At 41.6% G+C, this 71835-nt stretch overlaps 3 protein-coding genes across 10 annotated transcripts; 2 read left to right on the top strand and 1 right to left on the bottom strand.

The window, feature by feature from the left end:
• The first annotated feature begins 45986 nt into the window (after positions 1-45986).
• LOC106602872 (POU class 2 homeobox associating factor 2) lies at positions 45987-51032 on the top strand. Of its 4 annotated transcripts, none has more exons than XM_014195827.2 (5): positions 45987-46182; positions 47651-47751; positions 49424-49469; positions 49774-50078; positions 50402-51032. In XM_014195827.2, exons 1-5 carry the CDS (start codon positions 46158-46160, stop codon positions 50816-50818), a joined length of 894 nt encoding a protein of 297 aa, XP_014051302.1. In that variant the 5' UTR covers positions 45987-46157; the 3' UTR covers positions 50819-51032. The 4 variants fall into 4 exon arrangements, with proteins under 4 accessions (XP_014051302.1, XP_045572793.1, XP_045572792.1 ...); XM_045716837.1 differs by having other exon boundaries at positions 46014-46167; positions 49427-49469; XM_045716836.1 differs by having other exon boundaries at positions 46014-46167.
• Positions 51033-54091: 3059 nt separating this feature from the next.
• stk36 (serine/threonine kinase 36 (fused homolog, Drosophila)) lies at positions 54092-65503 on the top strand. Of its 5 annotated transcripts, XM_014195808.2 has the most exons (21): positions 54092-54457; positions 54597-54737; positions 54877-54954; positions 55089-55219; positions 55625-55874; positions 56103-56196; positions 56311-56471; positions 58797-58978; positions 59198-59336; positions 59477-59593; positions 59810-59986; positions 60170-60261; positions 60408-60471; positions 60560-60670; positions 60875-60949; positions 61035-61152; positions 61401-61527; positions 61695-61878; positions 62212-63252; positions 63911-64020; positions 65272-65503. In XM_014195808.2, exons 1-20 carry the CDS (start codon positions 54374-54376, stop codon positions 64007-64009), a joined length of 3465 nt encoding a protein of 1154 aa, XP_014051283.1. In that variant the 5' UTR covers positions 54092-54373; the 3' UTR covers positions 64010-64020; positions 65272-65503. The 5 variants fall into 5 exon arrangements, with proteins under 5 accessions (XP_014051283.1, XP_014051285.1, XP_014051286.1 ...); XM_014195810.2 differs by lacking the exon at positions 65272-65503 and having other exon boundaries at positions 61038-61152; positions 63911-64529; XM_014195809.2 differs by lacking the exon at positions 65272-65503 and having other exon boundaries at positions 54093-54457; positions 59201-59336; positions 63911-64529.
• A 234-nt stretch (positions 65504-65737) lies between these two features.
• atf5a (activating transcription factor 5a) lies at positions 65738-71360 on the bottom strand. The gene is made up of 4 exons (XM_014195818.2): positions 71078-71360; positions 69467-69721; positions 67898-69137; positions 65738-67620 (listed from the first exon to the last, which is right to left on the bottom strand). The coding sequence occupies exons 2-4, from the start codon at positions 69609-69611 to the stop codon at positions 67431-67433; spliced, it is 1575 nt and encodes a 524-aa protein (XP_014051293.1). The 5' UTR covers positions 69612-69721; positions 71078-71360; the 3' UTR covers positions 65738-67430.
• Between the last annotated feature and the right edge of the window lie 475 nt (positions 71361-71835).

The raw sequence follows: 71835 nt of genomic DNA, 5'->3' as shown, positions 1-71835 counted from the left end.
CCTTGAATGAGTAGCTGTGTCCAAGCTTTTGACTGGTCCTGTAGGTCTAGATAGTGTTTAAACTTTATGTGTTTTAAGTTTTTCCAAATTGTAGGCTACTACCTTTAGCACATTTTATTGTTCAAATATTTGCATTGTTTTTTAAGCACTACCTCACTGCTTTAGCACATGGCGACATTCACATGTTCCAATGTGAATCCTATTCTCGCTATACACCAAGTCACTTGGCTCTGTCATATCCTCACATGGTCTCTCCTATCATTGCTATGCAGACGACACACAATTAATCTTCTCCTTTCCCCCTTCTGATAACCAGGTGGCGAATCGCATCTCTGCATGTCTGGCAGACATATCAGTGTGGATGACGGATCACCACCTCAAGCTGAACCTCAGCAAGACGGAGCTGCTCTTCCTCCCGGGGAAGGACTGCCCGTTCCATGATCTCGCCATCACGGTTGACAACTCCATTGTGTCCTCCTCCCAGAGCGCTAAGAACCTTGGCGTGACCCTGGACAACACCCTGTCGTTCTCAGCTAACATCAAGGCGGTGACCCAATCCTGTAGGTTCATGCTCTACAACATTCGCAGAGTACGACCCTGGCTCACACAGGAAGCGGCGCAGGTCCTAATCCAGGCACTTGTCATCTCCCGTCTGGATTACTGCAACTCGCTGTTGGCTGGGCTCCCTGCCTGTGCCATTAAACCCCTACAACTCATCCAGAACGCCGCAGCCCGTCTGGTGTTCAACCTTCCCAAGTTCTCTCACGTCACCCCGCTCCTCCGCTCTCTCCACTGGCTTCCAGTTGAAGCTCGCATCCGCTACAAGACCATGGTGCTTGCCTACGGAGCTGTGAGGGGAACGGCACCTCCGTACCTTCAGGCTCTGATCAGGCCCTACACCCAAACAAGGGCACTGCGTTCATCCACCTCTGGCCTGCTCGCCTCCCTACCTCTGAGGAAGCACAGTTCCCGCTCAGCCCAGTCAAAACTGTTCGCTGCTCTGGCACCCCAATGGTGGAACAAGCTCCCTCACGACGCCAGGACAGCGGAGTCAATCACCACCTTCCGGAGACACCTGAAACCCCACCTCTTCAAGGAATACCTAGGATAGCATAAAGTAATCCTTCTAACCCCCCCCCCCTTAAAGGAGTTAGATGCACTATTGTAAAGTGGTTGTTCCACTGGATATCATAAGGTGAATGTACCAATTTGTAAGTCGCTCTGGATAAGAGCGTCTGCTAAATGACTTAAATGTAAATGTAAATCCTTTAAGAGATGGGTGGGTCTAAGGCTTTAGAGGGTGTGAACGATGCTAAAAGGGGCATAAACAAAGGGCAGCACTGTAGCTGTTCAATGTGAAAGGTTATCTTTATTATACAACAACAGGCAATTTAATACTGTGAATGGCTTGTCTTAAGGGGTACCTTGGTGAGAATAAATTCAGAGAATACATTTTTTTCAATTTGGTGAAAGCATTCCTTTTCTAGCTATAGTGATATAATTTCATCCAATGTAAAAAACACAATTCAAAATGTTGCTACATAAAACTGAAAAGATACGGTGGCAGCGTAGCCTAGTGGTTAGAGCGTTAAACTAGTAACTGAAAGGTTGCAAGATCAAATCCCCGAGCTGACAAGGTACAAATCTGTTGTTCTGCCCCTGAACAAGGCAGTTAACCCACTGTTCCTAGGCTGTCATTGAAAATAAAAATGTGTTCTTAACTGACTTGCCTGGTTAAATAAAGATAAAATAGTGTTTGGTTAGCAGAGACAGTAATGTCAGATTAGAATATAGGCCAAGGACTAGATAAAATGTAGATTTACTAATACTTTTTTCTACTACTTTCACCACTGTTAGTCTTGAAATCTTTGATTGTTTACTATACTACTATACTACCTTACTCTGTTTAAGCACATGGCCACACATGTGAATCCTTAAACAGATGGGTGGGTCTAAGGCTTAAGAAGGTGTAAACAATGCTCATTAGGTGTAGACAAAGAAGAGCTCTCCAGTAGGTGTACAAAAACATTTTCTCAAAAGTGGGGTTACAAGTTTATCAACTTTCAAAGCCGAATCACTTTCCCATTGTTCCTCAACTGCAGTGTATGACATATCATTTTATAGCTCTACTTTTATCCAATGTAAAAAACACCATTTCAAAAGACCAAATCGAGGTAGTGGGTCACAAATAGCTAAAGTACAAAAGGGAAGACAATAACATAAATATGGGTTGTATTTACAATGGCGTTTGTTCTTCAGTGGTTGCCCTTTTCTTGTGGCAACAGTTCACAAATATTGCTACTGTGATGTCACACTGTGCTATTTCACCTAATAGATTTATCAAAATTTGATTTGTTTTCTAAATCTTTGTGGGTCTGTGTAATCTGAGGGAAATATGTGTCTCTAATATACATTTGGCAGGTTAAGAAGTGCAGCTCAATTTCCAACTCATTTGGTGGGCAGAATTGCAAATAGCTGGTTATCTCGAGAGCCAGGTCTGCCGAAGGCGGCAACTCTCAATAGCAAGGCTATGCTCACTGGGTCTGTACATAGTCAAAGCTTTCCTTAATTTTGGCTCAGTCACAGTAGGGAAAATTAATATTCCAGTTTGCTCCGTTTTTTGGTTATTTCTTTCCAATGTGTACTTATCTTTTTGTTTTCTCATGATTTGGTTGGGTCTAGTTGTGTTACTGTCCTGAGACTCTGTGGGGTCTGTTTGTGAACAGAGCCACGTGACCAGCTTGCATAGGGGACTTTTCTCTAGGTTAATCTCTCTGTAGGTGATGGCTTTGTTATTGAAGGTTTGGGAATCGCTTCCTTTTAGGTGGTTGTAGAATTGAACTGCTCTTTTCTGGATTTTGATAATTAGCAGGTATCATCCTAATTCTGCTCTGCGTGCATTATTTGGGGTTTTACGTTTTACACAGAGGATGTTTTTGCAGAATTCTACATGCAGGTTCTCAATTTGGAGTTTGTCCCATTTTGTGAATTCTTGGTTGGTGAGCATGAGAAGACTTTACCTTTGTTTTGGTTTGTTTGTTTGTCAATTAGGATGTGCAGGGTGAATATGTGGTCTGTCGTATGGTAATTTGGTAAAAAGACAATTTGACATTTGCTCAGCATATTGTTTTCACTGAGGAAATGTATAAGTCTATTGTTAACGATAATGCAGTGGATTTTCCCAAGGTTGCTGTTGACGCATATCCCATGGTAGTTATTGGGGTCAAATTTGTCTCCACTTTTGTGGAATGGGGGGGGAATCAGTCCTTGGTTCCAAATATTGGGGACGATGCCAGAGCTGAAGATGATGTTAAAGAGTTTAAGTATAGCCAATTGGAATTTGTGGTCAATTTCATTTAGGATACCATTTTCTCCTGTAGCTCAGTCAATGTAATTGGAGAATCCAGTGGGTTCTGGGAGTTTTTAATAGCCAACTCTAAGATCATTGTATACGTTTTTTTCAGTTTGTTCTTTGTTATAGAGCCAAAAAGATTGTAGAAGTGGTATATCCAAACATCTCCATTTTGGATAGATAACTCTTCGTGTTGTTTGTTTAGTGTGTTACAATATTCCCAGAAGTGGTTAGATTATATGGATTCTTCAGTTATACTGAGCTGATTTCTGAAATGCTGTTCCTTATTTTTTTCTTAGTGTATTTCTGTATTGTTTTAGTGATTCACCAAAGTGAAGGCATAGGCTCAGGTTTTCTGAGATTCTATGTTTTAGGTTAGATAGGTTTCTCAATTTCTTTCTTAGGTTTTTGCATTCTTCATCAAACCACTTGTCATTGTTGTTCATTTTCTTATAACAGGGCAGAATTACTATTCTTAAGAAACTACCAGGAAATTACTAATCATTGAGAATGTATAGGATCATATACAGTGCCTTCAGAAAGTATTCATATGAATTTGTAATTTTCTGTCAATGATCTAAATCAAATACAGTAATGTCAAAGTGGAAGAAAAATTCTTCAACCCCAAGTCAATATGCAGTATGTTAGAATCACCTTTGGCAGCGATTACAGTTGTATCTTTTTGGGTAAGTCTCTAAGAGCTTTCCACACCTGGATTGTGCAGATGAGCGTCAAGACACTGGAGGGGTGAACCGCCCTTGCTGTCTCTGCCTGGCAGGCTCCCCTCTCTCCACTGAGATTCTCTGCCTTTGACCCGATTACAGGGGCCGAGTCACTGACTTTCTCCCCCCCCCCCAGAGGACCTGAGCCCTAGGACCATGCTTCAGGACTACCTGGCCTGATGACTCCTGGCTGTCCCCATCCCCAGTCCACCTGGTAGTGCTGCGGATACAGTTTCTGCTATTTTGCCTGTGGCCATGGAACCCTGACCTGTTCACCAGATGTGCTACCTTGTCGTGCCGCTGCTCCAGTTTCAACTGTTCTGACTGCAGCTATGGAGCACTGACGCATTCACTGGACGTGCTACCTTCTACCGGACCTGCTGTTTTTGACTCTCTCCCTCCCTCTCTACCACACCTGCTGTCTCATCCTTTGAATGCTCATCTATGAAAAGCCAACTGACATTTACTCCTGAGGTGCTGACCTGTTGCACCTACTATAACCCTGCAGGTCATCTATGAACATTTGAACATCTTGAAAAACGATCTGGCCTTAATGGCCATGTATTTTTAGAATCTCTATACCCAGAAGAGGACTGGCCACTCCTCAGAGCCTGGTTCCGCTCTAGGTATCTTCCTAGGTGCCTGCATTCTCTGGAGTTTTTCCTAGCCACCGTGCTTCTACGTCTGCATTGCTTGCTCTCTGGGGTTTTAGGCTCAGTTTCTGTATAAGCACTTTGTGACAACTGCTGATGTAAAAGGTCTTTGTTAAATAACCCTTTTCAGGTCTTGATTTAAATAAAAACTGTAAGTCAGCCACTCAGGAACATTCATTGTCTTCGTGGTAAGCAACTGCAGTGTCGATTGGCCTTGTGTTTTAGGTTATTGTCCAGCTGAAAAGTGAATTCCTCTCCCAGTGTCTGGTGGAAAGCAGACTGAACCAGGTTTTCCTGTAGAATTTTGCCTGTGCTTAGCTCCATTCCATTAATTTTTTATCCTGAAAAATACCCCAGTCCTTACAAGCATACACATAACATGATGCAGCCACCACTATGCTTGAACCTATGGAGATTGTACTCAGTAATCTGTTGTATTAGATTTGCCCCAAACACTTTCTCTCAGGACAAAAAGTTAATTGCTTTGCCACAATTTTTGCAGTATTACTTTATTGCCTTGCAAACAGGATGCATGTTTTGGAATAGTTTTATTCTGTGCAGGCTTCTTTCTTTTAACTCTGTCAATTAGGTTAGTATTGTGGAGTAACTACAATGTTGTTGATCCATCCTCAGTTTTCTCCAATCACAGCCATTAAACTCTGTAACTGTTTTAAAGTCACCATTGGCCTCATGGTGAAATCCCTGAGTGGTATCCTTCCTCACCGGCAACTGAGTTAGGATGAATGCCTGTATCTTTGTAGTGATTGGGTGTATTGATACACCATCCACATTTTTATTAATAACTTCACCATGCCCAAAGGGATATTAAATGTCTGCTTTTTTATTTTTACCCATCTACCAATAGGTGTCCTTCTTTGCGAGGCATTGGAAAACCTCCCTGGTCTTTGTGGTTGAGTCTGTGTTTGAAATTAACTGTTCGACTGAGGGACCTTACAGATAATGGTATGTATGGGGTACAGAGAAAAAAATCATGTTAAACAATATTATCCATGCAATTTATTATGTGACTTGTTAAGCAAATGTTTTACTCCTGCCATAACAAAGAGGTTGAATAGTTATTAACTCAAGACATTTCAGCTTTACATTTTTTATTAATTTGTAAAAAAATTTAAAAACATAATTCCACTCTGATATTATGGGGTATTGTGTGTAGGCCAGTGACCAAAACAATCAATTTCATCGATTTTAAATTCAGGCTGTAAAACAAAATGTGGAAAAAGTCAAGGGGTTTGAATACATTCTGAAGGCACTGTATGTTGAGTATCAAGAGTTGAGGGTACCAATTTCTTTTACTTTCCATGATTTATAGATTGTATTTTGAGTATAGATTTTATTTTGAGTATAGATTGTATTTTCTTATCACCATAGAAGGAGAAGAATAATGGTACCTGTGTGGTTACTGCTGATTCATCCAAACAACCATATATTTTTTTAAGAAATAACTCTAAAAGTAGGTCACTTTGTTCTAACAAACAAAAAATGTCTGGCTCCCTTTCCATCAACAAACTATCTTTTTCCTCTGGCAGTATTAGTATGGAGAATTTTCTACTGTCAAACAGGTTGCTACCAACAGTGAGCAAAGTATCTGTATATACTTTATGTCTAACTTGTCAAGACTCCTGGATTTTATGTTCTTACACCTTCTCGTGTAGCCTGGTTAAACCAGACTGAATGCTATGAATGCATTGAACAAGGCTTCCATTTGCAGCAAACATGTTCCCCAGTAACAATTTTCAGTTGGACGATTTGAATGAGTTTAGACCAAAAACAGACACTTACGTTCATCACACACTACCTTCTCGGACTGTTAGCTAACAAAACAATGGAATATATTTGCTAAGGTTAGACTGAACACTGTGAACGCCAGACTGAAGCCAGGTTAAACCAGACGGAACATTGTGAGAGCAATGTTCAGTCTGTTTTAACCAGGCTTCCTCATCAGATCAATGACTACAAGGTTGCAGGATATAATCCCATTGAGGACAATGCTATAGCTGTGGTATATTATTAGGTAAGATACCGCAATGCATGTGATATCCTAATAAAGTCTATTGATGAAACAGATGAGGTAATGTGCTTTAGACTCTTAAAGACATGATAAGAGGACGTCATATCAAGACATTCCTTATCTTAGAAATTAATGTTGTTGCTTCTCTCCATCATGAAAAGACACTTTAAACTGAAAATAAACAATTACATTATGGTTTAATACAGATCATGTCTACAGAAGTAGTTCATGTCTTTGGGGATTTGTTTCAGCTAGGACCGGTGTGATGAGATAACTGGGACTGTAGAAGAAGATGGTACGAGTGCTAATTGCAAAGAGTGCCCCGTAAACCACACCCCAGTGGGCAGATCTACAGTAGGCATGTTGCACTGGGACACATTTTAATATGGAGATTGACCTCTCACTTCACAATGGGTCCATGATGGTCCTGTGTAGTTATGCTAATATATTTGAGAAGTTTGCAGTTAATTTTGTCTTTGACTTAATAAGTAAAGTATCTTTGGGTAGGGTAACAGGGTGGGTTATGTTTCCACTTGCCTCTAAAGAAATGTGTATTTAATGTTCAAGTGTTTTTATTGGTTGGTTCAATTCCGATGACAATAAGGTGTGTTGTTATTGGCCCCGCTTGCAGATAGATGCAAGGGGTAGATCACGTTCTGAATACTATATTCTATTTTTATATTTTACAATGTGTACAAGTTTGCTGTACATTCCTGATTTATACATGTGTGGGTATATGGTACCTGTTAGGAATTGAGGGGCTTTTGGGGATGTGCTTTGTTATATGATTGCTGTATATAAGTGTTAGCTAGCATGCACCGATGTAACGGTCACATAAGCTCACTGCTAACAGAGTTGTTTTCATGCTACAGATTTTACCATTGACAGCCATCAACATGTGAAGCAACATAAACATTGCACACACACACACGATAACATACGCGCTATACATACACATGAATTTAGTACTGTAGATATGTGGTAGTGGTGGAGTAGGGGCCTGAGGGCACACAGTGTGTTCTGAAATCTGTGAATGTATTGTAATGTTTTAAAATTGTATAAACTGCCTTCATTTTGCTGGACCCCAGGAAGAGTAGCTGCTGCGATGGGGATCCATAATAAATACAAATACAAACATCATTAAGCCCTGCACAACTAATGTGCTGTTTCCTATTTAACTACAGGTATTTACACATGTTATATTTAGTATTTTGTTTATGCCCAGTATGAAAAGGTGATGCAAGGGATTTTACCATCAACAGCCATCAACATCATTAAGCCCTGCACAACTAACGTGCTGTTTCCTGTTTAACTACAGATAATAAATAATGCTCAACTGCGACCACTGGCTGGGGTGATTTCTTTGAACAAAACACAACACAAGGAGAGTAAGATTAACAGCTGTTACACGATAGCAAACAATGAGATCCAGACAGTTCACACTAGAACATTTTCTGGGTGAGGAGGGTGTTGTTTTCTACCTGAACTATTTGGATTATCTGGTTACCACCCGTGTTTGGAATAAATTGTGCTCGTTGATAAAACAGACCTGGGGTCCCTTTTCACACAGAGATTTATTTGACGAAGGTCCGCAGTGGGTCTGTGTATGTAGTTTTATATTGGAGACATGTTATAATTGCAGCGAATGTTATCTATTCATTTACTGTTAGGCTATAGTATTTCTGAGTAGCAGCCATTGATAGCAGCCAGGGAAACAACAACTTGTTCTCACTTTAGAGGATAGAACATTCCAATTTATCTACATGACTAGCGCACTTTACCTGAATATTTTGGATTATCTTGACAACCGAATAGCACTACTTATTTTGCTTGACTAGAGGTTGAAATAAATGGTGTTTCTTTGAAAAGATTGGCCTGGCTGAGAATAGAACAATCAGACATAGAACAATCTTGTTCCACGGCCCGAGTTATCTCATCACACCGATCGCAGAGATAGCTCATTTGTATATGCATCCATTTTCCTGTCAAATTAAGGTGAAATTCTTACCACAACAGTGAAATCACTTTTCTGGCACTGTCTCTGACTGTAGCAAGTGATGTAGTGGTAAAAAAAAATAGGTGGGTAAAATCTGATCGCCGATTGTGGGTTGAAAAAAGTACTGCTTCCTACAAAGGTAGGTAAACTTTTTGGCAAAAGAAAAAAGGTGGGTAAACTTTGTTTACTTGCGTTTACCCTCCACTACTCCATTGACTGTAACATGCACTTACTCATACTGTCATCTGATGTTTGCCACTGTTGCCAGGAAACTATCCACGTACCTTGGAGCTGAGTGTAGAGAGAGAGTGCCAGGCAGGAAGCTACTGTGTCTGTCTCCTCAGAGAGTTTGTAAAGGTGAGAAGGATAAAATGTCCTGGTGATGAAGTCTCTCCCTCAAAACCCTTTTCTTTCCTCACTACGATATCTCAAACATAGATGATGTTGATATGATGATGACACCCAGTTATGTTCAGCCCAAATCAGACTGAGGTCATTGTCAGATGCTGACGTCTTAAATCTGACATGATTATACTAGGAGTTATTCTATTATGATTTATACGAATCAACATCAGGCTTCTAAAGGGACAATTGTATTGTATCAAGACATTAGCCTGGTTCCAGATCTGTTTGAGCTGTGTTGCCAACTATTATCGTCTTTGGCATGACAATGACCATAGGAGTTGGTTGACAAGACAGCACAAACACATCTGGGACCAGGCTATCAAAACAGTGTCCCTTCAGGTCAAAATCTCCTGGCTGCTTTGGCTGTGTTTTTATGAAAAGTAACATGCATTTGTGTAATAGACTTTTAAGCTGACATACTGGATCCAATTGAGTATTTCTCCAACATTTCATAAACTACAGTATAATTTCATAACACCTATCAAGGTTTCAAATGGATTTCAACAGATGTTAGATAATAAACATTTGGATCAAATATCATGCTTGATTTATAGGGAGCTACTTTTGTGGGCTTCAAGCTCAACTGGCACAATGTCTTTTCCATTGTCACAGAACAGCGGTGATCTTTCATGAGGACAATTGTCCTTTATTCCGCTTGACAAGGATTAAGTATCTCATAACTGTGTCCTAATGTTGCTGATAGGATATATATTATATATATATATATATATTTTGTTGTAGGTTCCATTCTTTCATGATTAGTATGCGCAGAGATTTTTTCCATTGCTGTTTTCCATTGCACATTTGTAGTGTGATATGATCATTTGCGACGATCTGACACAAATGACAACATCACACAATAACAGTGATATTTTCCAACAGATCTGAATTTGTAACTGGGGGTGTGGCTGCCCTTCTAATCAAGGTGAGCTGCTGTCAACAGGTGAAATATTGGACATAGAGAGGACAATACAGCCAATTACAGTGCCGTCAGAAAGTATTCACACCCTTGACTTTTTTCACATTTTATTGTGTTACAAAGTTGGATTAAATATTTGTAATTATCATAGAATTTGTTAATTTTTTTTAAACACTAATATATCTTAATTATAAGTATTCAACCCCCTGAGTCAATACATGTTAAAATCACCATTGGCAGTGATTGCAGCTGTGAGTATTTCTGGATACGTCTCCAAGAGCTTTGCACACCTGGATTGTACAATATTTGCACATTATTCGTTAAAAAGTCTTCAAGCTTTGTCAAATTGGTTGTTGATCATTACTAGACAGCCATTTTGAAGTCTTGCCATAGATTTTCAAGCCGATTTAAGTCAAAACTCTAACTAGGCTACTCAGGAACATTCAATGTTGTCTTGGTAAGCAACTCCAGTGTATATTTGGCCTTGTGTTTTAGGTTATCGTCCTGCTGAAAGGTGAAATTGTCTCCCAGTGTCTGTTGGAAAGCAGACAGAACCAGGTTTTCCTCTAGGATTTGGTCTGTGCTTAGCTCTATCCTGAATATTTGCATTTAAGAAAAATAATCCCTAGTCCTTGCCAATGACAAGCATACCCATAACATGATGCAGCCACCACCATGATTGAAAATATAAAGAGTAGTACTCAGTGATGTGTTGGATTTGCCCCAAACATAACGCTCTGTATTCAGGACATAACATTTATTTCTTTGCCACATTTCTTGCAGTTTACTATAGTGCCTTATTGCAAACAGGATGCATGTTTTGCAATATTTTTATTCTGTACAGGCTTCCTTCTTGTCACTCTGTCATTTTGGTTAGTGGTGTGGAGTAACTACAATGTTGTTGATTCATCCTCAGTTTACTCCTATCACAGCCATTAAACTGTTTTAAAGTCACCATTTGCCTGATGGTAAAATCCCTGAGAGATTTCCTTCCTCTCCAGCAACTGAGTTAGGTAGGACGTGTGTATCTTTGTGGTGACTGGGTGTATTGATAGACATAATTAATAACTTAACCATGCTCAAAGGGATATTCAATGTCTTCTTTTAATATATATACACTAAATATACCAATAGGAGCCTTTATTTGTGAGGCATTGGAAAACTTCCACAATCTTTATGGTTGAATCCATGTTTCAAATTTACTGCTAGACTGAGGGACCTTACAGATCATTGTATGTGTGGGGTACAGAGATGAAGTAGTCATGCAAAAATCATGTTAAACACTATTATTGCACACAGAGTGAGTCCATGCAACTTATGTGACTTAAGCAAATTTTTACTCCCAAACTTATTTAGGCTTGCCATAACAACTATACTTATTTAACTCAGGACTTTTTCATTTTTTATTAATTAGTAAAAAAATGGAAAAACATAATTCCCCTTTGACATTATGGGGTATTGTGTGTAGGCCACAATCCCAATTGAATCAATTTTAAATTCAGCTGTAACACAGTAAAACATGGTAAAAGTCAAGGGCTGTGATACATTTTAAAGACACTGTAATATACTGTAGGTATTTTTTTATGCTGCAAATGTTTTTTTATCTTATGCATCTCCTAAAGCAGTGGTCATGGTCACCAACCTTTTCTGAGTCAAGATCACTTTCGGAGTCACATTCTTTTTTTCACGACTTAAAAAATGTAAGCCTATGCAACATTAACCTAATAACAATGTAAGAATGAGGTTTGTGCAGTAGACCTAATACATTATCACAGCATATTGGCGATGCTTGGCATGCCAATATTGTTCTTCTCATACCATATTATATTTCAAAACTCGAGCTTTGATAACAAAATAGATCAGTTGTTGTATCACTTGCGAGGCACAGTGGAGTATAAATTGAAATAATTTAAAATATTTTTACTGGACTGATGGTACCTGCATCTGATGGTCAGTCTCAGCAGCAGAGGGTCCATCTCTCACGGTCCCTGCTCTCTCCTTTCCTCTGGTGAGACTGACCAGAGAGAGGGAACACGTCTTCCAATTGATAGCGAAACTCGAGTAGCACACATTATTTCTGCTTCTTGCAAAAATTAATGTTGTTCCTATGACCAAAGAAAGTGAAATATTCCTCGATATTAAAATAGAAACGATGAGCTGCTAAAAGATTAAAAAGCAGGCCTATCGATACACTTGGGTGCTGGTTGTAGCGCGAGTGGCAGTAGGGAGAATTGTATTTTATGTTTTGTAAAAGTGGTGAATAAAACAGTGTTGACAGTGCTGAATAAAAACGTAAACATGAACTCGCTCATAAAAACAGCAGCTCTTTGCTGTATTCTTTGACAGTCCCTCTCTGGTCATGATTTTAAAAGTTCTGAAACATCACGTAGGCTAGTATCAAACTTTGCTGTCGGGCCATGGAAACTGTAGGAATGGTGATTTGAGCTATCCGATTGGCCAGCACAGTAGGCACACTTGATTTAGCTCTCCTGGTCCACCGGGTAGGCAGTTTGTCCCATCAGACAAATTAAATGGTTAAAAATGTGAACACTTTGCATACCCGGCATGCAGGCCTTCTGAATAAAGTGCACATACCGCCAACTGCGCAAGACAAATTGCCAAGACTTTATCATTGGCTTTTCTACAGAAATGTTTGGTGATTGACTACGAATGCCTTGAAGATCGATCAGTCGATTGATTGACCGGTTGGTGACCACTGTCCTAAAGATGCAATCATAACCACCAGACGAAATAGGGCTCAGTTTCTAATGTTGTAGGGCCTTAGAACTAACCTACTGTAACTTCCCTGTCACCAACTTCCTTGACATCTTCCTTCTCTACCAGCAACCCCAGCAGCTAATAGACGAGAATGTATAAAAGGATACCCATTAAAACCTATCACTTATTTTTTGCTCTGAAAATAACTGGAAATGCCAAACCCCCAAAAAGTCTGACTATTAAATGTTGAGAAAAATTATTATTATTTTTTTTTTTAAATGACCGAAAATTGAAATATCCCTATTGTTCTCTTTTTAAAGAGACAAATACTTTGTTCCATCAAAGGAACGAACTTCCAACAGTTTACCTGAATATAAGAGTCAATATTTGAAGAAAAATAAAGGTGTTGTAGGAACAGATGCATTGCACCCAGTAGCGGTGCATAGGTAAGAAATCACTTGGGAAGCCAGAAAAAAAAGCCATATTACAGAACTGTGTGATAATTGCGTTGTTGTACCCTCTCTCTGTCTCTATCTCTGCCTGCTGGTTCATAACATTTTTAATCTATCACTCAACTTCTTCAACACCATCCCCCAGCTAATTTTCACCCTCCAATAAACACTCCCTGATCCTGTCACATAAATACACTATAACCCAGACAGGGGCCAACATAATCCTTACTCAGACAGGGGTAATGCAAAGATAGACCTTGTCGTGTGTGTCCTTGTCTTACACCCAGTAGGGCCTCCAACTTCTGTCAGTCACTATGGCGGTGTCTCTCTTACTGTAAGTCCCTGTTTTACATTAAATCCACAAAACAACAAAGCTAAAGTCATCTAAGATTAAGTGCAACGATATGTGATGGCATGGGATCTATATTAATTAGGGCCTGTCCCTTCTCAGACAGTCACAATGGCTGTGATAGTCCCCTCTTACTGTAAATACCCAAAACAAGCAAAGATAAAGTCATCTAAGCTTAATGAAACAATATGATGATGGGATTGGATCTACATTTCTATCTTTATACATCCAGTTAAGCCCATTTACTGGATTATGGTAAAATAATAGCACAAGACCAGTAGCATAGTGAAGGGTATATGCAGGTATATGCCGCATTCTTTTTCAGTGGGCATTGTGTATACTCACTTCTTTATCCCAACGATGTGTATCAAAGTGGTATAGTGGAGGTACATGCTGTATCAATTAATAATGCAGATGTAACAGATCAGAATGTTTAGCTTAAAATGTTAATAAAACTATTATTTCTTCACATTTTAAGTGCATAAATGTGCACACGGCAGTAGGCCTACAAGCAAATGTTCTAAAATGCAATTTGTGGGAAAACAACGTTCTAAAAAGCGCACTGCACATGCGAGCAGTTTCATGGAAAGAGATGGAACAACTATCATGGGTTACTAATATGACTAGGATAATGCCTTTGCCTGCTAGACAATGAAAGAAAGTTGATTTGAAAACCAATAGAACAGGAGAGCGCATAGGAGGAAGTCTTTATAAAAATGATTGCCTCCATGTTTCTATGGTGGGATTTTGGCTAGGCTACACTAAAGCGAAGATATTCTTCATAGTAAAACGTCCATGTTTCAAACAAATAAGGAACAGGAAAATATAGTGAGGCTAATGATAGGCCTAAGCGTCTTCTGGTAGATGGAAGGGCTTTCCCCAAAACATTCTCAATTAAATGTTAACTAGCTACAAAGTAGCCTATGCTTACCTGGCAGAATGATATCATGATTATTTGATGATTATCCAATGGCCATTTGTTTTTCGAACTGGGACTAAACAGCTCCCTCTGCAACTGGATCCTGAACTTCCTAATGGGCCGCCCCCAGATGGTGAGGGTAGGCAACAACACATCTTCCACACTGATCCTCTACACTGGGGCCCCTCAGGAGTGCATGCTTAGTCCCTCCTGTACTCCCTGTTCAACCGTGACTGCATGGCCAAGCACAACTCCAACACCATCATTAAGTTTACTGAAGACAAATATAACGATGAGACAGCCTATAGGGAGGTGGTCTGAGACCTGGCAGTGTGGTGCCAGGACAGCAACCTCTCTCTCTCTCAATGTGAGCAAGACAAAAGGAGCTGATGGTGTACTATAGGAAAAGGAGGGCCGAACAGGCCCCCATTAACATCGCCGGGGACAGAAGTGGAGCGGGTCAAGAGTTTCAAGTTCCTTGGTGTCCACATCACCAACAAACTATCATGGTCCAAACATACCAACACAGAGGGCACAACAACACATTTTCCCACTCAGGAGACTGAAAAGATTTGGCTTGGGTCCCCAGATCCTCAAAAAGTTCTACAGGAACACCATCCTGACTAGTTGCATCACCGCCTGGTATGGCAACTGCTCGGCGCTACAGAGGGTAGTGCAAACGGCCCAGTACATCACTGGGACCAAGCTTCCTGACATCCTGTATATACTAGGCGGTGTCAGAGGAAGGCCCAAAAAATTGTCAAAGACTCCAGTCACCCAAGTCATAGACTGTTCTCTCTGCTACCGCACAGCAAGCGGTACCAGAATGTCAAGTCTAGGACCAAAAAGCTCCTTAACAGCTTCTACTCCAAGCCATAAGCCTGCTCAACAACTAAACTAATCAAATGGCCACCCAGACTATTAACATTGACCCCCCCTGTTACAGTTTGATTTATTCTATTTTTTTTTTTAACTTTAGTTTATTTAGTAAATATTTTATTAACTCAATTTCTTGAACTTGCTTGTAAGTAAGCATTTCACGGTAAAGTCTACCTACACCTGTTGTATTACGCACATGTGACAAATACAATTGGATTTGATTTTGATCTCAAGTGCACAACAGAAATATCGCTAACCAAACAACAGTGCAGGTGCCTGCACAGTTGAAATAAATACACTCAAAACTCTAAATATCTTAGATTTTTTCCAGACCTCAAAAATGATCTCCTAATGTGGTTTAAGCATGGTTGTAGAATTGTTGTAGAACATCCAATTTTGTTGTTTTCTATTAATAAAGTGTGACCTGCAAAAATAATGAAAAATCAGAACCCTGTGAATTTCTGAATCAGTTGACGGCGTAATTTACCTAATTCAAAAGTCGGCCTACTATTAGCCTGATTGCACAGAACAGCTTGGGTTGGCCTGACTGTGAAAGACCAATATGGGATTTATCTTTTTTTTTGGTCTTTTAAAGTGTATAGTGTATTCGGAAAAGTATTTAGACCCCTACACTTTTTCCACATTTTGTTACCTTCCAGCCTTATTCTAAAATGGACTAAATTATTTTTTCCCTTTATCACACAATACCCCATAATGACAAAGAAAATAAATACAACTGGAAATATCACATTTACATAACTATTCAGACCCTTTACTCAGCGATTACAGCCTCAATTCTTCTTGGATATGATGCTAAAGCTTGGCTCACCTGTATTTGGGGAGTGTCTCCCATTTTTTGACCCAGTCTGAAGTCCTGAGCTCTCTGGAGCAGGTTTTCTTCAAGGATCTCTCTGTACTTTGCTCTATTAATCTTTCCCTCGATCCTGACTCCCAGTCCCTGCCACTGAAAAATATACACACGGCATGATGCTGCCACCACCATGCTTCACCGTAGAGATGGTGCCATGTTTCCTCCAGATGTGACACTTGACATTCAGGCCAAAAAGTTCAATCTTTGTTACATCAGACCAGAGAATCTTGTTTTTCATGGTCTGAGAGTCTTTTAGGTGCCTTTTGGCAAACTCTAAGTGGGCTATCATGTGCCTTTTACTGAGGAGTGGCTTTCATCTGTCCACTCTACCATAAATGCCTGATTAGTGGAGAGCTGCAGAGATGGTTGTCCTTCTGGAAGGTTCTCCCATCTCCACAGAGGAACTCTCGAGCTCTGTCAGAGTGACCATCAGATTCTTGGTCATCTCCCTGGCCAAGGCCCTTCTCCCCCAATTGCTCAGTTTGGCCAGGCGGCCAGCTCTAGGAAGAGTCTTGGTGGTTCCAATCTTCTTCAATTTAAGAATGATGGAGGCCACTGTGTTCTAGGGGACCTTCAATGCTGCAGAATGTTTTGGTACCGTTCCCCAGGTCTGTGTCTGAACACAATCCTGTCTCGGACAATTCCTTTAACCGCATGGCTTGGTTTTTGCTCTGACATGCACTGTGGGACCTTATATAAACAGGTGTGTGTCTTTCCAAATCATGTCCAATCTATTTAATTTACCACAGGTGGACTCCAATCAAGTTGTAGAAACATCTCAAGGATGATCAATGGAAACAGGATGCATCTGAGCTCAATTTCGAGTCTCATAGCAAAGGGTCTGAATACTTATGTAAATTCTAAAAACCTGTTTTTGCTTAGTCATTATGGTGTATTGTGTGAAGATTGGTCAGGGGATTTTTTTTTTACTCCATTTTTGAGTAACGCTGTAACGTAACAACATTTGGAAAAAGTCAAGTGGTCTGAATACTTTCCGAATGCACTGTGTATCATTGTTTGTCATATAATCTTTCACACGCAGTGCCTTTCCTTCTCTGGGTCGAACAGTTGGCAAAAATGTTGTATACCGATTTCTCCAGGCACCACTACACCAATGGACAAGACCAATCATGGAAAGGAATTTAGGTCATGAGTCTTTTTTTAAACCTTTAATTAACTAGGCAAGTCAGTTAAGAACAAATTATTTTTTATAATGACGGCCTACCTTGAATGACCAGACACAACTGGGAGAAGATCTCCAAAAGAACTGCCTTAGTCTCCGAACCACTGCAGCAGCAGAAAATAGCCAAATTCTGTCTCTGATCTGATAAAAGAATGTCACCATGCAGCACAATCCAAAGTCTTGGACGTAGAAAGTCCTAGCATTTCTCCAGCCTCTGGCTTCCAAGGAAATGTTTGTTACCATGGCAGCCAAACGAACGCTGCTCTGGGACAGACAGAGAGACAGATGGTGGAGAGGAGAGCATCATCCCATCATTTCCTGACTGAGTGGGCAGAGCAGAGGAAGATTCCAGTCAGCAGCTCTTTTTTCCCTTCTTTTAACATTTTCGAAGTGTTTGGATACAGATGCAGCTTAGAAATGTATGACATGAGTGGGATATAGCACAGAACACACGCACACACACAAACAGCCACCATCTCCCCTCCACAGCGTGGCTGCATGAGGCTTGTGTTGGTGGGCTAGGCAGCGGGAAGAACAATTCACTCCCCTGTCCTCTCAATATCCTCCATATCAGCCCTTCCAGTCTCCCCGTCAGTCTGTCCGAGTACAGACATATAAAAATGGCTGTCTGTATAAACTGAGCGCGTTCCTTCCCAGGGTTCACTGACTGTTACATTTTTCTGCTGCAGTCAGGTAGAAAGAACACAGAGTCCAAGGCCTCAGAGTGACAGTCATATGCAGACCAGGCCAGTCCAGTTACCTTTTACTGGAAAGGCTTTTATACAGCCTCAAGGTATTTGAACATTATTTCTAATGACAGTAAATAGGAGACAGATGGCAACTGAAGCCATATCAAAGAGCTAGATATACTGAGATGAACCAAAGTATAGACTATCTTAACCGCATATTTATGGCATTTTAACCGAGGCTGAAGTTGGAACACCCGTACAATAACGTTGCATAAAAACCCTAGTAGAGTGATTTTACACACAAGCACGATTAACAGGGGTCAATCTGTGGGTCAGATTTGCCCACATACTTTTTCTCTTTACAGACATAAATTTATGACCATGATGTCCATTTTATTTTTATTTTTATTGGGGCCTCCACTCATCCAATTTCAATCTCTCAGAGGACCCACTCACCCCAAGTAGACACCCAACAGCCACCATACTTTAATTTAATTGATAAGGTAATACAAACCAACCACAGTACTTAAGTGGCAGTCATTCTTCAAATGTATGTACAATGTATGTATTCACATTTTTTGGGGTACTTAAGAAGAGTTGACACTAAAAAGCCCTAATAAGGCATAGCACCTCAAGTACAAAAACGTAATTTTCTTTGTTTTTTTGTGTTTTTTTGTTAAATGTCTGCTCAGCCCACGTGCTGTATATGTCATGTATACAATAACTATGTATTTATACTACGAACCTCCCATTCTATGGAATGCCCACCACCCTCATATGTCATGTCTGCTAAAATGTTTTCCTTGGTTCTTCAATAATAAGGTTAACTTTGATTCTCTACAAGTAAAGACCAACAAAATCCAATTTATCACATGGAATGTGCACTGGCTCCATGATGGGAAAAAAATCATATGGTTCTCTAACACTGAGAGATTGTCAGCAGAGGTGGTTTTCTTGCAAGAGTTACATTTAAAAAATGAGAAATTTAACATTTAAAGAGAAGTTGTGTTGGAGAGGCCCATGCTGCCACCTACTGTAGTAACAGCAGAGGTGTAGGCATCCTGATAAATAAGAATACACCATTTCCCCATATATCCCAGCACCTGGACCAAGAAGGCCATTTTCTAATTTGAATTGAACCTTACATGGTGAAAAATACACATTAATTTCATTGTATATACCATCAAGGGAACTATTATTTTAGCAGGTGACCTAAATTATACATTCAATAAGATTGACAGACGTAGTAATAAAAAAAGGCTCCAAAGAGGCTGAAGATTATCATCTCTACAAATGATTTACAGGACACCTGGAAATTATTACTCCCAACAACAAAACACTATTCCTCAGCATCTTCTGGACACGAAATGTATTAAATACGTAAACAAAAAAAATGTAAACCTTTACCATTACAAATGTTGACAGAGGACAGAGAAAATCTGACACCGATATAATTTGGGATACCTTTAAGGCGTACTTTAGGGGGATGATAATTTCATACTCGGCTAAAGTTAAATGTTTAATTTCTATATCAGATTTAAGAAAAAAAATTCTGTATCTTAAAAAAAAAGCCCATAAAAAATCTTTACAAGGTAAAGAAGAAAATAAAAGTTCTGAACTTAAGCAGGAATATGATCTTTTACTTTTTTTAAAAATCCAGAAAAATCCAACAACTACAGGTTAAAGTCAAATAAAGCATACTACTTAATTGTAAATAAACCTGGTAAATATCTCGCAGCTCTCACAAAAACGAATACGGTAAACCAGTTATAATATTAAAAAGATAGAAAAGTGGTAATTAGAAACAACAATGCGAATAATGACCATTTTAAATGATTCTATGAAAAAATTACAAATCAGAATTAAACAACAGCCTTATTAGAATCAACAACTGAAGCAATTATCAGAAGAAAAAATATAATCACTAAAAACAGAGATCCCCCAAGAAGAAACAATCGATGTTTATAAAACATTCAGATGGAGAAAAGCACTAGAAATAGATGGCTTTCCCATAGAACTTTATGCAACATTTTGGGACAAATGACAACCCACATCACTTAATTCAGTACTTTCTAGTTCCATGTATCAAACAGTTATTTCCGTTATATTAAAACCAGGAAAATCTGGAGTCCCCCTGCTGATTATAGAGCCATAAGCCACAATAAAATAATAACAAAGCTTATAAGCAATAGAATGGCAAAGTTCTTACCAGACTTGATACATTAATCAAACAAGGTTTATTAAAAATAGCCACAAAGAAATACAAGTACATGTTTCAGTTGAATACAATATGCAAAAAAAATATATAGATCCATCAATAATGGCTGTTGATGCCAAAAAGGCTTTCGACCGTCTTGAATTGCCTTTTCTATTCAAAACTTTGGAAGCTTTTAACTTTCCTGCTGAAATAATTGCAATAAAAATATTTAGCAAAAATGTACACAAATAATACATTATCTGATGAAATTGCTTTAGAAAGGGGCATAATACAGGGATGTTCTCTCTCCATCCTACTATTTGCACTGGCAATTGAACCACTCACAGAACACAAACGTAACACCTGTCACGTCCTGACACTTGTAAGAGGTCATTTTCCATAGTAGAGTGGTCAGGGCATGAGTGGTGTTTTGGGTGGTTTTGGTTTTCTGTTTCTATGTGGGTTTTCTAGATTTCTAATTCTATGTTTTCGTTTTCTATGTTTGGCCAGGTATGGTTTCCAATCAGAGGCAGCTGTCTATCGTTGTCTCTGATTGGAAGCCATACTTAGGCAGCCTGTTTTTCATGTGTGGGTAGTTGTTTTCCGTTTTGTATGTGTTACCTGACGGAACTGTTGGTGGTTGTTTTTGTTAAGTGTTTCATTAATAAAGTAAATATGAGCACTCTACACGCTGCGCCTTGGTCCCCTTTAGACGACCCATGTTACAACACCTCATATCAGTATTGGTAAACATGAATTTAAACTAAAGTTATTTGTAGATGACCTCCTGAAATACCTGACCAATTTATTAAACGTTAAAAAAAATATTTTCAGAACAGTCAAACATCTCAGGATATAACACTAACGTGGAAAAAAATTAAATAATGGCAATAAGAAAAACTCACTATCTACAGCAATCCTTTAAGTGGACCTCAAAAAATATTAAATACAATTGCATAATTACAAAAGGGTTTTCTAATGATCAATTAGCCTTTTAAAAATGCTAAACTTGGATTTGCTAACACAACGTGCCATTGGAACACAGGAGTGATGTTAAATACACACACACATATACACACACACACACGTACGTAGGTATTGTCATGACGTTGGCCTGTGGGTAAGGTTTATGACCCCCCCATAAATACCTTTCTCCCTTCCCCTCTCTTTCTGACCCTACTGAAGGACTGTTGAATAGCCTGTGTTGAATATAGAGAGTCTGGGAACATCAAACAAATGGGAAAAAGGAACCATATTTTGGTAATAAAACCAGTTGGAAATATGCTTTGGAATGTAATGAGTATGGATGTCAGTTCGGTTGTCATCTGAGACATTATGACTGATGACAGGACGACATAAACTGTACCTGGGAAAGTATACACCTCTAGTTATCAGAGTCACATGGAATTGTTATGCATTTGAAATGTTTGATATTGAAATTGTTTGTTAGGAGATTAAATGTAATTTTAGCTTCCAAATGAGAGAATTGGGTTTTCATAAGGAAAGTGCCCTGCTTGATCAGTGGCCCGCCCCTGTGAAGAGACAGGGGTTCTAAACGATGAAACACATCCTTCCCCCTCTCCACTATATAAGCCTTTGACGAAAAGATAACCACATGTTCCACTACGTGAGGTCTGCAGCCTCTGCGTTATAAGGACACACGTCAAGTACAGAACTAAGACAACCTCGGCGTGAGCTTTGGTGGCGAATGGTATGAACTTTGAGCTTATTCACTACAGAAGTGATACTTCCTAGCCGTTGAGTTAGCAGCGGCCGCTGTAGACGTGGGCTAGGAAAGGACGGACGACGGATCCAGTCAAACAACCACAGACGAAGATACCACCATTGACATTCTTCCGAGGACAGGAAGATCTGTTGGCCAACCCGGCCAGCATCTACGACCAATCTACCGAAGCGCAGCTCAGAGTAAATATTTATTGCATTTTCCTTTTCCAAATGAGCGGTAATTAAGAATGCATAAGATAATGTATTTACGATAGCATAGCTGCTGTTTCTTTGTTCCTAAGTCTTCCCGCTCTTTCATTCAAGCCCAATCCCCTTTCCTTTGTGTAACCAGCCATCATACAGGTTCTGTCCACCAGGGCGGTTTTCTGTATGACATCATTTGTATTCTGTGTATTTGTAATTCTGTGTGATTAGTTTAGGTATTTAGTAAATAAATAATTAAACCCAATTTTGTATTGCTGATTCAACTTGTTAGCCAGGGTTCGTGAAGATGGCCAAGAATTTACAACTTTCATTACGAGACTGAAAATAAGATAAGGGTTAATATTGACTGCTATCGATGTAAAATATTAGTAAGTATTTTAAGAGTTTATTCGGAAGATAACGGCTCTATAAACGTTCTTCCGTGGTGCCCCGACTTTCTAGTTAATTACATTTACATGATTAGCTTAATCAGGTAATATTAATTACAGAGAAAGAATTTTATAGGTTAGCATGTCATATCACTTAATCCGGCATAGCCAAAGACACTTCTGAAACTCGTCAGTCTCTTCTTGTTCTGAGAAATGAATCAATGCTAGAAATTGCCAAGAAACAGATCTCGTACAACGCTGTGTACTACTCCCTTCACAGAACAGCGCAAACTGTCTTTAAGCAGATTAGAAAGAGGAGTGGGAGGCCCTGGTGCACAACTGAGGAAGAGGAAAAGTACATTAGGCTGTCTAGTTTGAGAAAGACACCTCACAAGTCCTCAAATGGCAACTTCATTAAATAGTACCCGCAAAACACCAGTCTCAACGTCAACAGTGAAGAGGCGACTCCGGGATGCTGGCCTTCAAGGCAGAGTTGCAAAGAAAAAGCCTCATCTCAGACTGGCTAATAAAAATAAAATATTAAGATGGGCAAAAGAACACAGACACTGGACAGAGGAACTATGCCTAGAAGGCCAGCATCCCGGAGTCGCCTCTTCACTGTTGATGTTGAGACTGGTGTTTTACAGGTACTATTTAATGAAGCTGCCAGCCAGTTGAGGACTTCTGAGGCGTCTGTTTATCAAACTAGACACTGTAATGTACTTGTCCTCTTGCTCAGTTGTGCACCAGAGCCTCCCACTCTTCTTTCTATTCTGGTTAGAGACAGTTTGCGCTGTTCTGTGAAGGGAGTAGTACACAGCATTGTATGAGATCTTCAGTTTCATGCATAACTTTCATTTCTCAGAAGAAGAATAGACTGATGAGTTTCAGAAGAAAGTCTTTGTTTCTGGCCATTTTGAGCCTGTAATTGAACCCACAAATGCTGATGCTCCAGATACTCAACTAGTCTAAAGAAGGTCAGTTTTATTGCTTCTTTAATCAACACAACAGTTTTCAGCTGTGCTAACATAATTGCAAAAGGGTTTTCTAATGATCAATTAGCCTTTTAAAATTATAAACTTGGATTAGCTAACACAACGTGCCATTGGAACACAAGAGTGATGTCTGATTGATAATGGGCCTCTGTACGCCTATGTAGACATTCCATTAAAAAAATCATCAATTTCCAGCTACAATAGTGATTTACAACATTAACAATGTCTACGCTGTATTTCTGATCAATTTGATGTAATTTTAAAATGGACAAAAAAAATGTTGCTTTTCTTTCAAAAACAAGGACATTTCTAAGTGACCCATACTTTTGAACGGTAGTATACAGTTGAAGTCGGAAGTTTACATAAACGAGTGTTCATGACTCCAACCTAAGTGTTTCAACCACTCACTATTTTTTGTTAACAAGCTATAGTTTTGGCATGTTGGTAAAGACATCTACTTTGTGCATGACACAAGTCATTTTTCCAACAATTGTTTACAGACAGATTATTTCACTTATAATTCATTGTATCACAATTCCAGTGGGTCAGAAGTTTACATACACTAAGTTGACTGCGCCTTTAAACAGCTTGGAAAATTCCAGAAAATTATGTCATGGCTTTAGAAGCTTCTGAAGGGCTAATTGACATCATTTGAGTCAATTGGAGGTGTACCTGTCGATGTATTTCAAGGCGTACCTTCAAACTCAGTGCCTCTTTGCTTGACATCATGGGAAAATCAAAAGAAATCAGCCAAGAACTCAGAAAAAAATTGCAGACCTCCACAAGTCTGGTTCATCCTTGGGAGCAATTTCCAAACGCCTGAAGGTACCACGTTCATCCGTACAAACAATAGTACGCAAGTATAAACACCATGGGACCACGCAGCCGTCATACCGCTCAGGAAGGAGACGTGTTCTGTCTCCTAGAGATGAACATACTTTTGTGCGAAAAGTGCAAATCAATCCCAGAACAACAGCAAAGGGCCTTGTGAAGATGCTGGAGGAAAAAGGTACAAAAGTATCTATATCCACAGTAAAATGAGTCCTATAGTGACATAACATTTTGGAGAAATGTCCTCTGTTCTGATGAAATAAAAATAGAACTGTTTGGCCATAATGAACATCATTATGTTTGGAGGAAAAAGGGGGAGGCTTGCAAGCCCAAGAACACCATCCCAATCGTGAAGCCCGGGGGTGGCAGCATCATGTTGAGGGGGTGCTTTGATGCAGGAGGGACTTGTGCACTTCACAAAATAGATGGCATCATGAGGTAGGACAATGAAGTGGATATATTGAAGCAACATCTCAAGACATCAGTCTGGAAGGTAAAGCTTGGTCACAAATGTGTCTTCCAAGTGGACAATAACCCCAAGCATACTTCCAAAGTTGTGGCAAAATGGCTTAAGGACAACAAAGTCAAGGTATTGGAGTGGCCATCACAAAGCCCTGACCTCAATCCCATAGAAAACTTGTGGGCAGAAATGAAAAAGCTTATGCGAGCAAGGAGGCCTACAAACCTGACTCAGTTACATGAGCTCTATCAGGAGGAATGGGCCAAAATTCACCCAACCTATTGTGGGAAGCTTGTGGTGGGCTACCCGAAAAGTTTGACTCAAGTTAAACAATTTAAAGGCAATGCTACCAAATACTTATTGAGTGTATGTAAACTTCTGACCCACTGGGGATGTAATGAAAGAAATAAAAGCTGAAATAAATCATTCTCTCTTCTATTATTCTGACATTTCACATTCTTAAAATAAAGTGGTGATCCTAACTGACCTAAGACAGGGAATTTTTACTAGGATTAAATGTCAGGAATTGTGAAAAACTGAGTTTAAATGTATCTGGCTAAGGTGTATGTAAACTTCCGACTTCAACTGTATATATAAATAAATGTATTCCATTACTCAACAATACGAAAGCAGATTGTTGCAATAATCTTCTCAGAAATTTTGCAGGCAGAATAAACCTTTTTAGAATGGCATAGTTTTTGTATTTCGTTTCCGTAATACCAATTACCCCACCGAAGACATTCTTAAATAAAGTTTACTCTGTCATAACATACTTTATATGGGCTACTAAAATTCATAGAATAAAAAGGAAAGTTTTAGTGTGGTTTTAACTTTCCAGACTTGAAATTGTATCAACTTGCTACCCAAGGCTTTTACTTGCGACATATAGTTAAATGCACTAAAGAAAAACAATGGGTACATATTGAAGATGCGCATGCTGATGAGAATCTTTTTACATATCTATTTTCAAAGGATAAAAGGATAAAGCTAAGAACATTAACAACTTAGTTAAGAACACTATAACAATGTGTAAGGAAATTAAACATATTCTACAAGAACCAATATCACTCCCAAGAAACACAACCTTATGTAACAATCCTTTAATAGCTTTTCAGAATTCCCAGATAAATGTATTTCCTGTGGACCAATTTATTTCCCTGACAGAATTTTAAAGTCATTTTAGACTGACCAACTTAAAAGTTCCGTATCACAAAATTTGGATTTGAAATCTTTTGGACATCAGAGCAACCTTGAGGGAATCTTATTTGAATCCAAAAATTATGTTCATATGACAGGTAATATATGCAAAACCTTGCAGAGAGCATATCCAACTGACAATCACTTTAAAAAATATTAACAAAAAAATATATATACGTAAACAATTGGAACCAAGACTTAAAAAGAACTGATGTCGGCACAAGATGGAAGGAAAGTTGGAGCATGTCCTTGAGTGGCCCAGCCAGAACCCAATCTAACATCTCTGGAAAGACCTGAAAATAGCTGTGCAGCAACGCACCCCATGCAAATCAAATCAAACTTTATTTGTCACATGCGCCGAATACAACAGGTGTAGACCTTTCCGTGAAATGCTTACTTACAAGCCGTTAACCAACAATGCAGTTCAAGGAAGAGTTTAAAAAATATTTAACAAATAAACTAAAGTACAAAATAATAAAAAGTAACACAAAATAACAATAACGAGGCTATATACAGGGGGTACCGGTACCGAGTCAATGTGTTGGGGTGCAGGTTAGTTGAGGTAATTTGTACATGTAGGTAGGGGTAAAGTGACCATGCATAGCTATAAAACAGCAAGTTATCAGAAGTGTAAAAACAAATGGGGGGGTGAATGTAAACCAGGTGGCCATTTGATTAATTGTTCAGCAGTCTTATGGCTTGGGGGTAGAAGCTGTTAAGGAGCCTTTTGGTTCTAGACTTGGCGCTCTGATACGGCTTGCCATGCCGTGCGGTAGAAGAAAGAAAGAAAGAATTAAAGAGAGCATACTTAAATTCACACAGGACACCGGATAAGACAGGAGAAATACTCCAGATATAACAGACTGACCATGGCCCCCCGACACATAAACTATTGCAGCATAAATACTAGAGGCTGAGCCAGGAGGGGTCGGGAGACACTGTGGCCTCGTCCGACGATACCCGGACAGGGCCAAACAGGCAGGATATAACCCCACCCACTTTGCCAAAGCAGAGCCCCCACACCACTAGAGTGATACCTTCAACCACCAACTTACCATGCTGAGACAAGGCCGAGTATAGCTTACAAGATCTCCCTCATGGCACAACCCAAGGGATCTTCCAGCCAACCCGGACAAGAAGATCACGTCAGTGACTCAACCCACTCAAGTGACGCACCCCTCCTAGGGACGGCATGGAAGAGCACCAGTAAGCCAGTGACTCAGCCCCGTAATAGGGTTTGAGGCAGAGAATCCCAGTGGAGAGAGGGGAACTGGCCAGGCAGAGACAGCAAGGGCGGTTCGTTGCTCCAGTGCCTTTCCGCTCACCTTCACACTCCTGGGCCAGACTACACTCAATCATAGGACATACTGAAGAGATGAGTCTTCAATAAAGACTTAAAGGTCGAGACCGAGTCTGCGTCTCTCACATAGCTAGGCAGACCATTCCATAAAAATGGAGCTCTATAGGTGAAAGCCCTGCCTCCAGCTGTTTGCCTAGAAATTCTAAGGACATTAAGGAGGCCTGCGTCTTGTGACCGTAGCGTACATATAGGTATGTACGGCAGGACCATATCAGAAAGATAGGTAGGAGCAAGCCCATGTAATGCTTTGTAGGTTAGCAGTAAAACCTTGAAATCAGCCCTTGGCTTAACAGGAAGCCAGTGTAGAGAGGCTAGCACTGGAGCAAAATAATCAAATTTTATGGTTCTAGTCAAGATTCTAGCAGCCGTGTTTAGCACTAACTGAAGTTTTATTTAGTGCTTTAGCCGGGTAGCCAGAAAGTAGAGCATTGCAGTAGTCTAACCTAGAAGTGACAAAAGCATGGATTCATTTTTCTGCATCATGTTTGGACAGAACGTTCCTGATTTTTGCAATGTTACGTAGATGGAAAAAAAGCTGTCCTTGAAACAGTCTTGATATGTTCGTCAAAAGAGAGATCAGGGTCCAGAGTAATGCCGAGGTCCTTCACAGTTTTATTTGAGACGACTGTACAACCATCAAGATTATTGTCAGATTCAAAAGAAGATCTCTTTGTTTCTTGGGACCTAAAACTAGCATCTCTGTTTTGTCCGAGTTTAAAAGTAGAACTTTAAATAATATATATATACACACTGCCCCAAAAAATAAAGGGAACACTTAAACAACACAATGTAACTCCAAGTCAATCACACTTCTGTGAAATCAAACTGTCCACTTAGGAAGCAACACTGATTGACAATAAATTTCACATGCTGTTGTGCAAATGGAATAGACAACAGGTGGAAATTATAGTCAATTAGCAAGACACCCCCAATAAAGTAGTGGTTCTGCAGGTGGTGACCACAGACCACTTCTCAGTTCCTATGGTTCCTGGCTGATGTTTTGGTCACTTTTGAATGCTGGCGGTGCTTTCACTCTAGTGGTAACATGAGACGGAGTCTACAACCCACACAAGTGGCTCAGGTAGTGCAGCTCATCCAGGATGGCACATCAATGCGAGCTGTGGCAAGAAGGTTTGCTGTGTCTGTCAGCGTAGTGTCCAGAGCATGGAGGCGCTACCAGGAGACACGCCAGAACATCAGGAGATGTGGAGGAGGCCGTAGGAGGGCAACAACCCAGCAGCAGTACCGCTACCTCCGCCTTTGTGCAAGGAGGAACAGGAGGAGCACTGCCAGAGCCCTGCAAAATGACCTCCAGCAGGCCACAAATGTGCATGTGTCTGCTCAAATGGTGAGAAACAGACTCCAAGAGGGTGGTATGAGGGCCCTGATGTCGACAGGTGGGGGTTGTGCTTACAGCCCAACACCGTGCAGGACGTTTGGCATTTGCCAGAAAACACCAAGATTGGCAAATTCGCCACTGGCGCCCTGTGCTCTTCACAGATGAAAGCAGGTTCACACTGAGCACGTGACAGACGTGACAGAGTCTGGAGACGCCGTGGAGAACGTTCTGCTGCCTGCAACATCCTCCAGCATGACCAGTTTGGCGGTGGGTCAGTCATGGTGTGGGGTGGCATTTCTTTGGGGGGCCGCACAGCCCTCCATGTGCTCGCCAGAGGTAGCCTGACTGCCATTAGGTACCGAGATGAGATCCTCAGAACCCTTGTGAGACATATGCTGGTGCGGTTGGCCCTGGGTTCCTCCTAATGCAAGACAATGCTAGACCTCATGTGGCTGGAGTGTGTCAGCAGTTCCTGCAAGAGGAACGCATTGATGCTATGGACAGGCCCGCCCGATCCCCAGACCTGAATCCAATTGAGCACATCTGGGACATCATGTCTCGCTCCATCCACCAATGCCACATTGCATCACAGACTGTCCAGGAGTTGGCGGATGCTTTAGTCCAGTTCTGGGAGGAGATCCCTCAGGAGACCATCCGCCACCTCATCAGGAGCATGCCCGGGCGTTGTAGGGAGGTCATACAGGCACATGGAGGCCACACACACTACTGAGCCTCATTTTGACTTGTTTTAACTTCTCTAGGGCCGGCGGGACGAAATCGTCCCACCTACATAACAGCCAGTGGAATCCTGTGGCGCGTTATTCAAATACCTTAGAAATGCTATTACTTCAATTTCTCAAACATATGACTATTTTACAGCATTTTAAAGACAAGACTCTCGTTAATCTAACCACACTGTCCGATTTCAAAAAGGCTTTACAACGAAAGCAAAACATTAGATTATGTCAGCAGAGTACCCAGCCAGAAATAATCAGACACCCATTTTTCAAGCTAGCATATAATGTCACAAAAACCCAGAAGACAACTAAATGCAGCACTAACCTTTGATGATCTTCATCAGATGACAACCCTAGGACATTATGTTATACAATACATGCATGTTTTGTTCAATCAAGTTCATATTTATATCAAAAACCAGCTTTTTACATTAGCATGTGACGTTCAGAACTAGCATACCCCCCGCAAACTTCCGGTGAATTTACTAAAAATTTACTAAATTACTCACGATAAACGTTCACAAAAAGCATAACAATTATTTTAAGAATTATAGATACAGAACTCCTCTATGCACTCGATATGTCCGATTTTAAAATAGCTTTTCGGTGAAAGCACATTTTGCAATATTCTCAGTAGATAGCCCGGCATCACAGGGCTAGCTATTTAGACACCCAGCAAGTTTTGCACTCACCAAAGTCAGATTTACTATAAGAAAATGTTATTACCTTTGCTGTTCTTCGTCAGAATGCACTCCCAGGACTTCTACTTCAATAACAAATGTTGGTTTGGTCCCAAATAATCCATAGTTATATCCAAACAGCGGCGTTTTCTTCGTGTGTTCAAGACACTATCCGAAAGGGTAAAGAAGGGTGACGAGCACGGCGCATTTCGTGACAAAAAAATTCTAAATATTCCAATACCGTACTTCGAAGCATGTCAACCGCTGTTTAAAATCAATTTTTATGCCATTTTTCTCGTAAAAAAGCGATAATATTCCGACCGGGAATCTGCGTTTAGGTAAAAAGAGGAAAGAAAATAAAGCACGGGGTCGACTCGTGCACACGCCTAAGCCCATTGTCCTCTGATTGGCCACTTGCCAAAAGCGTAAATGTGTTTCAGCCTGGGGCTGCCTCGATATCATTCAGCTTTTTCCTGGGCTCTGAGAGCCTATGGGAGCCGTAGGAAGTGTCACGTTACAGCAAAGATCCTCAGTCTTCAATAAACAGAGACAAGAAGAACAAGATCTTGTCAAAGAGGGCACTTCCTGTACAGAATCTTCTCAGGTTTTTGCCTGCCATATGAGTTCTGTTATACTCACAGACACCATTCAAACAGTTTTAGAAACTTTATGGTGTTTTCTATCCAAAGCCAATAATTATATGCATATTCTAGTTACTGGGCAGGAGTAGTAACCAGATTAAATCGGGTACATTTTTTATCCGGCCGTGTCAATACTGCCCCCTACCCCCAACAGGTTAAGGACATTACATCAAAGTTGGATCAGCCTGTAGTGTGGTTTTCCACTTTAATTCAGAGTGTGACTCCAAATCCAGACCTCCATGGGTTAATAAATTGGATTTCCATTGATTATTTTTGAGTGATTTTTGTTGTCAGCACATTCAACTATGTAAAGAAAAAAGTATTTAATAAGATTATTTCATTCATTCAGATCTAGGATGTGTTATTTTAGTGTTGCCTTTATTTTTTTGAGCATTGTATATTTAACCAGGTAGGCCAGTTGAGAACAAGTTCTCATTTACAACTTCGACCTGGCCAAGATAAAGCAAAGCTGTGCGACAAAAAACAACAGAGTCACACATGGAATAAACAAACGCACAGTCAATAAGACAATAGAAAAAGTCAAAATACAGTGTGTGCAAATGGCGTGAGGTGGTAAGGCAATAAATAGCCCATAGTAGCAAAGTAATTACAATTTAGCAAATTAACACTGGAGTGATATATGTGTAGATGATGATGTGCAAGTAGAAATACTGGTGTGCAAAAGAGCAAAAAAGTAAATAAAAACAATATGGGGATGAGGTAGATAGATTGGAAGGGCTATTTACAGATGGGCTATGTACAGCTGCAGCGATCGGTAAGCTGCCCAGATAGCTGATGCTTAAAGTTAGTGAGGGAGATATAAGTCTCCAACTTCAGCGATTTTTGCAATTTGTTCCAGTCGTTGGCAGCAGAGAACTAGAAGGAAAGGTGGCCAAAGTACGTGTTGGCTTTGGGGATGACCAGTGAGATATACCTGCTGGAGCGCGTGCTACGGTTGGGTGTTGTTATGGTGACCAGTGAGCTGAGATAAGGCGGAGCTTTACCTAGCAAAGACTTATAGATGACCTGGAGCCAGTGGATCTAGCGACGAATATGTAGCGAGGGCCAGCCGACGACAGCATACAGGTATCAGTGGTGGGTGGTATATGGGGCTTTGGTGACAAAACGGATGGCACTGTGATAGACTGCATCCAGTTTGCTGAGTAGAGTGTTGGAGGCTATCTTGTATATGACATAGCCGAAGTCGAGGATCGGTAAGATAATCAGTTTTACGAGGGTATGTTTGGCAGCGTGAGTGAAGGAGGCTTTGTTGCAAAATAGGAAGCCGACTCTAGATTTCATTTTGGATTGAAGATGTTTAATATGAGTCTGGAAGGAGAGTTTACAGTCTAGCCAGACACCTAGGTATTTGTAGTTGTCCACATATTCTACGTCAGAACCGTCCAGAGTAGTGATGCTAGTCGGGCAGGCGGGTGTGGGCAGCGATCGGTTGAAAGCATGCATTTAGTTTTACTAGCGTTTAAGAGCAGTTGGAGGCCATGGAAGGAGTGTTGTATGGCATTGGAGCTCGTTTGGAGGTTTGTTAACACAGTTTCCAAAGAAGGGCCAGATGTATACAGAATGGTGTCGTCTGCGTAGAGGTGGATCAGGGAATCACCCACAGCAAGAACGACATCGTTCATATATACAGAGAAGAGTCGGGCTGAGAATTGAACCCTGTGGTACCCCCATAGAGACTGCCAGAGGCCCTCTGATTTGACACACAGAACTCTATCTGAGAAGTAGTTAGTGAACCAGGCGAGGCAGTCATTTGAGAAACCAAGGCTGTTGTGTCTGCCGATAAGAATGTGGTGATTGACAGTTGAAATCCTTGGCCAGGTCGATGAAGACGGCTGCACAGTACTGTCTTCATTCGATGGCGGTTATGATATCGTTTAGTACCTTGAGCGTGGCTGAGGTGCACCCGTGACCAGCTCGGAAACTTGATTGCACAGCAGAGAAGGTACGGTTGGATTCGAAATGGTCAGTGATCCTTTTGTTAACTTGGCTTTCAAAGACTTTAGAAAGGCAGGACAGGATGGATATAGGTCTGTAACAGTTTTGGTCTAGAGTGTCACCCCCTCTGAAGAGGGGGATGACCGCGGCAGCTTTCCAACCTTCAGGGATCTCGGACGATACAAAAGAGAGGTTGAAGAGACTGATAATAGGAGTTGCAACAATGGTGGCAGATAATTTTAGAAAGAGAGGGTCCAGATTGTCTAGCCCAGCTGATTTGCACGTGTCCAGGTTTTGCAGCTTTTTCAGAACATCTGCTACCTGGATTTGGGTGAAGGAGAAGCTGGGGAGGCTCGGGCAAGTAGCTGCGGAGCTGTTGGCTGGGGTTGGGGTAACCAGGAGGAAAGCATGGCCAGCCGCAGAGAAATGCTTATTGAAATTTCCTAGCCTCAGTGCAGTGGGCAGCTGGGAGGAGGTGCTCTTATTCTCCATGGACTTTACAGTGTCCCAAAACATTTTGGAGTTAGCGCTACAAGATGCAAATTTCCGTTTGAAAAAGCTAGCCTTTGTTTTCCTAACTGACTGCGTGTATTGGTTCCTGACTTCCCTGAAAAGTTGCATATCGCAGGGACTATTCGATGCTAGTTATTATGTTTTTGTGCTGGTAGAGGGCAGTCAGGTCTGGAGTGAACAAAGGGCTACATCTGTTCTTAGTTCTAAATATTTTAAAGGGGCAAGCTTATTTAAGATGGTGAGGAAATTACTTTTAAAGAACGACTAGGCATCCTCAACTGACAAGATGAGGTCAATATCCTTCCAGGATACCAGGCCAGGTCGATTAGAAAGGCCTGCTCGCAGAAGTGTTTTAGGGAGCGTTTGACAGTGATGAGGGGTGGACGTTGGACCGTGGACCCATAGCGGATGCAGGCAATGAGGCAGTGATCACTGAGATCCTGATTGAAAACAGCAGAGGTGTATTTGGAGGGCAAGTTGGTGAGGATAATATCTATGAAGGTGCCCATGTTTACGAATTTAGGGTTGTACCTGGTGGGTTCCTTGATAATTTGTGTGAGATTGAGAGCATCTATCTTAGATTGTAGGACTGCCAGGTGTTAAGCATATCCCAGTTTAGGTCATCTAACAGAACTAACTCTGAAGATAGATGGTGGGCAATCAATTCACATATGGTGTCCAGGGCACAGCTGAGGGGGGTCTATAACAGGCGGCAACAGTGAGAGACTCATTTCTGGAGAGATTCATTTTTAAAATTAGAAGCTCGAACTGTTTGGGCGTAGACCTGGAAAGTATGACAGAACTTTGCAGGCTATCTCTGCAGTAGATTGCAACTCCTTCCCCTTTGGCAGTTCTATCTAGATGGAAAATGTTGTAGTTGGGGATGGAAATCTCAGATTTTTTGGTGGTCTTCCTAAACCAGGATTCAGACACGGCAAGGACATCAGGGATGGTGGAGTGTGCTAAAGCAGTGAGTAAAACAAACTTATGGAGGAGGCTTCTGATGTTAACATGCATGAAACCAAGGCTTTTACGGTTACAGAAGTAATTTGCCGCCATCCATTTCCTTCTGTCTGAAACACAGGCTTCCAGGGAGGGCAATTTTGAGGCTTCACCATGTTTCATCGAAATGTACAGCTGTGTGTCGTCCGCATAACAGTGAGGTAAAATATATAGTGAAAACAATAGTGGTCCTAACACGGAGCCTTGAGGAACACCAAAATGTACAGTTGATTTGTCAGAGGACAAACCATCTACAGAGACAAACTGATATCTTTCCGACAGATAAAATCTAAACCGGGCCAGAACTTGTTTATGTACAACAATTTGGGTTTCCAATCTCTCCAAAAGAATGTGGTGATCGATGGTATCAAAAGCAGCACTAAGGTCTAGGAGCACAAGGACAGATGCAGATCCTTGGTCTGACGCCATTAAAAGATTATTACCAAGTGCAGTCTCGGTGCTATGATGGGGTCTAAACCAGACTGAAGCATTTCGTATACATTTATTGTCTTCAGGAAGGCAATGAGTTGCTGTGCAACAGTTTTTTTTTAAATTTGAGAGGAATGGGAGTTTCGATATAGGTCAATCATTTTTTATATTTTCTGGGTCAAGGTTTGGCTTTTTCAAGAGAGGCTTTATTACTGCCACTTTTAGTGGGTTTGATACACATCCGGTAGATAGAGAGCCATTTATTATGTTCAACATAGGAGGGGCAAGCACAGGAAGCAGCTCCTTCAGTAGTTTAGTTGGAATAGGGTCCAGTATGCAGCTTGAAGATTTAGAGGCCATGATTAGTTTCATGTGTCAAGAGATATTGTATTAAAACACTTGAGTGTCTCCCTTGATCCTAGGTCCTGGCAGTGTTGTACAGACTCAGGACAACTGAGCTTTGGAGGAATACGCAGATTTAAAAGAGGAGTACGTAATTTGCTTTCGAATGATCATGATCTACAAGACTGTTTTGCTAGCACAGACTGGAATATGTTCCGGGATTCTTCCGATGGCATTAAGGAGTACACCACACTGGCTTTAATACTAAGTGCATCGAGGACATTGTCCCAACAGTGATTGCACGTTCTGTACATACCCCAACCAGAAGCCATGGATTACAGGAAACATTGGTACTGATCCAAAGAGTAGAGCTGCCGCTTTCAAGGAGCGGGACTCTAAACAGAGATGCTAATTCTAGGTCCCAAGAAACAAAGAGATCTTCTGTTGAATCTGACAATTAATCTTGATGGTTGTACAGTCCTCTCAAATAAAACTGTGAAGGACCTCGGCGTCAGTCTGGACCCTGATCTCTCTTTTGACGAACATATCAAGACTGTTTCAAGGACAGCTTTTTTCCATCTACGTAACATTGTAAAAATCTGAAAAATTCTGTCCAAACATGATGCAGAAAAATGAATCCATGCTTTTGTCACTTCTAAGTTAGACTACTGCAATGCTCTACTTTCTGGCTACCCGGCTAAAGCACTAAATAAAACTTCAGTTAGTGCTAAACATGGCTGCTAGAATCTTGACTAGAACCATCAAATTTGATCATATTACTCCAGTGCTAGCCTCTCTACACTGGCTTCCTGTTAAGCCAAGGGCTGATTTCAAGGTTTTACTGCTAACCTACAAAGCATTACATGGGCTTGCTCCTACCTATCTTTCTGATTTGGTCCTGCCATACATACCTATATGTACGCTACGGTCACAAGACGCAGGCCTCCTTACTGTCCCTAGAATGTCTAAGCAAACAGCTGGAGGCAGGGCTTTCTCCTATAGAGCTCCATTTTTATTGAATGGTCTGCCTAGCTATGTGAGAGATGCAGACTCGGTCTCGACCTTTAAGTCATTATTGAAGACTCATCTCTTCAGTAGGTCCTATGATTGAGTGTAGTCTGGCCCAGGAGTGTGAAGATGAGCGGAAAAGCACTGGAGCAACGAACCGCCCTTGCTGTCTTTGCCTGGCCAGTTCCCCTCTCTCCACTGGGATTCTCTGCCTCAAACCCTATTACAGGGGCTGAGTCACTGGTGCTCTTCCATGCCGTCCCCAGGATGGGTGCGTCACTTGAGTGGGTTGAGTCACTGACGTGATCTTTCTGTCCGGGTTGGCGCCCCCCTTGGGTTGTGCCGTGAGGGAGATCTTTGTGGGCTATACTCAGCCTTGTCTCAGGATGGTAAGTTGGTGGTTGAATCTCACTCACTCACTCACTCACTCACTCACTCGGCCTGATGACTCCTTGCTGTCCCCAGTCCACCTGGTCGTGCTGCTGCTCCAGTTTCAACTGTTCAGTTTCAACAACATGCTACCTGTCCCAGACCTGCTTTTTTCAACTCTCTAGAGACAGCAGGAGCAGTAGAGTTACTCTGAATGATCGTCTATGAAAAGCCAACTGACATTTACTCCCGAAGTGCTGACATGTTGTACCCTCTACAACCACTCTGATTATTATTATTTGGCCCTGCTGGTCATCTATGAACATTTGAACATCTTGGCCATGTTCTGTTATAATCTCCACCCTGGCACAGCCAGAAGAGGACTGGCCATCCCTCATAGCCTGTTTCTTCTCTAGGTTTATTCCTTGTTTCTGGCCTTTCTAGGGAGTTTTTCCTAGCCACCATGCTTCTACACCTGCATTGCTTGCTGTTTGGAATTTTAGGCTGGGTTTCTGTACAGCACTTTGTGACATCAGCTGATGTAAGAAGGGCTTTATAAATGAATTTGATTGATTCACCCGGAAGCTTATCATACTACACTGGCTTTGACACTCGTCGGATGTAGCAGGGCTTGCAAACTATTACAGACTACAAAAGGGAAGCACAGCAAAGAGCTGCCCAGTAACACGAGCCTACCAGACAAGCTAAATAACTTTGATGCTCGCTTCGAGGCAGGTAACACTGAAACAGGCATGAGAGCATCAGCTGTTCCGGACGACTATGTGATCATGCTCTCTGCAGTCGATGTGAGTAAGATCTTCAAACAGGTCAACATTCACAAGGCCGCAGGGCCAGACGGATTACCAGGACGTGTACTCCGAGCATGTTCTGACCAACTGGCAAGTGTCTTCACTGACATTTTCAACCTCTCCCTGTCCGAGTCTGTAATACCAACATGTTTCAAGCAGACCACCATAGTGCCTGTGCCCAAAAACACTAAAGGTAACCTGCCTAAATAACTACCGACCAGTAGCACTCATGTCTGTAGCCATGAAATGCTTTGAAAGGTTGGTCATGGCTCACATCAACACCATTACCTCAAAAACCCTAGACCCACTCCAATTTGCATACCGCACCAACAGATCCACAGATGACGCAATCTCTATTGCACTCCACACTGCCCTTTCACACCTGGACAAAAAGGAACACAGATGTGAGTATGCTATTTATTGACAACAGCTCACTGTTCAACACCATAGTGCCCTCAAAGCTCATCACTAAGCTAAGGACCCTGGGAATAAACACCTCCCTTTGCAACTGGTCCTGGACTTCCTGACGGGCCGCCCACAGGTGGTGAGGGTAGGTAACAACACATCCACCACGCTGATCCTCAACACGGGGGCCCCTCAGGGGGGCCCCTTCGCTTCCTTGGGCACAAGGACTATGGTGGTCTGCTTGAAACATGTAGGCATTACAGACTCGGTCAGGGAGAGGTTGAAAATGTCAGTGAAGACACTTGCCAGTTGGTCCGCGCATGCTTTGAGTACACGTCCTGGTAATCAGTCTGGCCCTGCGGCTTTGTGAATGCTGACCTGTTGAAATGTCTTGCTCACATCGGCTACCGAGAGTGTTATCACACAGTCGTCCGGAACAGTTGGTGCTCTCATGCATGCTTCAGTGTTGCTTGCCTCGAAGCGAGCATATAAAAGGCATTTAGCTCATCTGGTAGGCTCGCGTCACTGGGCAGCTCGCGGCTGGGTTTCCCTTTGTAGTCCATAATAGTTTTCAATCCCTGCCACATCCGACGAGTGTCAGAGCCGGTGTAGTAGGATTCAATCTTAATCCTGTATTGACGTTTTCCCTTTTTGATGGTTAGACTGAGGGCGTAGCGGGATATCTTATAAGCTTCTGGATTAGTGTCCTGCTCCTTGAAAAGGGCAGCTTTAGCCTTTAGCTCGATACGGATGTTGCCTGTAATCCATGGCTTCTGGTTGGAATATGTACGTACGGTCACTGTGGGGATAACGTCGTCGATGCACTTATTGATGAAGCCAATGACTGAGGTGGAATTCTCCTCAATGCCATTGGATGAATCCCGGAATATATTCCAGTCTGTGCTAGCAAAACAGTCCTGTAGCGTAGCAACCACGTCATCTGACCACTTCCGTATTGAGCGAGTCACTGGTACTTCCTGCTTTAGTTTTTGCTTGTACACAGGAATCAGGAGTATAGAATTATGGTCAGATTTGCCAAATGGAGTGCCAGTGACAGATTTGTATGCGTCTCTGTGTGTGGAGTAAAGGTGGCCTCAAGATTTTTTTCATCTGGTTGCACATGTGACACGCTGGTAGAAATGAGGTAAAACAGATTAAGTTTGCCTGGGGATTTGGGCCCATTCCCAAGAAAGCAGTATATCCTTTGCTTCAGACTCGTTATAGAAAGTGAGTAATCGCTGTTCTAATGTCCAGAAGTTATTTTCGGTCGTAAGAGATGGTAGCAGCAACATTATGTACAAAATAATTTAAAAATAAGTTACAAACAACGCGAAAAAACCCAAACAAAATAGCACAGTTGGTTAGGAGCCTGTAAAACGGCAGCCATCCCCTCCGACGCCATTCTAAGACAGTAATGAAATTACTGTTCACAAAAAATGTACGCTTAATCCAGTACAAACTATTGCATACAATTTATTATACAAGAGACAAAATTCACAAATTCTACTGGACAACACTAAAGTCCCTACTGTCTTAAGTTTAAAACTAACAGTGATTCAATAATCAATACTTTCTGGGAATGCTATAAAGTCCAAAAGTTATGGGCGGCGCTAGATAGTTGGCTGTCAGAAGCATTGCAATGTAAAGTTACTTTTAATCCGTCTGTTTGCATATTTCAAGACCTAACATGAACTGGACGATTCTCTTCTCATCACTCATCTTGAAAAAAATGTATATTAAAAACATGGACATCAATTAATCCGCCATCATTAACAAAATGTAAAAATCTGATGATTAATTATTAAAATAGCATGGGTGAACGAGAAAAATAATTGGTACAATTTAAGGCCATGTCGCAAACAATAATGCAGGCACTAGTGATGGAGGTGTAAGCATTTTTTTCACCTTTATTTAACCAGGTAGGCCAGTTGAGAACAAGTTCTCATTTACAACTGCGACCTGGCCAAGATAAAGCAAAGCAGTGCGACAAAAACAACATCACAGAGTTACACATGGGCATAAACAAACGTACAGTCAATAACACAATAACAAAATCTATATACAGTGAGGTGCAGATCTGGGCAGAGGAGATGTAGTAGTTGTTTATGTGAATCTGTAAATTGTTGTTTGTATGTGTATGTTTGTATTTGGTGTGGAGAAAAATTAGACAAATAAATTAAAATAAAGAAATCGGCCGAGTCAAATGACAAAAGCGGGCCGGGCATGGGGAGACAATGATAGAACGTAGGTTCTTGTTATCTGTGAAAGCTATCAAAGGGATTTAAAGAGACTTGGATTTAAAGAGACTTGGAGAGAGAGAGAGAGAGAGAGAGAGAGAGAGAGAGAGTGCAGTCCACAGATGGTAGTGTCATCAGGTTTAGCTAGCTTCTGGTCACTGAGTTGGAGTCCAGAGCCCAGTAAGGCAGCTAACACTTATGCTTATTTATGATGGGAAGGAAAGGACAAGACTTGACTACTCCTGGCTTGGTTCTCTTCTCCAGGAACCCAGCGCCATGGCTGACCTCTCAGTCACTTCCTCATGCTGTGACGTCCGACTGTTGGTCCCCTGGATGTTTATTAATGATTGCTATCCCAGAAACCACGGAAGCAGTTATGACAGAACCTCGAAAGTGAACAATGAGAATCTACTGTATACTGCACAATACCTAACACCAACATTCATTGACAATACAGGACCGTTTTGCCAATTTCTTTTGAAATAATAATTGGCAATTTTGGGGGTGAAAATGGGGGATGGGGAGGAAAGAAGAGATCAAGGATCAGAGGAGGAAGAGAAAAGATGATGGCGTAGAGAGAATAAAAACAGAAGAATGGAGTGAATGGAGTGTATTTACAGCTTGTTGTTATGAGAGGATGTTGAGGTTAACCCTAAGCCTAAGAGATGAGGTGATGGAGGCTGACGGTGCAGGTTGAGGTTGTGGTTGACTCCTGATTGGAACTCCAGACTGTGTGTGTGTGTGTGTGTGTGTTCATGCGTACCTGTGTGCGTTATCTAGACACAATGGATGAGACAGACAGAGCCTCATCTCCCAGGCTCCACCACCATAACCTCTCTCATATGGTCAACATATCCCAGGCAGTTTCCTGGAAAGCAACAGGATTCTGGATGCAGAGAATATTTTGTGAGCAACATGCATGGGTCTCATTCAAAAGTTCCATAAGCAAAGGCTGTGCTCAGGTGTTTCAGAAAACTATTGGATTTTGGCTGGTTCGGATATCAAACCGTGTGGCTTGTGGCTTGGTCTTGTGGCTCCCTGTTTAACCATCTGAGACAGTCGGACAGATTTAGCCTACTGTAAGCAAGGGGAATACTGACACCTAGTGAAGTTAAAATAGAACTAGAGGGATATTTTACAGTTCTCCATTACCTTGTACACTAAATCAATAACTTGGGTGTTACACTGGTTTTAACGCAGAATGTCAACAGTGAGAAATAGGTTGACTTAAATTAAAGCAGCTAAACCCGATGTTTATTTATCTTGCCCTGTCACCCAACACTACCTCATCTCTCAGATCCAAAGGCCAGTGAGTGATCCAATGACATTATTTATACTTAGGATTTATAAATAGGATGACACAACTGTATATGAGTGAAAGAGCATAGCAACAGAGTGGGTACTGATCAGATCACCCAAACAGCGGTAAACAGACAGACAAATGTAATGTTATTGTAAGCAGTATTGACTCCTCAACTGTTGGGTGTGGTCACTAAGCAGACATAATACCACTACAGGTGAGGTGACAGTTGCCTCTGACATCATCCCTAAGTGAGGTAACTAACAGTAACACACCTTTGGGAAAAGGTGATGCTACAGTATTCTCAGCTGGATGACGACACCTATCTACCTGGTTTGGATAAACAGGTAGGTTGCTAGGCATTATTCTATTCTGTCAGGATCTGCCCTTAGCTTGGCTCCCCAACACAACATCATGGAAGGATAGCAACACGTTGTCATCTGACTGTAGAAACTTGGCAGATGAGTGATTGCCTTTAGGGGCAGAGTTTCCTGAACAAATCCGTCAATGAGCGTAATCAGCAGATGTCATCTACTGTATGTATGCACTCTATCACTGTCTTTAGATCATAGAAATTAGTCAACCAACAGACAGCAATGACGATTTTCTTATCATTTATCTTGCGCTAAATTAATGAATTAATGAGTGAACGAACGACTCGTAAATCGTCAAATAAAACAGTTATTTGCCACATGCGCCGAATAAAACGGGTGTAGACTTTACCGTGAAATACTTGCTTACGAACTGTTCAACGATGCAGAGTTAAAAAATAATAATAAAATGAAAAATATAGTTACACAAGAGGAATACAATGCACTAGAAGCGAGCTATTTACAACTTACAGGGAGAACCAGTACCAAATCAATGTGCAGGGGCACGAGGTATGAGGTAGATACACTACATGAAAATCGTCAAAAATCATGGGCATTAATATGGTGTTGTCACTGCCCCTATTTGCTGCTATAACAGCCTCCACTCTTCTGGGAAGGCTTTCCACTAGTTTTTGGAATGTTGCTGTGGAGACTTCCTTCCATTCAGCCACAAGAGCATTACAGAGGTCGGGTACTGACATTGGGCGTTTAGGCCTGGCTCTCAAACGGCATTACAATTCATCCCAAAGGCGTTCGATGGGGTTGAGGTCAGGGGTCTGTGCAGGCCAGTCAAGTTCTTCCACACTGATCTCTACAAACCATTTCTGTATGGGCCTCGCTTTGTGCAAGGGGGCATTGTCATGATGAAATAGGAAAGGGCCTTCCCCAAACTGTTGCCACAAAGTTGGAAGCACAGAATCGTCTAGAATATCATTGTATGCTGTAGGGTTAAGATCTTACCTTCACTGGAACTAAGGGGCCTAGCCCGAACGATAAAAAAGGCCCAGACCATTATTCCTCCGCCACCAAACTTTACAGTTGGCAATATGCATCTGGGCAGGTAGCGTTCTCCTGGCATCCGCCAAACCCAGATTAGTCTGTCTGACTGTCAGATCGTGAAGCATGATTCTTTACTCATCAGGATAGATAATAATAAGAGTAACATAAAGAACAGAGCAGCAGCAGCATATAAGTATAAAAGTGTGTGTGTGTGTGTGGGGAGGGAGGGGGTGAGAGTGTCAGTGTAGTGTGTGTGTCTATATACTGTGTATATATAGGAGTGTGAGTGTGCATACAGTCAGTGGAAGTTAGAGCCAGTGCAGATAGTCCGCGTAACCATTTAATGAACTATTTAGCAGTCTTATGGCTATTAAGCAGTCTTATGGCTTGGGGGTAGAAGCTGTCTCGGAGCCAGTTGGTCCGAGAGCCGATGTTTCATAAATATATGGTTCTTACAGCCGTCTAACCTGCTGGTTTGTTGATTTTGACTAATATATCTCCATGGTCATCTAGTTTAGCGGTGATATACTGTAGGTCGAATAAGAATGCCTTAGCATATTGAATCCTGAGCAGTGATTGGCCCATTGCCAGGAAGGAGAGAACAGTGATTGACCCGTAGCCAGGAAGGAGTCAGGATGGGATTTCCTGTTGGCTCCTTTGTAGTGTCAGACAGATACAGGGCCCAGTGTGCCTCAGGTGTCAGTCCTGTAGTGTCTACAGTACCCCACCTGCTATAAGCCCAAGGCCAGACAGTAGCCTGCACTATAGGCCAGACAGTACTCTCAGTACCCTCCACTGATTAAAAGAGACTAGAGAAGAGATGGCACTGACATTGACTGAGAATATCCTTTTGTAGGTCTATTGAGGCTGTTTTTTAATCAGGGATCCATTGATGTGGGCTTTAGAAGTAATAAGGGTCCTTTGTTTCTGAAATTAGTTTTTTTCATGTGGTTTTTATGATAAGAAAATAGGCTAAAGGCACAGATACTTTACATCCTGTGGATTGACTATCAGAGGATGTCTCGTTCTGATATGTGAATGAGTGTCAGATGCCTGTGCTGTTGTGGCCTTAATTAAAGATGGATGCTGCAACGTTAGGGACTTTTTGGTCAGTTTTACAAAATGATTAACTGGTCCGTCTCCATCCCTTCTAGGGCGCTCTTTGATCTCTCCTCCGGTTGTGTGTCTCTTTACGATGTAAGTCACAACCATCCCTCTCTCTCGCTCCCTCTGATGACATCCCTCTTTTGAAGGGAAAATGTTTGCCAGCCTCTCTTAAACCTCAAAGGCTGCCTGGCCTGTCGTAGGTGTGGACCATGTCACACTGCCTCCGCTCCCTCTGCCCACTTCCTCCTCGCTCCGATAGCCATCGACACACAGAGCCTGCAGGCCTAGTTAGTGCTCCTTCCTGTATTTAATTAAGGGTGCTGACAGGTCAGGAGCGTGAACGTCCTTCCGCGCCTCCTCCTGCATCTCAGCTGCGTGTCAAAGTCCACTTTGTTCACCCACCATATTGGATCCGCCATGAAGCATCCTGAGCCAATGCCTGTCCCTACTGTCCTGAGAAATTGTCCATAGAATAAAAAGTCCCTGAAGACCAAGTCCTGCAATGACTGTTGATTGTGCCTACCTGTGTCTCACTGTCTGTCTGCCTGCCTGCCATGGAAAGAACTGGAGCAAAGATAAGGTCAAGTTGTGCTTTTAATACTGTACTGTTATTTTGAATGAGATGCTATCTCTGATCGACGACTCCCACCTAACCGTCTGAACGCAACTGCACTTGTTGATGTACCACTCAGACAATAACGAACACTCAGCGCCAGAGGCTATACTCCACTCTGTCAGGCCATCTCTAACCCACAGGCCTCTACCCCCCCCACATCAACCATGACCCAATTACAGGGGGTACAAAACATGTATCATATTACCAAACATGCACACACAGGCACAGGTTTGAGGTGCCCAGGCTCCATTGATATTGAGTCTGTTCAATGTTTGCTTCTTCTGCAAACCAGCAGACAGTGGCCACTGGCCTTTGTAGCTCTGTGTTGCCAGAGAGAGATAGAGGGCACTGCGTTATCAAACTGTACACACAGAGCATGGGCAGAGGGTTTCTCTCTAGGAGAGGGTGGAGTTAGTTAACCTGATTATAATGTTCCCATGAAAACAGAAATGCAGCTTGAAACTATAATGATTGACTGTGCCTGGCCATTTCCATTTCTGTGGAAAGAGATGGTGCTTTCTACATAGGCTCCCCTGCAGGGGGTCAAAATAGCGGTTAGTCGGGTGGCAGGTCATTTAGTGGTTAGAGTGTTGGGCCAATAACCGAAAAGTTGCTGGATCGAATCCCCGAGCTGACAAGTTACAAATCTGTCGTTCAGCCCCTGAGCAAGGCAGTTAACCCACTGTTCCCCGTGCGCCGAAGACGTGGATGTCGATTATGGCAGCCCCTCACACCTCTCTGATTCAGAGGGGTTGGGTTAAATGCATAAGACACATTTCAGTTGAAGGCATTCAGTTGTACAACTGACTAGGTATCCCCCTTTCCCTTTTAACCCCTCCAAAATAACTTCCCTTTCCTGTGTCATATACTGTAATTCACTACTACTGCACATGACCCACTGACATGCATTACATGCATCAACAGTTTTACACACAGGACAGCCATGGTAGAAAACCGATCATCGAATTATAAAGCCCAGAGAACTTTTCCCAGGAACTGGATACACATTCAGCCATTTCCAATATTACAATGGCATTACACACAGGACAGCCATGCTCAAATCCCGAAATATCTTAATGAATCCTAGAAAATAAAAGTACGGTAATAATAATAATAAAATATATGCCATTTAGAAGACAACATTTTAACCCAAGTGAATTACAGTCATGCATGCATATATTTGACATAATAAAGCACACAGGACTTTTCCCAGAGATTCATATTGGACACCTGTTTAATCCCCTACATCAGGTCTACCCACATACAGCCGTTTGAGTCCTGGGAAACCCCCTCTACTAGAACAAGTTGGCTTTGTGAGATATACTGTAGCTTGACAGGTGAACAAGCCTGCCTTCTCAGTTAGGGCATAATTTTTATTTTTTTATTATGTAGTATTTATCATCAAAAGTTGTTGCCCTCCTCATTCTCTTACCGATCTCATCTTCTTTCTCATCATCAACACCATCATCATCATCATCTCTACCATCACCAAAACAATTCCAAAACACATCCCCTGCATCAGTACGATGGGTAAGGTAGGTTCTCTCTGTCTAATCTGGAAAAATAATGCAAATAATTTTTTTTTTAAACGTCCAGCCAATAATTTGCATTTACACAAAGCAAAAAGACTGCCTCAGAGGCACTTCAATGACTGGGCTATCACATCCGAACTTCTATAGGACTGGTACAGAGTTAGTTTGTAAGGGGCTGAAGTTTGGTATCATGAACACTGTTCACTTCAACTCCTGGAGACATTAAGAGAATACCCTTTAAGATCCTTGTGTGGATAACTAGGCCTACACGATGGAAGCAGGTGCGTTCATGGAGGGTACGGTATAGTATATTTTCTCATGTTTCATCTCAACATGGAAAGGCCTTTGTGCAAAACATCTTAGAACAACAATTGTTTACGTTTAGTGGCCGTATAAAAGAGCTTGGCTAAGTCCTTATTATAGAGTTAATTGACTTTTGAAGCCATGTTAAGTTACAACTGAGGAAAAACAGCATGTATGTTTTGTGTCCTGATGGATTAGCCTATGGCATTTGTTCAATGCCTTAAAATCTTTGGCTTAAGGTAGGTAGTTTAGCATATTACATTACTGGTATCTGGTCACTTTGAAGTTAAAGCCACTAGGGCTTATCGTTAGCCAACTGAATAAATCAAAATGACATTTTCCATGTCAATATTTAATTTATTTCTCCATTTCTTCTCCATAACAAGTTTTTATGGATGTGTAACATTTCTGAGTAGCTAGAAATAGCCTACCATTTCTCAGAATGACTGCTGACATCACTGTTATATCATTGATGTACGGCCTAGTACATCACTGTGGCCAAGCTTCCTGCCATCCAGGACCAATATACTAGGCTGTGTCAGAGGAAAGCCCAAAAAATTGTCAAAGACTCCCAAGTCATAGACTGTTCTCTCTGCTACCGCACGGCAATCGGTACCGGAGCGCCAAATCTAGGACCAAAAGGCTCCTTAACAGCTTCTACCCCCAAGCTATAAGACTGCTGAACAATTAATCAAATGGTCTCCTGGACTATTTACATTGACCCCCCCCACCCCCTGTATTTAGAGCCTCGTTATTGTTATTTTATTGTGTTACGTTTCATTATTATTTTATTTGGTAAATATTTTCTTAACTCTTTCTTGAACAGCACTGTTGTTTAAGGGTTTGTAAGTAAGCACTTCACGGTAAGGTATTCGGCGCATGTGACAATTAAAGTTTGATTTGATTTTGTTGAGGCGTATCTTGCTTCTTCTAGACTGTATTGTCTAAAATTATTTTATCTGAAATTAAATAATATGGCAGTGTGGGTTCCATCTAACTTCTCCCATGATCTCATGGTATGGAAACTAGAACATCACAAGGGATTAAATAAATGCAGATTGGACAATGCCAATGCACGTTGTAGCCATTGTTAATATAATATCTCAAATAGGGACTTTCTGTATCATATCTTTTCTTTTTACAGTGCTGAGGAAAATATGCTGCCAAAAAGTATGATTTAGCGCCGCAGCTCTTGCATAATAATCATGTTGTGTCATTTGAAACCCTGATGAAGAAATTATTACATTGGCGCTACTAGAGTGAGCAGATGTTCCTTTTCTTTTAATGTCTCATTTGATTGTACAATGTGTCTAGAGAGAGAGAGAGAATATCCTGCCTGTAGGCTACTAATATATTGACCAATACATACAGGTCAAATGTTTAAAAATATTATCATAACAGTGATCACTATTTGTATTCTCTGGATAAACAGGTTATGACTCTCCCGTGGTTTCTTTGCAGAGTACTCCAAAAGAGTGTACCAGGGTGTCAGGGTCAAACACACTGTCAAAGACCTTCTGGCAGAGAAGAGACAGAGACAGACAAGTGTTCCCAGGTTCAACGTGAGTTTACTTTTCGGCTTGTCCTCTTTTGCTCCCATCCATTTTCTCTCTTTCGGTCTTTCGCTCCCTAGTAGCCTCTCAGATTATTTACATTCCGCATCGTCTTTCTTTCAATTAAACAATCAACGTGAACACCACCCGACCACACAAAGGAAATACCCATGAAGAGAGTGTGTGAGAGAGTGAAAGTGTGTGCTCCCAAGAGGCTTCAGTTGACAGTAGGCTACATCCCTGCTGGGTTTTCTGTGGTAGCACTAGCAGGTCACCTATCAGAATCCTGATATCAGGCACACCTGCCAATGCTACTAGCCTTCTCCCCGGCAGATCATTTCTGACAAGCGAGCCATTGTTGGGCCCCAGACAGTTAAGCTGAGGTTAGGCCATCTCTAAACCCAGGCCTAGATCAAACAGGGAAAGACAACAAGCTCCTTTCATCAGCCACCACCAAATCATAAAATGGCTGCTCGTTTTCAGTTGGGGACAGGTCAGTCTGATGACGGATCACAAAGAGCTCGACTCTTTTTCATTAACTCTCAATGGGAATGGGGACTGTTTAAATAAACTGATGTATTGTCAGTTGACATATATTTGTATTCTCATAGATATGGTTGGTCATTGTTGGCTGGCTGAAAAGCTTGGTTCACACACATCTATGAAAATAGAATACAGATATATGGTTGGTCATTGTTGGCTGCCTGAAAAGCTTGGTTCACATGTGTGTCTTATGACAGTTTATGTGAAACCATTTCAAATGGTTCATGCAGCAGAGCATGAGGGAATTTACCTTGTTCTGCTATTACCCCGTAATCATACCATCCAAACAGTTTAGAAAAATAACAAAACCTGTGTGAAGGAGAATGTTGGTGGTGATTTGAATAAAATTCACTAACTGGAAAAACAATTGATTTATTCTAAACTGAATGATAGACTGGGGTCATTTTGCCAGTGCATTGCTACTCTTAGTATTTGGAAAATACAAGTCCATTTAACTCTCATATATTTTTCACTAGTCAAGTGTTCAGATAGGTATTGTATAATTAAATAAACCAACTCTGCAGGTGTGATGTCTTCTCAGCCATCAGGCCCAGTCAGTATTGGCTCTGTATTCTGTTTGTGCTGTAGTATACTAGTTTGTGTATCAAACACATTTATTTATAAAGCCATTTTTACATCAGCAGATGTCACAAATTGTTTATACAGAAACCAAGCCTAAACACCCAAAGAGCAAGCAATGTGTACTCACTAGGGAAATGGCACTTGGAGGGGGTAGGGCACATCCCAATGGCGAATTGGCAAATGACAATCAAATTTTTACCCACAACATTTGCCTGCCTGCCCTCCATTCCGCCTCCTTCCCTCTCCCTCGGTCTCACTCAGTCTCTCTCTCATGCTCATTGCTTACTTCCTCTCACTCTGTCTCACCGGAATTGTGTGCTTGATCCAAGTTCAGTGCATTGTTTTGCATAATGCACACACACACACACACACACACACACACACACACACACACACACACACACACACACACACACACACACACACACACACACACACACACACACACACACACACACACACACACACACACACACACACACACACACACACACAGAGAGAGAGACAAAGCGGTGCCAGTGTGGTAGGTAGTAATCATCAGTCTCTGTCTCACCAGCAGGCTGGGACAAGTAATTCCCAGGCAGCCTTTGTGCAGATGCCAGGTGAGTCTATTGTTGGAGCCTATTGTAATATTCACTATGGCTGAAGCTTTTACAACAGCATACAGTATGTGGGGGTTCATATGTAAAGATACCTACTTCTATTTAGCTCAATTGGTAAGAACATGGCGCTAGCAACGCCAAGGTCATGGGTTCAAGTCTGGCTGGGAATACATATACTAAAATGTATGGACACACAGTAATTTAAGTCTCTTTGGATAAAAGAATCTTCTAAATGGTATATAATATGGAGGGGGAGGGATTCCACTGTTACACTGGAAGCTTCACCTCTAGACTCTTTCTACAGGATCCCATATGCTTCCTGGTTACTATAGCATGAGGAGGCCCCCCTACCTGACTGACTCAGACTTCAGCCCGTCCACTAAACAGTACTCCTCAGATCCCTACAGCTCAGCCCTGGGGGGAAAGGCCCTCTCCTACGACCACCCCTCCACTTACCCTGCCTATATTGACAGCTACTATACACCCGAGTCATTTGGGGACTACCGTGGTGCCACAGCCTTCTCTACCAGCGGAGGATCCCTCTTCCCCACCTCGTCTCTACCTCATCTGCTACCACCTCTCCCTGGGGAATCATCAAATCTCCTCCTGGTACAAACACATTTCACCTTAACTGCTATAGAGACAGTTTCAAAAATAATACAAAGAAAGAGAGACAGAGAGTGAGAGAGTCTTCCTTTAGTGTGTCACAGTGCATTTCAGCTGCTGTCTTATAAAACGTAAAGGTCTCCCTGACGGTCAAGTCAAGTGTAAGACCTTTAAGTTGTAAAAGACACCAGTCTCTCCTCAAATGCTTCTCCATTACTTTCATATTTGTTTTATCATCACAACCTCTGAGTATTATGTGAATACAGTAGATCTGTGTTGCTCTCTTAACCTTCCCCTCACTGTTCTCATATGTCTTCCCTCAAAAGAGAGACTCTTGGGAGCAGTCTGACGGACACTCAGTGAGCCAGGATGAGGTCCTGTGTTCCGAGGGCCCAGTGCCCACCACAGCCTCCTCTGGCCTGGCTTCACCTGACCCCGACAGCCCCTCCCTCTATCGGCTGATACCTGGCCGTAGTGGAGGATCCACCCTGTCCGGCTCCCAGCCCTACTCTCTACACCCCCTGGAAGAGGTGCACTACCCTGGTGCCTCGTACAGCCCCTCATCCAGCTACCCCTCCAGTTACACATATTTGACATCCCCAGGGGAGACTCCAGGGGTCAAGGTATCACCTGTGCCCTCGGAGGACCCTGGCAGTGTAGCCGTCAACCTCAGTGATGCCTCGTGGGCCAAGGATGACGGGACTGGCTCTTGGTTGCCATATGAACCCAGGAAGGCCTATTGATACGCATGGACACTGACTGAGACACGGACTGACATGTCGTTGTGGACATTAATGGATAGATACAGTACAGTTCACTACAGAGTCACTACCACAGAGAATGTGGCTGAATGTGGATGTGGGTTTGTTATACAATATAATTATATACTTTGTATTCCGTTTGACCTGTATATAAACATTTCATTGTGCAAATGTTAAAATACAGATATAAATCTTTGATTGGGACATATGTGTCTGTGTTTTATAACTCTGTGTGTGTGTGTGTGTGTGTGTGTTTTTATAACCATTTAAAAACATTATTCAAGAAACTAGTATGAAAATGCATCATTAGGCCTACCTCTTTTGGGAGCATTGTAACTACATGGATGAGACAATAGAGGTCGCCGTAGACCATAAAAACGCTTCTCTTTTTGAGATGCATATTTGAATATTCAAATGCATACCCCACAATCATTGTTAATAGTTATGACGACAAGGTTGTACACTGTATATATATGAATCACAACACGCAGAAGTAAAAACAGAAGAAATACAACTGACCTGTATTTCTGGTTCACGTCTTAGCCACGTTTGTAGGTCCTACCTCGTGTTTCGTTTGTTTCCATTGAGTGAGTTGATCCAGCACCTTGCCGCTGTCCACTGACTGAATCCTCCACCTAATCGGCTTTGAACTGCATTCTTCTCAGTTTTGTGTCTCCAAGCAAAATGTCAGGTGGTGAGTTAATTCATATTTTGATAACTGTGTATTGGTTGGCTGAAAAAGCATCAGCAAGTAAGTAAGTGAAATAAAATAAGTTGAGGACGTTGTTATTCTCATGCTCAAAGTCATTTAAATGGACCATTGGCAGGAAATTACTGAAGTGTAGCCTAATGTTAAGATTCGGTCGACAATAAGGCTGGCGGCATATTCACCAATTAATGATTTAAGTGCGCAAAAAAGAAACTACGCACATTGCGTAAAATGGATAGGCGTAAATGCATGTGTGAGAAGGCCGCGCGAAAAGCCATTTTCTTATGTATAAATCTACTAATTTCTTTGACACAGAAAAGCCAAAGGTCTACGAAGGTGTTCGGGTGAAGATCACGGTAAAGGAATTGCTGGAAAAGCGCAGAGCTCGTCAAATGAAATTGTCATCGGTAAGCAGAGATCCTTCGTTCCAAAACCAGAGAAAGAACACACATGCTCTCACCATCATCACCATCTCCGCTTTAAATAACTTTGCAAAAAAGTAATGTGCAGTAAAATACGATAAGATCAAATTCACAATGCACCTTACTATGTGGTATATTAAACATACGATTTTGTGTAAAATAACACATTTTTGATATCTTACAGGAATATCCAAACTCTTGGTATCAAGATGCTGTTGCCACACCTTTCTTAAGTCTGGTGCCAGAGCCAAGTACACAACCCTGGCCCTGTGAAGACAACCCCAGTGACTATGGGACAGAGTGTCTCTCATTATACAGTGATAACTTCAGCTCAGCTCAACAGACTGAACCTGCAGCATACAGTGAACCCTGCAACTACACTCATCAACAGCCCTGGTCCCTTGGACATATATTGCACAAGGACTATAGGGAAGGACAGGTACGCATAATGGCTATTCACACAGTGATATCCTTTAGCTTCCTCCCCTGTTTTTTCCCCTTCTTAAATCCTTATCTATCGCTAATTCCCTCTGTTCTAGCTGTAGGCTAATTGATTATCTTCCTAAATGTCTAGGACTGTTAAATAGCCTCTTTGAATGTCCCCAAATCTTCAATATCCCTTTCGGAATATGGTGCCTTGAAAGCGCCTTGGCTACGGCATATTTGGTTGTCTGAAAGGACACACTACGACTTTTTAAATGCCGCAACGAAGACTTCTCTGGAAATACTGTAGTTTCGAAGCGCCACTGAACAGGCATGTAACTTGTCTGTAAAGGAATGATGCTTCTGAAGGGGGTCTAACGTCCATCAAGGCAACCAGCACTGTCAATCAAATTATCTTGAGCTGTCTGCACGTAGCCTGCGTGCAGACCACTCGCTCCTAAGAAAATTACTTTGACGTTCGTTAAAGACAATGACTTTCCAATAGATTTAGTAGAAAGAAAACACATATCTACCATACCATTAAAAAAACAGAAGGGCAACACAACAGCACATCAATATGTAAGGTTTATTGTTGTCAGGGAAACAATACCGAACATTCTATGAGGAGCAGAATTCTACAGTCTGAAAAGGTACAGAGGCTTCTGATGCGGCCCTTTTTGTAATTGTCTAAAAGGTTATCCATTTTCGCGATTGACCCATTACTGTAGCGGTGTCTTGTGTATGAAAAGGGTACAATTGGATGCATATTCTCTTGAACATCATCTTTTCATGTTTTGTTGCAGGCCTCCTGGTCATCATTAGAGACTTGGACTCCAGCCTGCACACCAGAGAATATTAATCCTTTGGACACCCATCATCTCCCCTCCTCACTACAAGAATACTCAGACCCTGTGGATCCCACTTACATATTGCTTAATACAAATGTCACTCAATACGATACCTCTGTGTACACAAACCGTACTGAATCGGCCTCTACAATACAGTGGATGCCCTGACCTAAGTAGCACAGGTTATTATGGGTTAACTTTGGACAACTGTTATTATAAATGGCAAGTGTCAAGCATGAGTCATGTTTAAATACAGAGTTTGTGGAGGGTGGCGGGGAGATGGTGGCTGGCTGGGCACACTCTGTTCTGTGCCCCATCTGGAGACCAACCTGAGGTTTAGGGCTGGCAGGGTCTACTGTGTGTGTGTGTGTGTGTGTGTGTGTGTGTGTGTGTGTGTGTGTGTGTGTGTGAGAGAGAGATAAGTTACTTTTTTATAGATTGCCATAATTATTTTTCAAGTCAATAAAATGAAACTGAAAAAGATTGTCGTTGTTGATCATCCAGAGCTGTAGTTTATCCAAATATGGTTTAGAAACTCTGGTTTATGTATCTTTTCCCCCATCCATCTATTCATTATATTTCTATGGCCCAAATCCACCGACAGCATCGGTTACTGGGAAGCAAAATCGGTTGTTAGGCTAAGGACTCATGTTAAATTTGCTGTCTTCTCAGTAGCCTGCCTCAAATATGTATTACGGTTTAATACAAACCATTCAAAGTAACGTAATGAAGTATTTTATCAATAAATATAATAATTTGTTACGAAAGAATTCCTGCGATGTAGTAATAATCATTAGTATTGTCCCTATGCTTCTTTATGAGACTGTTTTAAAACGGCGCTTTCTTTAGACGCAACAGGTTGTCAAGCGCTCTTTGTTTTCTTTCCTCTGCACGTTGGTTAGCGCTTCATTGCAGAAAAATAACCAATAGTCATATTTCATACTCATGGAGCAAATTTAATATATGTTAAGGTCCTTCAAGTAACTAGTCTCTGCGACAAACGTGTATCACCTCATTAGCTAGCCTCTATCATTTTTCGAGGGATAACGTGGAGTTTTGCTCCACGTTATAAAGTTTTGCTAGCTAACGTTAACGTCGTTTAGCGAGCTAGCTAAGTTCTCAAACCCTCTTCAACATGGACTTCTATCACGTTTTGGAGATGATAGGAGAGGGCTCGTTTGGACGAGTGTATAAAGGACGTAAAAAGTTCAGTGGCCAAGTGAGTATATGGTACATTATTGGGAAAATATAAAAGTTACACGCTGACCTTTCTGCTGTACGTTAACTTCAGCTTTGTCTACCATTAAGAGCTTACAGTCCCATTCATTGCGCATCCATTTTGTTTTGGTCCGTTGTAGGTCGTGGCACTAAAGTTTATCCCCAAGGTGGGCCGTTCTGAGAAGGAGCTGCGCAATCTCAAAAGGGAAATTGACATCATGAGGGGACTTCAACATCCAAACATTGTCCTGCTCTTAGACAGCTTTGAGACTGAAAGAGAGGTATGTAAAGCTGTTGTCTTCACCTGCATATAATGTCATCACTTATATGTTACATTATTACTTAGCATGAAAGATGCATGCTTACAATACATTTTAATTACATTAATAACATGATGATAATGCTGTCTGTTCATGGCAGGTTGTTGTTGTGACTGAGTATGCAGAGGGAGAGTTGTTCCAGATCCTTGAAGATGATGGGAACTTACCAGAGAGCCAGGTAAAGCCATTGACTCATAATTTAGTAGATTATTTCTCAACGTATTACAATAAGAACGGCAAAGTACTGTATAATGAAACCTATTATCTATCAAACAGCAGATATTCATGCATGTATTTTTTTCCTATGCAAAGGTCTGTGATATTGCCTGCCAGCTGGTCTCTGCCTTGTATTATTTGCATTCCCATCGGATTCTCCACCGTGACATGAAACCACAGAACATTCTGCTGGGCAAAGGAGGGGTGGTGAAGCTGTGTGATTTTGGGTGAGTATATTTGGTGCTGAAAGGACAGCCTTTGTGTTGAAGGAGAACTTTGTGGTGTTGAAAGCTGTGACATTCAATCCGTTAAGAAAAGCTCTGACGAGACCAACAGGCCAAAACGTAAGCTTGAATAAAAATAGTGATAACCATTAGCAAGAACAGTGTGCGGGTTTCTCTTTTCTTTCAAGTAATCTCTTTGTTACCATGCACCTGCAACAGACGGTTCAGATGTGCGAGTGCCTTTTTGAATTTTGATTCAATCAGTTATAGAAATCTCACTGATGAGGGCACACACTTTATTATATGTATGAGTAGAGGAAACTCAAGTGGAGAATGATGCCTAATATTACCCTATAGCGAGTCTGTCTCTCTGCCTTTAACTGTACCTGTGTGTGTCCTATCCTCCAGATTTGCTAGAGCAATGAGTGTGTCCACCCTGGTCCTGACCTCCATCAAGGGGACGCCCCTCTACATGTCCCCAGAACTGGTAGAGGAGAAGCCCTACGACCACACAGCTGACCTCTGGTCTCTGGGCTGCATCCTCTATGAGCTCCACACGGGGGCGCCACCATTCTACACCAACTCCATCTTTCAGCTGGTCCAGCTCATAGTCAGAGACCCGGTCAAGTGGCCGGACACCATGAGCCAGACCTGCATGGTACTACAGAGTCCCTGTTAACTCTGAATTAATCCAGTGTTTTACCTTGAAATACAAACTGAATCATGCTACATTTCACAGTGAAACTATAGTGAAACTAATAGTGAAACATTTAGTTTGTGTAATTCAATTTGGAATTGAAACTAGTGATTTTAAGCTCATGTATATTAATTAAGATAGCATTTAGAGTCCCAGCACCACATGGCTTGTCTAATCTTTCCATGCCAGACTTTCCTGAAAGGTTTGTTGACCAAAGACCCACAGAAGAGGTTGTCATGGCCACACCTCCTAAAACACCCATTTGTTGCTGATGGAGTTCTAGGTAAGACCCTTTTTCATTCTACATTCTATTTTTTATGATAGACCTCTTTAAATAACAGGCTTCTATAGTAGACACAGAGACCTCGTCTATTCCTTGTGTTGTTGTTGTCTGTAGTTCTCTCAGACCCTGTTGTGTCCAGCCCGCTGACAGTGGCCCCCAGCCCAGACCTGCAGGTGCTGAAACTCCAGCAGGCAGTGCAGAAGGCAGCGCCACATGGTGGAGAGGGGAGGTTACTGCGCAAGGCCAGGGAACAGAGGGACAAGAGGAACAGACAGGTAGGTAGACTGGGCAAGGGCCCTCACTAGCTTTAAGCACCAGCTGTCAGAGCAGCTCACAGATCACTGCACCTGTACATAGCCCATCTGTAAATAGCCCATCCAACTACATCATCCCCATACTGTATTTATTTATTTATCTTGCTCCTTTGCACCCCAGTATCTCTATTTGCACATTAATCTTCTGCACATCTATCACTCCAGTGTTTAATTGGTATATTGTAATTACTTCGCCACCATGGCCTATTTAAATAAAGATGAAATAAATCAAATAAAAAATGAACACCTGCCCGGGACAAGTAAAAAAATAAATAATAATAATTAAAAAAAAAAAAAAAAAAAAAAAAAAGAATAGCAGGCAGGCAGACTAAAGATATAAGTTGACCGAATGGACAAGTCCAAAAAATATCACACTAAAATCACAATATCTTACACAATATATTACTCCGATCAGAAATTGGATCAGAGTGTCATCCGGATGCAATGTTTTGCGCACTATTCTCCCAATTTCAGCAGAGCGCGTCGGAGTAGAATTGTTTTGCAATGACAGGAATGAGCAGTCTTTTTCAATCACCAAGGGCCGGTTGCACCAGTTGATCGTAAGCCCTTCTATGAGTTACAAATGGGGCAAATTCAACGACTAGTGGGGAGCAGGCGTATGGTGTTAAATTGGGACTATATCATGATAGGCATAGAAAATATTAGCGATCTATATGTTTTTTAATGTGTCTCGGGTTTATATTGCACACACTCTGCAGGCTTTTGGATTTGCATATGCGTGAGGTTATTTAAGGTTTCATTAGCAAGCTAAATGTTTCTTATCAGTGATGGATCATCTATTTGTTGTCTCATCTATCACCTCCACTTATTTGCCCAGCTAGAGATCAATTAACCAAATACACAGAGCGATTCAGTTAGACTAATCAATCAATGTGGTTTTGTTTATCAGACAAGTCATGGGTTTTTGGTGGGAGAAGGCGATTGAAGAGAAAAATAATCCACTTGTTGAGATGAGCAAACTAGACTAAAGATGATCATAAGCACTCACCTCAATTAAGCTAACATTTTCCTAACCTAATTGCAACCAAATATCCAAACGGGGATTCAGTGAAAACTAAAGTCTGACATTGATTGATTTGTCAAGACATGTCCCCAGTCGCCACACTTGTCTCAAAGCAGCACGATGGCACTGTCCCAATCAAAACAGTGCTGAAATTATAATCTTTTCCACTATTGCTTTACTTTATTAACAGTTGGTGGCTTTGGGAGTTTCAGAATATTTTATCCTTACAAGGTTATAGATAAACATATCTTAGTTACCTTGTTTGAAGTAGCCTACCTTAGCCATTTGATCCCTTATTAATTGAATGAGGGAATTATTTTATAAAGACATAAAAAGTATTCGTTTTAATTGTAGTGTTGCAATATTTTATAGGCTACTTAAGGCGTCAGAATGCTTCAGTTCGGCTGGTGCCTAGCCTAACCGAACGAGTGTGCTTGCATACTCCCTTAAAAGACCTTTGCTTGAAAAACTAGAAAAAAACAGCAATAGTACTGTTTTGTCCGTTTTGAGACGAAGTAGCCAGTATGCACTTCCTCAAAAGAGTCAGAATGAATTTAAGATAACTCAAGAAATCTGTCATTAATTTCAACATTTTTGCCAAAGAGATCTTAGTTGTGCAATTTTACATCTAACAGATGTTTGGTGCAGTATTTTTCTATGAAAGAATGTGCATGTAAACAAGTCATCTCTCGTTGAACGACAACACTTTATTGAAGAATCCCTACTGTTGACCAATCACTGACGAAGGGGCATAGACTTTTTGTGTGCCCGATAAGCCAAGAAAACCCTCAAGTCCAAAACGAACAAAAATGTCACAAAATGTCGTCATAATAAATTCACGAACTAAACTGGGAAGCATGTGGACGCCTTTAGGGTGGCCAACCATCCACCAAGGGAGCCTTGTTGTATTTTGATAGGCAGAATGTAGGCAAAAGAAAAATCAGATTTGCTATGGTAGTAATAATAATGATAATGCATTTTATTTTGTAAAGTGGTTCCTTGCATAATACAATGATGTAAAAATGGTGTTACAAAAATCTGTCCTACTTGTCTGAAGGTTAATGTCAAGCACTGTGCGCACAAAGTGACAGACAGAGCTGTTGATTCAACACACAGTATTAGGCCAGAAATGTTGTAAAAGTAAAGTATCATGTGTATCATAATTGTGTGTGTCGTAATCATGAACGTACATAGAAATTGAAAGGAAGGACAAGTTGTTCTATTCACTGTAACTTTCACACTCATGTACACTCTATGCTCAGGTGGGAAACGGAAAGACTGAATCATCTAGTCGGGCACCTTCAAGGACAGCCCCTGCAGTGAAGCCCCTGTCCAAAGACAGCCTGGTGGCTCCCTCAGATGGTTTGGATCAAGATCTGTCACAATTAACCGCCAATCTGAGCCTTACCCCAAAACAGTCTGCCATTGAGATTTCCACTAACAGGTACAATGTGGTGAGCCTTTAAAACTCCAGACAGTCTACTCCCCACAGACAGGTGTGTTCTATGAAAATGATCAATGGAAAGCACTCACACATCTGAGGGTTGCTTCTCCAGGTGCATCGTAAATGTTCAAAGCTTTGACAAAGGCTGTCAACCTGAAACGTTACTAATTTACAAAAGTAGTTTATGTAAATGTAAAGGGGTTTCCCCCATGTCCCCAGCAGGGGTCAGATCAGCCGGGACTACGAACAGGAGTTCCCCTCTGTGGAGGTTGGGCCCCGACAGGCCCTGAGGCGACCTGAGACTCAGGAGCGGGGCCAGGCCAGGACCAGCCTGAGTGCTGTGAGGCTCCACAGCCAGGTTAGTGTCACTGCTGCTGGAGAGAAGTGCTCTTTGAGTGACGAAGACACAGTCTAGGATAGGGTTTTGGGTTTCATGAGTTTTGCTTAAGCTTATCATGGTTTGTAATTCATTGTTGGTTCTTTACTACTTTTTGTTAGGATGTTGACAGTGATGAGGAGTGGGAGAGGTTGATCCAGCAGACCTCCGTTTCCAGCGGCCAAACCATTCAAATCATACCTCGATTGAAAGAGAAGTTGCTGACATCCAAAACCCTGGTAACTACTACTCACAGGCAACTACAGTAGAATCAAGTTAGTTGAATTCAAGTTGGATAGAAAAAACTTATTTGGTGTGATTTGAATTCAGTGCCACCATAAAGTGAGGGATGTCTTCTATGCTGGTGACAAATCCAATTTCCCCTCTGAGGATCAATAACGTTTATTCAATTGTATTCTTTGACATAAACCCTGTGTTTCTGTGTTCTTGGTCAGCTATTGGATGGTATCCTGGAGGGGGCATGTCAGATCCGTCAGCCGCTGAAGGTCCTGTCCAACCTGATCTTGACCTCTGATTCAGAGGACTCCCATCGACTTAGACAGGAAGTTGGACTACCTCATTTCCTGTTCAACCTGGTCCAGGATATTGTGGAGAATCCAGTGGTCGTTAAGGTTAATTTGGTGACATTATCCAAAATATTTTCAATAATCCAATGAGATTGTGAGAACTATTTGATGGCTGTTTTATTCAAGTAAATATGTGCCAGTAAGGACTGCATTGTTCATTTCTGTGGATATCCCCTCAACTGCTAACTCGCTTTTTCTGTCTCTCATCATGTTAATAATCTCCATCAGCAACCCTGGAGTGTGACAGTACTGGGGGAAGTGATTGTTCTACTCTTGAACTATTGGGAGAAGCACCGTGACTGGCAACAAGCAGATAACAAGTTTGTTTCTTTATTTCTTCTCCTCTCTTAGTGGTTTAAAATTGTTGTATTTAGTACATTTACATAGTTAGAGGTCATAGTTTAAAATGACATAATTTTTAACAATATTTCAATGTCATATGACACAAAACCTTTTCTCACTGTAGACTGGAAGATTACGCCATGCCCTTTTTCAAGATTCTGCTTCGGCCTGACCCTAACCCATTGGCAGTAAGTATGAAACCTCTCAAAGAAATGCAGTAGGCTAGTCGTGTTGAATTGGCTCTGGACAGACTCCTTTTCTCCATCTCTCATCTAGCCTCTGGCTGCAGCCATTCTGGCCATATTCAGCCAGTGTGGAGTCTCTGTGGTTGTTAGCATGGACAGGATCACTGCCCAGCTCAACAAGCTTCTTTCAGACTCCGATGAGGTAGGCAATGAGTGTCTATTAAATTGCATAGCTAATGTACAGTGTAATATAAGTGTATGATTGAATGGTGTTATCTTTGTGTGTAAATATTTATACAAATAATTTGTATGACAGCTTTACTTCTTGAAATAGTTTTGCAATGAAAAAATATGTATGATTTGTTGTGTCTGACTAGACTGTTCCCTGAAATGTTCCCTCTCCCAGCCACGCGTCCCGTTACCATCAGGCTGGGGGTTCTGTGATGGCTTCTTGTCATTGGTTCTCCACACCCTAACTGAGGTTAATTGTGCCTGCATACAGATTTGTCAATAACAAAAATATTTTGATCCATTTAAAAAAAGATCCCCTTTTATTCTTTGAACAGCAGGAAAGCCCTCCACACTCTGCTTCTTTGGATCCAAGCATTCTGCGCCTCCTGTGGGTTAAAGTTGGTACTTCACTGGAGAAAACATCAGCCAGAACGAAGTTCTGCTCCTCAAACGGTATAAACTACACTACCTGATGATGTTGGTCTCTCACCAACATTGAACACAATGAAGAAGGCTAAAACCGAAACGTCTGTCTAATCTGTTTCCCTGCCTACTTAAAAAAGACATTAAACAACAAATAATTATTTTCTGGAATTCTGTTTTATTATTATTATTATTATTACCCTTCATTTTTTTTGACAAGTTTTGGGTTGAGCTCTCACCAATCTAATATAAATGGTTTCCATCTCCTCTCCCATCAGGGCTGTATGTGTTCCTGTCCCTCGCCCTTTTTGTCCTTACCAGAGACCCGTACTGCTGTGTTCCCCTGTTCTCAGACAGCGACACAAACTGCTTACTCACCCTGGGCCACCTGCTCACCACTGATTGGTTAGTGACCTCTCCATCTCTCTCTCCCTCTCTCCGTCTAGCTGTCTTCTTGCATAACACATCTTCTTATTCACTTGTGATTGTCCTAATAATACTTATAGCATATCAACAGTCAATCAATACCATACTGTTACGGTGGTGATATGTGGAGAGTGCCTCTTTTCCAGTGTTTCCAGGCTGTCTGACGAGACTCACGGCCAGCTTTGGGGTGGTGACTCCAGTGTGAACAGCCTATCAGTGTTGAGCTGCCACCTGCTGTGTTTCCCCTTTGCCCTGGACCTGTCCTCAGAGACCATGGACAGACTACTCCAGCTGTACCACAGCGCTGGCATTGTCTCTGGCCTGCTGCAGGTCAGACTCTCCCCTTACAGCACCCTTACAAGAACATTGTTAAGCCTTTGGATGTATGAGTAGATATTGACAATGCGCAAAGACCACACTCTTATTTGATCTCCCTCTGTTGATATGTCTGTCTGACATACCGAGTGACTGAAAACCTTAAAGTTTTTCTGATGCAATTTAAGATGACGCTTGCTCTAGTCACACATCAGGTTCATCCCACAACTGCTACTCCACCACACTGCTGTCTTGGCACCATTGGGAGAACATTGTGTTGTTCAATGTCTGGTGTCTTTGATGGTTGAACTGGATTGTGTGTGTTTGTTTTTTTCTGTTCTGGATCAGGTTATCCAGTCCGTTCCTCCGTCTCTCCTAGAACTGCCTCTCTCTCTGCTGTGTCGCCTGCTGCTGTGTGACCCCGGCCGCTCTGTCCCCTGCTTCACAGCAGCCGCCAGGGCCCAAGGATTCTTCTCTCCACCCAGCAGTGACCCCAAGGATGATAGAAGAGACCAGGCCCCAGCCTCCAGTGTCGGGGACCAGGCTGGGCACCCAGTGTCTGTATCCAGGACTGCCAGCTCCCTTCTCTCTGACCTGCTAAAGCCTGATAGTGAAGCCCTGTGGGGGTCGGCCGTGGAGCTCTTCACCCTACTATCCCAGGCTGCCCGCTGTTCCCCCAGGTCCCGACCCTCCACCCCTCATCTCCACTTGGAGCCTACTCCCCTGCACCAGGCCCTGGCTCACCCAGACGACAGGGTCAGAGCTGCTGCCTGTAGCCTGCTAGGTAACCTGGACCCGTTTACACCTCATACTCCTCCCTCCACCAGTGACCCACAACGGACCCGGCTGCAACCCGCCATCCTCAGAGACATAATTGGCTGTCTCCACGACCCCTCCGCGTCCGTACGGAGGATGGCCTGCAAGGCCGTGGGCAATTGGCTGGGGCTCATCGGAAAGGCAGAGTTTAGAACACGGAGAGCCAATGGGAGAGAGAACAGTAGTGCCTCTATTGCAGCCCGGGACATGAAAAAGGGCAAGCCAGACAAGACTGTGTCCTCCCAGTCCCTGGTAGGAGATGGAGGAGACTCATCCACAACACTCAAACAGCAAGTAGCAGACCAGGAGGATGGAAGTGGATGGGTGGAGGAAGCCAATTGGGCAACAACTGAGCTACTCTCCCTCATAGCGGACCCTGATGCCCTGACGCGCCGCCACTGCTGCGCTGCCCTGGGCAACATGGCTGCTGTGGAAGGGGGTGTGGCCTCACTGCTGGAGGGAGATGTGCCCCTTCTCCTCCTACAGGCCGCCTGTACCGACTCCCAGCACGCAGTCCAACGAGCGGCTGTCGCTACCCTGAGCTTATACAGCCAACAGGATGCACTACGACAGGTAATAGAGGGTGATATTACCAGGGGGTAGACATTGAAATAAATATACGCACCATAGAATAGTTTAGTCACAGTGGATCAAACTTAATTTTTTTTTAAGAAAAATGGTTTCATATCCTCCATGAGATGGTGAATGTCTATCTAACACACATTAAAAAAATAAGAATAATAACTGTGGCTTGTTATCTAATTTAGAATGCAATTAATATAACTCTTTGAAGTGTTTACGTAGTTATTAGACTTTCTACATTTCTAAAACCTTTTTCAGTGTGTTGAGGCCAGGCTGTTGTGGAATGTTATCCTCTCCGAACCCCTTGCTTACACAAAAAGTTTTTATTTAGTCTTTCTATTATATCATTTATTGAGTTTCTTAAATGTTGCCATATCTCATGTCATGATCAAACACCAAAACTTTCTTTACTCACCATTGCCTTTAGTCATTTAACTCTGGATGCAACACTGCATGTCTGCTCACACACACACACACTCTTATCACTCTTATGCTTACACAGATACACACTCACACTTTCTCACACACTCACACTCTCTCACACACACACACACACACACACACACTCGCTCTCTCTAACACATACACAAACAGACAAACTCTGTCTCTACTCAGACCATATTCCAACCTCTTTCATCTGTGCCTTAAGGCTCTGCTGTCCCTTGATGCACGTGAGAAACTTCGTCAGGCTTCACAGCATGTCGCACCTCCACAGTGTGACTACTGTCAGATCATCAAGCTGCTATGAGGGCCAATGCAGTGAGTGAGAGAATAGTGTGTGTCTATTTGGTAAGATCAGACTTGTGGATCAGCCCGTCTGCCTTTGCCTTAATACTGGGATTCAATGTATAAGCTGGATGGCGGATGTTATATCCCCTACCCATAACTCATCTGTGCAGCGCGCTTGTTGATAAAATTATTGCCATCAATATTTTATGTCTTTGTTTTAGAAGATAAAAGTGAATTTCATTACATTGAGGGATTGTCATTTGGGATAACTTGTTAACATGTTTTACTCTCTTGAATTGAAAGGCGCATAATTGATTTGTTTAGTTTGGGCAATATGGTCTGGACTTGTACGGTGTAAGTCAAGTTTTTTGAGTGTAATGTAATTTGTAGTGCTTTGAATTTGATTAAAATATGTAGTGTAAGCCTATCATAAATTGATAGATTTTGTTTAACAATGTAAAATGGTAGTTTTCAAGTAATTCTTCACGAAGACTTTTGATTTGTTATGCACTGGTATTAATAAAACCTCCTGTGCCATTCTACTGACAAGGACTATATTTGTGATAGTTTGTTTTACCTGCTTTTGAGCCAATCTTAATTATTAGATAAAAATGTCATATGCACACACTATCAAGGCATTCATTCAAATCATAATTTAACAAAGTATAATAACTCAATTGTAAAACAAAAAAACTACAGATGGCCAAGTGAACAAGTTTTCAGAACAAAATAAAATTCTAAAAATCTGTTTATTTTGATTGGATTATTAAGATGTCAACTTTTAAATTAGCCCATTTTATGAGACGGAATATCATTCATGTATGAATATAAAGGGATTTAGAACATTGGCATTGCACATGTTGGTTGTACAACTTTCTTGCCAAAGTGCAGTTTGCGGCAATTAGCAGGAAGAGAGATCATGTTGCGGATTTCCTTGTGGCACAAAAATGTTTCGTATGATCCAATTGCATTTTAGATGGGCATAAGGTCTCTTGTGAAAATGTCTCAAATTAGTATTTGTCAAAGTAAATGTTTTTCCCCCGGAGTACATAAAACAATATATTTGAGTGTGATGTATCCCCTTAAAACATCCATTTTGAGGAGATAAAATATATATAAAATACTGTTGAACATTATATGCTTGATAACATTTGGTCCTAGGCTGTGTGATATAATGTGACTGATAGTCGAAACACACCTTCAATGATAATTGCATATTTGTTAGCATGTCATTTTTTTTATATGTCGGTCTACACCACTTAACTTGTCTTCTTTTCACAGAAAATGACATGCTCGGGAGTGAATACTGGGTCCATCTCACATGGAATGACTGGTTGCACTTGTTTGAAAAATGTATAAATGTATATGCTACAGGTATGTATATCAAAGAAAATCCTGTCGTGTATAAAAATTGCTTGCCCTCCATAACAAAAATATAGACGGGTGTTTTTGGCCTTACCCTCCGAGGAGCAGATTGATAAAGCAATAAAACGTTAAATATATTTGAAATCAAGCCAGATTCTGTACAATAGTCCATGTAATCCACGCTGTGTAAAAGACAACAACATAGCCTAAGCATCTAAAAAAAAATACTTTTAATTCCTCATTTCGAAACAGTTCCAAGAAGTATCCTAATCTGTCCGTTATTTCATTTATGTGGGCTAAATCTCCCCTGGCTTTTCACCAGAAATTACCCATGCATAACGGAGATGAGCTCAAAACAAGAATAAACTGTTAGGCTACTGTGTAGACACAAATCACTTTATTTGAATAAAACGAGTGACATGTAACACAAAGGAAATATATTGAGAGGAAACATTGGAATTATTTCAAAATTACTAAATGGTTGGTTATTTTATCTGGTGTAACTTATTGGTCGTAATCGTGTTGCTGAAATGTGTGAGGCTTAATATTGAAAGTAATAGAATCTCAATATCACAAAATAACATTAATACACATTGCATTAAAAGCTGTATTTCAGAAACATGATTGTATATCGCCAAGATAACAGACCATATTTGAAAAAGATGCAGTGTCCTACCCATTCATCCAAAAGATTGATAACAAATTATTACATTATATTAAGATCTTAACTATTCGTTAAGACATTTAAGAGTTATTGCATTTCAACTTAAATTCATTCAAAAAGCAACAGCAATTCAATTGGATTAATTCCTATTAAAGATCAAATTAGATTTTCAAATTTAAATATGATATATTGTTACATTTGCTTAAAGCAGATTGACCGTTTTTAGAAAAATGTAGAATTGTACCTAATTATAAAATAAAGGTTTATACTAAATTAATTGACACTGCATCCTCGTAGACAAAAGCGGGAAAGAACATGAAAAGCTATCACAAACATTCTAGTGAAAAATAGTTTTTTTGTTCTTTTTTAGAAAAAAGCAAAGGCTGACTACCTACCTACCATCTCTCCTTCAAGACACAATTGAAAAAGTCTTTATAAATTAGACGAGCATACCCGCCATATAAAATCACAAACCCTGATTTGCTTTTACAGCAAGTAAAGAGACAGAGGGTCCCACATTGATTTCTGAAATCCTATACCATCTAATCCAGTGAAGAGAAACGACTAGGAAAGAGCTAGAGACAAGTGAATTTGCTGAGAGAGAGCATGGAATGTGAGGCTGCTATGGAATCAGTGCACAGTAGCTATATAGCATTATATAGACAGACAGAACTTGTTAATTTTAGTAGCCATGAAAGTCTTTGCCATGCAAAAAAATCTTCAGTCAAGAATTACCAACTTACATACTTCTAGAACTTTGGGCATGAATTGCATAACCTGAGCTATAAAACTGATTGTATCATATTGCAATTAGCATTTAAGGTGACAACACTTTCAACAAAATCTTAAGTCTTCCCTAAAGGCTGTTTTTGCATTCATATTTATATTACTTTGCTTTCAATTATTGGAATAATAATTTGGGAAAATATACAAATAGTGCAAAGCTCCCACAAATAAACAAAGATTGTCTTTTGATAAAAAGCTAATGAGTATATTGAACCAGTAGCTAAGTTATTGACATCAAGACCAGTGTAAGGCCTTAGTTGAATCACATTAGTCTAACCAGTATATAAAAAACACCACTGGTGGAAATCAAACCCATCTCCATTCAACAGGAAACCCATTCAGAAATTGATTGTCAGCTGAGACTTTACAGCATCACAGTGCAGGCTTGCTTGGTTAGTGCCGATTGCCGAAACAGTGGAAGTATAAAGTAGTTGTTTGACTCGTAAAAAAAAAAAAAATCACGTCATCAAAACATGCAATTGAACCCCTTTGTCGCCCCCCACCCTGACCCTCCCAAAGAAAAAGAAAAAAATGTATATTCAATTTCAAAACATTGAAAAACTAACATTTCCCTGTCATTTTTTTCTTCAAATCTACTTGCAGAAAGTCTTCGTCATCTTCATCATCAGGCGTCGGTGTCCGGTTGCTTGAGCCGCTGACTGCGGGCCTTGTACACTTCGATCAGTAGGTCTTTAACATACTGGATCTCCCTCTCCACTGACTCTGCTTTGTCCCGAAGTTCCCGGTTATGCCCCTCCAGACCGTGCAGCTGCTCCTCAAGGCAGTCCAGCTCTGCCCTTTTACGTTGGCGATACCTGGTAGGGTGGGGTCAAATGGGAGAAGATAGGATCAATCACAGTGAAATCAAAGTAAAAGTCAAATGCCAGTGGCAATGTTCTGTTATCAACAAATCAGACAACAAAATTTGGATAACCACAAACCTGTCGATTCAGAGTTGAGATAAGCACACACAACTCAGACTTTCGCTAAAATCATTTATTGATGCCAATGGGAGACTTGTGTAGAAATTGTGCGCAGATCTCAAGTTTGAATACCACCTTAAGTTTTCAGCGCTTGGTTGAATCATCATACCTATGAGCGGCAGTCTTGTTTTGGTCTCTCTTCTTCTGCTTGCGCTCTGGCGGATGGTGGACCTCCCCTGGCATTGTTTCGTCCAGCTCAGGCTTCGCGAGGGGACAGGGGTCCTCCTTCAACCCCAACATCACCTGCCTGTCAAGAGCCTCCCTATCCATTGCCAGACACTCAGAGCCCTGCTGGTCCTCTAGGAACCCACCACAGTGGAAGTCATGATGTTGACGGCCCATCTCTAAACCCTCTGCCTTGACCTGCTCGCTGACTGTCCCTTGGAAGCCGTGGTGGTAGGAGGCCTCTGATTGGGACGCTGCCTGAAGATAACAACCCTCACTAGTCTCCGTCTTCCAAGGAATAGTGGACATCTTGGAAGACAACTCACCGACTACGCCAACTTTGACATTACTACTCAACAATTCTATCTCACTGCTACTAGCACATCCTCCACCACCACTACTGACATTCACTTCCCTCATGCCATACATCAACAGCTCCTCTTTCTTGTGTGGGATATCCAACGGCCCGCCAAAGCCACCATACCCACTGCCAACAGCTATGACCTCTTCTGCGAACTGACAATTTTTCTCTTCCTTGGGTAAAAAGGGGCATCTTCGAATCTCAACTCCACTGCCTAGGCAGTAACCTTTCCCGACTACCCGCTCGTCCTCTACACAGCTGTAACTGCCACTTAGAGTCACCGATGGGTTACTTCCTTTGGAACTCCATATGCTATTCTCGTAGACCTCGCCCACCCTCACCCCATCTGAAACTCTTTTGCGACTACACCCATTGGGGCGATTGCTACAACTGTAAGGGGCGTGTCTAGGCAATTTTGATCGCCCAATGGGCCCACCTCCGCAAAAGCTCAGCAGGTCTAGTTCCCCAGTTGCCAGGGTAACAAGTAGAGGGCTGTGTTCCGATTGGTTGGAGGTGGAGTATGATGACGCATGAAAGGGCAACTGGTAGTATGACTGGTGGGGACCCACTGGCGGTGGACCCTTGTCGCATTTTCCCAGTTTCGGTCCTTTCTCCGGCAGCGGTTCAGACAGGAAGTAGTCCTCCAGTTGAGCGAGTTCCTCTTGCAGCAGAGAAGTCATGACCTCCAAGTCAGAGGGCACCTGGATGTCATGCTGAAGGGGTGAGGGAGGAAGGGAGGAATTGGGGGAGGGAGAGGGGTGAGGGTTTGGGAGGTACGAGGAGAAATCCACTTCTTCCGTCATCCAGTCCGTGAGACCATCACCTATTGAGAGAAGAAAAATACAAAATTGTCATAAATGCAAGAAACATCATCGTTAATTGATTGTAATTAATTAAAACTACATAGCAATGGTAATGAAATCTTAAACGTCGATAATGGAAAAACAAATAACGTGTTTGTATTTTAAAGCCTGAACATTAAAATGAGTGAAAACAACTTAAATCGTTTAGTAAAAAGTAGCTACATTTCAACAGGAAAAAACTTCAGACGTTAACTACTTTATTACTCACTGTTCGAAGGAGAACGAATGTGCTGCAGTGCGGTGCCCACCTGAAATGTGGAAAAATAAAAAAGCGTACTCTGCAACTCACCAATTAAGTGCTGGCTCTCCTCTGGCACCTCCCCCCTGCACTCCTGTGATTGGCTGAGGTTAGCCTGTGGGTGAGAGAGAGCGAGGGGGTCTGCCGGGCAGACGCGAAGAGTCTTCCAGAGAGGAGCTGCTGACATTGCCATCATTTTGTCTATTGGTCTTTTGATTCAATCTGATTAGTCCGATCGTAAGATATGAGTTGGTGGGGTCTGAGAGTTGAGCCACAGTGAGCAGGGCTGGGTGAGCATAATGACACCTATAGGAGATAAAGAATGAGTAGGGAGGCGTTTAAAGCGAGTCATTAAAAACTATACACTGACACTTTGGGTTGCTGATCATCATCACAGAAACAGTGGCTGAGACATTTCTTAAAACAGTATGGGTCACTCATCATACAAAAATAATAGATGTCCCACTTAACAAAGGATCAAGAAGAAAACATATTGGGTTGAACCCATTCAGTCTCTATGTGGCTAAGTAGGTAATGACCTCAACAGGTTTGCAAGCCCAACACTTACAACATTATGTTAAAAAATTGTGCTTTTGAATAGCAGGCAATCACAATAAATAGAAATATAACCTAATGTTGCACTATTACCATGTTATCATATTGTTATTAGTGCAAGTAACACATGTCCTCAAGGTCCCACTCCCAACTGAGGTTCTTGGCTTTTTGAACGTACCCATCTGACCTTACAAAATCTTAAAAGGTTCAGATCATAAAGGTGCGATAACATCCCAAGCCAAACCCACAATACAGACAGCAACATTCACACATTATGTTCACTTACATACAGTAAAAAAAACAACAACAAAAAAACGGTATAATCGTCAGAAATAAAAGATCTCTCAAAAGTCAGAATAACTTCACAGGAACTGAGAGTCCGTTGGTGTGCTGTCATACCGACCACACCACAAATGTTATGTTGATGCATTCAAAACACGTGGGCTTAAGCAAATGACAGAATGCACACCTGTTTATGTTCTAGGATAACCCAGACTCATCTGGAGCACCGTTACTTCCTCAATACGGTTAACTATCTAATTGGCCTACTCTAAACAATCAGCCTTCACATGCACCATTTAAGACGTCATTAATAATAGAGAAACACCTTAGCCTAATGGTTGTCTAACTATAACAACAGCTTAATTAATGGATACTCAGACAAAGTGAATAGAAAAACAAAAGAAACCTATTCCCACATGACAACACCTTTTGCCAAGACAGACTAAAATATACTGAGCCAATAAAGTTTACAGTAATGGCCATACTGTACATTTATCACAAAAATAGTGTGTTTTAAAAAAAAATTAACCGCAATAACATACGGTTATTATTTGCCTTTTGCTGCCATTGTCATTATCATTTATGGGCTGCCTATTTCTATTGTTGTGGTGTGATTACTGTTGTTGTTGACAAAGTTTTCAGCAGTCACCACACCGCTGTAGCTATTATAAACGTTCAGTTGAAAATACCACCCGTAGATTACATTATTGAGTTAAATGTATCTCAGACCGATACAATGTAATATGCACAACAGTTCAAGTGAGTGGGCTGGCAACAAAGTTTCGAACGCTTCAGAAAAGATCAAATGTAACAAGTGTCACTTACTCCATTCTTGCTGAAAATTCTTGTGAGTTTGGGGTGCGTTGCAAGAGCAAAGCACGGCGTCTTTCGGGGGTCCGAGTTCTTCTCAAATTTAACAAGCCATGGCTCCCTTGGAAAAATCCGAGACAGAAGTGAAGTCTTGTTGTTGCTTCTTTGTTGTGATGAACTTGATGACTGAGAGACGATTTATTGAGCGAGAGCATCAGTTCATTCACACCTAGCAACCGGCTGCGTCACGATGGGCAGGCAAACCATGCTGTAGATTCCTCCGCCCTCTCTCTCCAACCTCTTGTTTTCAAGACATCCACGCACGTTCCAGTGTGAGACTTGGGAGAATATCTATTCAATATATTTGCTATTGGTGGAGATGTCTTTACAATCATATTGACAATCGATGTTTAGGTGGGAGGAGGAGGAGGTAGGCTATAGCTGGTTCCCTATCAGAGCAGGTGCTCAGGAAATGTAAACAAGCCTGATGCCAAAAAATGTGACTTATTCTTGATGCCACGGGGCGTAAACCCACTTATGCGCCTCATTGTTTACATGGGGACTATTTAATTTCATGCTGCGAGGAAGGACACCATATGCTATACAGGGGATGCTTGGTTGCTATTGCAACTCAGTTGCATCAGCGCTTCAGGCAGAGCGCAGATTCGCTGGATGCACCGAACCTGTCGCTCCGCTATTGGCTGTGGAAGGATAGATCTGTTGCCCGATTGGCTACCCGGTGCTATGGATTCATCCCGGTGGTTTTTCAGTTT

Source organism: Salmo salar, chromosome ssa04, assembly GCF_905237065.1.
Source record: "Salmo salar chromosome ssa04, Ssal_v3.1, whole genome shotgun sequence".
Classification (NCBI taxonomy): Eukaryota; Metazoa; Chordata; class Actinopteri; order Salmoniformes; family Salmonidae; genus Salmo; species Salmo salar.
Note: the sequence above shows the minus strand (reverse complement) of the source record. Positions and strands in the feature narration are given on the sequence as shown.

Coding starts and splice junctions, on each gene's coding strand:
- atf5a (XM_014195818.2), bottom strand. CDS start 69,611: ATGATGGCAATGTCAGCAGCTCCTCTCTGGAAGACTCTTCGCGTCTGC. Junction 69,138..69,466: donor GGAGAGCCAGCACTTAATTG/GTGAGTTGCAGA, acceptor TTCTCTCAATAG/GTGATGGTCTCACGGACTGG. Junction 67,621..67,897: donor AACAAGACTGCCGCTCATAG/GTATGATGATTC, acceptor CCACCCTACCAG/GTATCGCCAACGTAAAAGGG.
- LOC106602872 (XM_014195827.2), top strand. CDS start 46,158: ATGGAAGCAGGTGCGTTCATGGAGG. Junction 47,752..49,423: donor CAAGTGTTCCCAGGTTCAAC/GTGAGTTTACTT, acceptor CTGTCTCACCAG/CAGGCTGGGACAAGTAATTC. Junction 49,470..49,773: donor AGCCTTTGTGCAGATGCCAG/GTGAGTCTATTG, acceptor CTCTTTCTACAG/GATCCCATATGCTTCCTGGT.
- stk36 (XM_014195808.2), top strand. CDS start 54,374: ATGGACTTCTATCACGTTTTGGAGATGATAGGAGAGGGCTCGTTTGGA. Junction 59,987..60,169: donor AGAATCCAGTGGTCGTTAAG/GTTAATTTGGTG, acceptor AATCTCCATCAG/CAACCCTGGAGTGTGACAGT. Junction 61,879..62,211: donor TTGTCTCTGGCCTGCTGCAG/GTCAGACTCTCC, acceptor GTTCTGGATCAG/GTTATCCAGTCCGTTCCTCC.